This window comes from Saccostrea echinata, unplaced genomic scaffold (genome assembly GCF_033153115.1).
Source record: "Saccostrea echinata isolate AGI-Se365-2 ecotype Australia unplaced genomic scaffold, CSIRO_AGI_Sech_v1 ptg000033l, whole genome shotgun sequence".
In the NCBI taxonomy this organism is placed as follows: Eukaryota; Metazoa; Mollusca; class Bivalvia; order Ostreida; family Ostreidae; genus Saccostrea; species Saccostrea echinata.
The window spans coordinates 15,314,219-15,386,307 of record NW_026889782.1 but is presented as its reverse complement, the minus strand read 5'-3'; the positions used below and the strand labels follow the sequence as shown (position 1 = coordinate 15,386,307).

The window sequence follows — 72,089 nt, the reverse complement described above, 5'->3', positions numbered from 1 at the left end:
TGTAGTCAGACAAATGAAAATTCAAACATTTTATCTTCATTAATGTAGAAATTCTACAAATTTACAGCCTAGTGATACAGATAATAAAAGTTCTACGATGAATTTAAAATATGAAGCACTGGTAAAAACTGAAATCTTAAAATTCACATTTTTTTGATTGCCAGAGGTAGAAATTGAAATTTAAAGGGTCTTATAGTCTTGCATGTACAGTGCACATACATTGTACACTGTGCAGTTTGACTTCACAAATACATTGTAAGTGTGACTGCATCTAAATTATGCTATTTGATATCATGAAGTGTTGTGCTTATATTATGTTACATGTTACATGTTTGTACATGTATGCCAAAGGACAACATAATTGCATGTTTAAAAGTGTGCAACTTTCAAAATGTGTGTGTTTTTGTGTATGTATGGGGGGGGGGGGATACACACAATTAAGGCACTGCATTGCATAGTTTGTGACGGACTGTAATAATACATCTTATTGTACATGTTCAAGGTTATTTTACATCGATGTAAAGAATAGTATGTCTACATGTTAATACCTATACACATATACACACCTTGATGAACACAAAGGCACCTAGGGAGCAAGTGCGGATCGTCTCAGTTTTCCATGATTTCCCGAAATAACGTCATCATCTTCTCATCAAAAAGATAAACAAGGCCCAGGTCTCTTATTTTATCCCTATTCTCTCTAAAGATTGCCTGCTTGTTGCATTTATCCACTGCATATCTCAGCTGCTGTCGCCACGTTTTTAGATGTAAACAACATTCCGTGTCACCGGGTGCAAGCGCTTGGCTGAAGCCGAATGCAACCAAACGACACAATAAAAAGAGAATTATTTCGAAGACGTGTTGTTACTATATAAGAGAAAATCACTAATGTTTATTTTTTTTAACCTGAAAATACAGACATTCATTACAAATTCTTGCAATCATCATTAAATAGCTTTTTTGAGCTCTATTTCCTTATATGGATCTATCAAGGCGGAGCAACTGTCATGACGTCAAACCTCATTATGACCTCATTACCATACTATCTTCATGTGTAGCCTTAACTGTACTGCGAAAGGACTTCCCTCAAAGATGTACTGGAGAGCTCCGTATTTCCACGTCAAACTCCTCTTCCTGTGGAAGGAGACAGACGTAGTGTTTCAACCTGCAACACAAAGTATATATACCACTTCAGAAAATGTTACAACTAGCAAAAAAATTATTGGAGTGGTTACAAAAAAAAAACAAACTCTGTCAAAAACAAAGCCAAGGATACAAGTGTCCAGATCATCCCGGGAAGTATACTACCTCCCTAATGATGGCAAGCCCATCGATAGAGAGGACAGAAGAAATCTGCCGTGAGTTCCTAAGTGACCCAGAGCCTACCAACATTGGCCAGATCACCACTGATGGATACAGTGCAGCTTACCGTGGAGTGCAGAAGGCTATGGAAAGAGCATGGACAGACTGTGGAGGCCTTACGCGATACTCGTCACCTTGAACGGTCTCAAAAAAGGCTATTGATGCTCCAAAATTTAGTGAAAGAATGTTTCCGTGTAGAACAGCTTCCAACAGACATCCTTTGACCTGATGAAGCGGTGTACTGCCGAGTACGAACATGCAGTGAAAAAAATTTCCAGGAGACACAGGAAAGATGGTTAATGTTCTCAGCCATGCACCAGATGATGTCGTCAATTGCTACTCGGGCAAATAAGGAAGGAAAGCTCCGTCGACCTGATGAAGCGGTGTACTGCCAAGTACGAACATGCAGTGAAAAAATTCTCAGGAGACCCAGAGAGAATGGTCAGTGTTCTAGGCCATGCAACAGATGCTATCGTCAATTGCTGCTCGGGCAAATGTGGAAAGACCTGTGCCAGCCACTCACTAGTATTTAGAGTGTTGGCCCCAAGACTTTCTCCTACCCCATGCAAGGAAGCTGCAACCCACAGAAGAAGACCAGGTTATCCTACATTAGCTTGTGATCTTCCGCTTAAACTGGAGTACACTTGCCTCCACCAGGTATCGGACCAACACTCAGAAATCCGAGGCACTCCACAGAGTTATTCGAAGTATTTGCTTTATTTCTAAAGAATATTGCTCTATATATGAAGAATGTTGCATTTTCTGCGAACTTTGAACCCAAGATCTACTCTGCTATACGCAGGATGAATCATGAACCAGGAAATTCTACTACCATAAAGTGTGCTACGCTTGGAGCTCCACTGCTGTCAAACACCCTAGTTACAAGTCAACTGGAAAAGAGACAACAAAAATACCAATATGACAAATCAAAAAAAAGTCTGACAAACCTTAACAAGAGACGAGCATGTTAAAGACAAATTTAACATGTACTTTCAAAAAGGGACCGATAGCAGATACCAGTACTTTCAAAAAGTGACTGATAGCAGATACAAATGTTGGATACGTGAAGAAGATGAGTAATTACCCCCTTAACAAAGAGAAGTAAACCCTCTTACAGCAAAACCAAGAAATGAACATTCAGTTCTCAAAGAGACAATCTGGATGGCCTGCATGCTTTAAACAGACTTCAGGAATTTTTTTACATAGTTGTTTATCATTATTAACTACAACGTCTTCTAGACTTCAGTGTAATGGATTAATGCATAGACAATTGTGACGTATGTGTGAAATGTGCTTATCACGTGGAATATGTTATGTGTTTGTATGAAGCATGTACATGAACCTGTATGCTAATCGGACTTTTCTCGTGTTGTCTGGAACTGAATTGTCACCCTCCCATATGATGCCTCATGGCTCTGTTTGGTTTTTTTTTTTTAATTTACATCCCAACCCATTCAGGCTCCCCTATTAGTTTTCTCAGGCAAAATCTGTCTCCTGCCTCCAGTCAGCATCCATGATGATAAAACAACCCCTTTAAAAAACCTAGACTCCCCATATAAGCTAAAAATAAGATATAAAAGTTTCATGTAAACATAAACATTTACCAACTGAATGCCATCGCTGCAGGTTGCACAACAGTATTAAATTCTGCTACATATTCTTACCAAAATTACTCACCTTTAATGGCCTCACTCATTCAAAACGAACTTCTCAGATTTTTTACTTCCACGCGGCTAGGATAAGGCTGTCCGACAAATATCACAGTGTACCAGCCGTTGTTACTTCTCTGAACTACCAAGATATGACGTCATAATAGAATATGACGTCAAGTCACTGCAAACTTGAGCGGTCATGACGGGGAAAGTGTAATAACTTTTACATTCCTTCCCATGGCATGGAGATTTTATTTCGACGTTGATGTTTAAATCAGGTGTCGGAATTGTTGGTTAAAGTTTCTATGTGCTGTTATGTTGGTGATTATTTGCAATGCTATATTGTTATTCCTTTCTCTGTCTGATAATGTACGTATTCAAACAATAACAAAAAATGAATGTGAAACGCTCCACCTTACAGGTCCGTAGACAGAGTTAGAATTTATAAATCATGCATATATTACTAAAGAAGGGTGTCTTCTAACTGAATTTTGCTGGGGGATCGTATGTAATTATACCCCCGCTCCGAAGGAGAGGGGGGTATACTGTTTTACCCTTGTGTGTCTGTCTGTCTGTCCGTAACAAACTTCGGTCGCAGTTTTCTCAGCAACTACTCATCAGAGGTGCTTGAAATTTTAACACACTCTTTGTTTAGGCATGCCATATGGTGGGATTCATTTTTGTACGAATTCGATGTCAACTTCCTGTTTATCCGTGCGTTTGTCCGTACCATACATAAAAAATTTGGTCGTAGTTTTCTCAGCAACTACTCATCGCAGATGCTTGAAATTTTAGCACACTCTTTGTTTAGGCATGCCATATGGTGGGATTCATTTTTGTACGAATCTGATGTCAACTTCCTGTTTATCCGTGCGTCTGTTCGTATCACACATAACAAACTTTGGTCGCAGTTTTCTCAGCAACTACTCATCACAGGTGCTTGAAATTTAAACACACTCTTTGTTTAGGCATGCCATATGGTGGGATTCATTTTTGTACGAATCTGATGTCAACTTCCTGTTTATCCGTGCGTCTGTTCGTATCACACATAACAAACTTTGGTCGCAGTTTTCTCAGCAACTACTCATCACAGGTGCTTGAAATTTAAACACACTCTTTGTTTAGGCATGCCATATGGTGGGATTCATTTTTGTACTAATCCGATGTCAACTTCCTGTTTATCCGTGTGTCTGTCCGTATCACACATAACAAACTTTGGTCGCAGTTTTCTCAGGAACTACTCATCACAGGTGCTTGAAATTTTAGCACACTCTTTGTTTAGGCATGCCATATGGTGGGATTCATTTTTGTACTAATCCGATGTCAACTTCCTGTTTATCCGTGTGTCTGTCCGTACCACACATAACAAACTTTGGTCGCAGTTTTCTCAGCAACTACTCTTCACAGGTGCTTGAAATTTTAACACACTCTTTGTTTAGGCATGCTATATTGTGGGATTCATTTTTGTACGAATCCGATGTCAACTTCCTGTTTATCCGTGCGTCTGTCCGTACCATACATAAATTTTGGTCGTAGTTTTCTCAGCAACTACTCATTGCAGATGCTTGAAATTTTAGCACAATCTTTGTTTAGGCATGCCATATAATAGGATTCATTTCTGGAACAAATCCGATGTCAACTTCCTGTTTATCCGTGCGTCTGTCCGTACCATACATAATAAATTTTGGTCTTAGTTTTCTCAGCAACTACTCATTGCAGATGCTTGAAATTTTTTCTTTGTTTAGGCATGCCATATGTTGGGATTCAGTTTTTACAAATCCGATGTCAATTTCCTGATTATCACTGTGCTTGTCCATAACCGAACTTGTGTATTCACTTCAGAGCGGGGGTATTATTAGTGAGCATTGGCTCACAGACTTCTTGTTTATCCTATTTTTAGGTCACCTGAGATTACTCAGGTGACCCATTGCTATCTGTTTTCGTCCGTCGGCGTGCGTCGTGCGTTAACATTTGAACATTTTGAGTTTTTCTCTGAAACCGCTCAACCAATTACAACCAATTTTGGCATATGGCATCTATGGGTGAAGGGGAACAAAATTTGTGAAATTGATAGTCCCTGCCCCCCCCCCCCCTCGGGCCAGAACGGTGGGGCAAAAACCCCTAAAATTGATGCAATCTTTCAAAATCTCCTTCTTTACTCATGGACATCAAGCAGTCAAACTATTGGCATGATTGTTATAAGCATTTAGCCCTCTACCAAAATTGTGAAATTCATGGCCCCAGGGCCAGGGGTTCTGGTGCTAGGGCGGTGCTCTGTTGAATATATAGTGAAAATGCATTATTTCTTTAAAAAGCTTCTCTGCTCCTGGGTATTAAGCCGATGACCTATGTACATAGTTATGACCAGGAAGTGCGCCTCTTTCAAAATTGTGAATTTCGTGGCCCCTGGGTCAAGGGTTCTGGTGTTAAGGCGGGGCTGTAATGTTTATATAGTAAAAATGCATAAATTCTTTCAAAATCTTGTCCTCTGCTCCTGGGTATTAAACCAATGAACTATGTAGATAGTTATGATGAGGAAGGGTGCCTCTTCCAAAATTGTGAATTTCATGGCCCCTGGGTCAGGGGTTCTGGTGTTAAGGTAGGGCTCTATTAATTATATAGTGAAATTGCATTAATTCTTTGAAAATCTTCTCCTCTGCTCCTGGGTATTATGCCGATGATCTGAGTATATTTAGTTATGATGAGGAAGGGTGCCTCGTCCAAAATTGGGAATTTCTTGGCCCATGAGTCAGGGGTACCGTGAGGGGGGTTTGATCTCTAATGATTATATACTGAAATGAATTAGTGCTTTGAAATCTGCTTTTCGTATTAATCAAACATTTATGATAAGCAAGGGTGCCATTTACAAAATTGTGAAATGTGTGGCCCCAGGGTCAGAGGTTCCTGAGGGGTGGGGCACTACTGATGCTGTAGTGGAAATGCATTGTTTTTGTTCCTCTGCTCTGCCTCTGGGTATTAAGTAATCAAAGTAAGCATGCTAACTGTATAGTTATGATGAGCAATAGTGCCTCTTTCAAAATTGTGAATTACATGGCCTCTGGTTTAAAATGCAAACCAAATTCGATTGTTGGAAAGTTGTTACATGATACTCAGGTGACTTAGAAGGCTTGGGCCTCTTGTTAATAAATTGCGATGAAGAGTGGAAAATGCCACCTTTTATGTGGGTAAGTTGAATTTCTCGTGAAATATTTTCTTAAGAAGTAAAACTCAGACTTGCCCCCAGCACTTCATATACACCCAAGAATACGTTTAATTGACTTGTGTAACAAACTGTTCTCAATGATTTTGTTTTTTACATGTGCCAATGGGATTTTTGTGCAACTGAAAATTTATAAGTGTCCGTCACTTGATCAACGCAGTCATGTGACATCACAGATTTGCTTTTTCACGATACCTTATCAAACTCTCTTCACAAATTTACTGCACATGTATTCATAGATTACTAATTGAAATCAAAATCTAGCTCAAAATATAATAGCGTATTTCTAACGCATATTAAGCCTTCAGACAGCCTTAACATAGCCGCGCACATCTTGTACTACTGTTACTCAACATTTCAGTACCAAATATACATACCCATCCAGCAAGGCGTCAAAGTTTGTTTACGTTAAAGTCACTTAGGTGCTTGAAAACCATGTGTTGGGCCTCATCACTCAATCCTGAAATAAAATATAGAAGAAATATTCATTGCTCTCATTTATTTTTTCCTTCCATTTTTTCTAGAAAAGAATATATTGTTTTTACATCTCAGAAAAAATCTGGGCACCTACCCCTCTGCTTGCCCTGCATTTTCTTGAGATTTCTGCACAATCTCTTTTTTCTGGAAAATAGGTCCGGGACGTCACCATCAGGAAACATCCTATCAAGGCTTAGAGTACCCAGATAAATAGGAATTTCTTTCAGCTTGGCTTTGGATTATACTCGTTTTGAACAAAAAGGCCGTGCGAGGTTTGCCCGTACTCTTGAATGTTAGGACTATCTGGCATTACTCGACTTGGAGGTTGCAAACTTGCCCTGTATCCTATTCCAGAATCATTCAAAGGAGCTGGACTGTCAAAGTACTGTCGTGTCTTATTAGTCGTAATTCTCCTTCTTACGATGGCCATGATTGTGTTCGTTTCAAACTCTGTGCTATCTTGTTCCTATGTTTAACACGTAGAATAATTATGGATCCCACCGCTGCCAGCAATTGTAACGGTTTTTTGAGCACCTGTCTATGATAAATGGTTAAACAATATCTCCTCGCCCCTAAAATATTTTGCGTCCCAAAATATTGTGGATACTGTGTTTCAAATTAGGAACTCTTGATCTTAAAAGATCTTTGTTTAACGTCCCTCTCGAGAATTTTTATTTTTCACTCATATGGAGACGCCACCACTTGCCGATGGAGAGCTATACTCGGCACTCGGGAGTTGATCCTTACGTCGCGGGTTCGAATCCCACTGTGGGACGTGGAGACCCATCCGTCGGATGAGACAGTACAAACTGAGGTCCCGTGTCGCAGTAGGTGTTGGCACGAAAAAAGATCCCTCACTGCTTATTGGCCGAGTGCCGAGTTGAGGTCCAAATTTGTAAGCTCTCCACCGGCAATTGGTGGCGTATCCATATGAGTGAAAAATTCGAGAATTCTCGAGAGGGACGTTAAACACTAAACAAACAATGAAAAGAATAAGTCCCAGTCCTGTATCTGACACAATAGACTATCTGACTTTTCTTTCTTATTTAAAATGTTTTAAAACAATGAAATGCACTGTTTGTGTTAGTTACTGTCATGATACTGATATTGGCAAAGATAGATGGAATTTTACAGGTATATCAAGGAAAAAAATTCAAGAATTATAATGTATTACAAAGAGCTGAGCTTGAAATGTGACAGTTTTGTCTCCCGGGAGAGTCTGCTTAAACTTTTAAGTGGCATAACATTGTTTGCTACAATCATGAGTTAGTTTGGTGTACAGTATTAGTAATAATACTGTATCCATCAAATGAAAATTGAATTACACCAATACAGCCTTAGAAAAATAAGAGTGTAAGAACCAAAAAATTACATTAATGCAAAATTTACTAATTCTGAATGTGTTGTTTTTTTGTTTTTTTACACAAAAAACTTCTTAGATGAAAACCTCGATATATACATGTATGTGAAAACACCACACCTTACATCAGAAAAAGAAGAAATCAAGATATGTACCTTTTTACATCAAATTTTATATTTAGCCGGATTTCTTAGTGGACATGTCCAGCACAAAGCCAAATATTAATGTATACAAGCTTACAGCTGTTAATGTGTTGTTGACATCAGGACTGGTTTGATCAAAACACTGGTTAATTTTGACCACCGGTTAAGTTAGCCGGTGGTTAAATTCTATATCCACTGGCCAACTAACCACTGGTCAAATATCTGTTGCTCAAAATAAAATTAGCCCCTGGTTAGTTGACCATAGGTTAAATGATTTAACCAGTGGTTAGTATCCCACAATGCATTACATTTGTCCACTTGTCAACCAACAAAAAATGGCTCACAAGGTAAATACTATTTGAGTTAAAAGTGAGAAGTTAATAATGTTACAGCTGTATTTAAGAAGTGGAGAAACACCCATAGATGTAACAGTATTCAACACTAAACAAACGGTTTAAGTCACAAAAAGTCATGAAAGCACAGGTTTCGCTAAAATTAAACTATGCTGTAAATTGAAGTGGAGGATCAAGAAGAACATAGAGTGGTATTATATGAAAATTAGCTCCACGGCCAAGTCGGATAGTAGGCTGTTTAAAGACTGATGATGGGCACCATAGCTCTCATTAAATTTCGTGTCAAAGAAAATGCATATACTGACTCGCCATATCTCTTCTGAATTATTCCTATTCAAGACTTGGCTATACTTACAAGGTAAGTGCATCAATTTGCATCGTCTCATACTTAAATAATTAATGAATGAACACTTTTACCTTTATCACCATGTAAACGTCGTCTGCTATGCATCTGAGGAAATTCGCACTGGTTGCATTCTCGCTTTAAATCCATTGCCAGAAGGAAATTCTGTTTCAATGTTTTAAGTCAAACACTTACAGAGAAAAATAAAAACTTTCATCACATTTATATCTGTCTTTCTAACACCGATGGTTGGTAAGTCACTTCAATTTGTATTTGCACTTCTGTAAATAACAGAAAGGTCATGGTCGAATACATAGATAAAGTGAGTTCGTCACTAAGGCATTTCGCTCCGTACTAATACCATGTGTGTAACTACAATGCATTATCCAAAGTGTATGACCTAAATGCCACACCTTTTGATAAGCATCAATATTTAGAGAAGATAAAGGACTATATATATAGATATCTTTAGATATCAAATGTGCAAATCATTGTCTCTAATTATTTTTTTTATTTATAATCATAGAGGGAATTAGTCAAAATGAATGTAAAATCAAAGGAAATAGTACACTATATATTAAATGGAGAAGGCAAGAAGCATCGTTTAACAAAATGGGACCAATGGGAAAAAATTATTGACAAGCAAATAATTAATTAAAAAAGTGTAACGTTTTGGGTTTCATACGTAAATATAAATCAATTGGGTTTCATACGTAAATATAAATCAATTCGCTGCCACCAATTGTAACGTGTAATTATACATCAACTCGGTACCTATGAGGCACGTTACAAGAGCTGGGTTCGAAGGTACTTAGTTTTAATAAAGAATAGAAATATATATAAACAGTTAATACATATATTTATTATAGCATCAAAGACAATAAAGTTCAATAAATATTTAAAATGTCTCTTCAAATATTAAGTATACTGCCGAACTTCTGCGTAGCTCGGTGCTATGTATACACAGTGCTCGGGGCTGTTTGGTGCTACTCGGTTTCCGGTGCTACAAGCCTAGAAGGTTTCCGGTGCTACTAGGTGTTCTGTACTACTTCTCAGTTTCCGGAGCTTCACGATGTTCGATGCTATCTGCTTCTACTACTAGGTATAACTATACAGGCACAATCAGGAACTCTGATACTGTAATCAGAAATATATCTGAAATCCAAATTTCTACTTCTTAATAACAAAAAGTCCCGCCCCCAATCCTATGCTAGCATGCCATGCATAGATAGGAAAGTTCTTGTGCTAATGCCAACCATCATTTATAACCTATGCAACTTGGAATGGTCTAATATATACTACTCGGTGCGATCAGGTGCACGGTGCTGCTCGGTGCCAAACTGCACCGTAAATTAATTTTAGCTAAATCTCAATAAAAACGGAATTAATTATTCTAAACTTGCACAGTCAATAATACTAAAATTTATTCTAATAATTTAAGAAACAAACTTTGGTTCAGAATCTCACACCGAGTAGTCAATATCTGAATACTTTGAAGCTAATAAAAAAAATTCTCAAATATTTTCTAAAGAATTTACATTTTAATATACTATTTCTAAATAGGCTAAGAAGGTTTGAAACTTTTTCTAACTTATCTAAAATATGAATTTACCTTAAACTTTACTGGCACCGACCAACACCGACTTTTTCTTTATTTTTGTGGAGGAGATCTGACGACGCCGCTTCGAGTTTGCTGCTTTTATACTGTGACGCAGTGATGCTGCGACTACGTCATATGTAAAATTCCAAAAACAATACTTTTATCAATAAACTAGGATAAACCAACCTACTAATAATACTCCAAATGATCTATTTTATATATCTATAATTTAATAATTATTTTAAGCTTATTATTTCTAGAGTTATATATCCAGAAACTACTTGTCTGCCAACATTCCGGATATATTCATCTCTACCATACAGTTTCCGCAATTACTGAATCTCGTACGTTTCCAGTTATCATATAACGAAATCCCGGTAATAAATAAACCTTTTGATGCTTAGTTCTACAAGACTTAATAATTTTACGAACACTCTTCTAGAATAGACAAAAATGGAAATATAGACTACAGGTAAACGTAATCCGCGTAATCAAAATTAAGCAATGACGTTTGCTGTACGAAGTGTAAACATGCATCTTAGTTCTATAGCGAAAACATAACTATGAAACATGCATTCTAAACAACACTAAAGGTTTGCTATGCAGGCGCAACACTGCCCCCACCCAATCAGGGTTTGGTCTCCAAACTGGTGTGTCGGACTGATTTCTCTGATGATCTTATAATATCTAATTAAAAAAATAAATAAAACTAACTGTTGTCGGTTTATTTATTTCTTACTTCCTTCATTCACTCAATTTCATAGATTCACAAATGCTTCTTTAGTTCATTCATATCAATGGTAATCTTAATTCCTGGCATCACGGAAAACTCTTTCAGAACTGTTGAAGAGAGCTGATTAATGCTAGCACTGTGAGCAGGACTGCCTGGCTCGCTCCTGGCAGGGGAGCTCTTAGACGAAGAGGAACTAGAAGAACTTAAAGTTCTTCCCCGAGGAGATGGTGCTTTCCTCTTCCTGGGGGGAGAGGGAGTGGGGCTAATCCTCCCCGTGGCATTAAGACTCATCTCTCGCTCCCTTGACCTGCATCTTACCCTAGGGTTGACAATCTTAATATACTGATCGACTTCGTTCACATATCTCTCTAGGCCTTCATCAGCCCTCTTCCCCCTCACCCCATCTGCGCGCCTCATGACTTCCATCCCTGTATCCGATGATCCTCTAGCATTACAGCTGGAATGGTTTTCTTTGCGTGGAAGTATTAAATTGCATGCCGTACACACGTAAGCGTAACCTGAATGTTGCTCAATGAGATGGCGCCTTGCCAAATATTTACGATCAAAAAGTTGGGAATCTGGGCATATGCCACACTTAAAGTGCCTAAACTCGCCTGCTCGAGACATTCTGAAATCAAAATAAGAAACATCTTACATCTCAAGCGTGCAATACTATATCAATCTTGCATATTCAACAAAACACATTCACACAATGTAGAATAGGTTGGCAACAGCTTAAGAACCATTTTATCATTTCTTTACAATTAAAACCTCTCATGGCTTATAATCTAAACTGGTAAAAGTCCCAAATATACTATATCTGAGAGTTTCACACTGCAACAAATCTATCATCATCAACCATTATGTAATATCTCTATATCTGAATTACACCAAATAATTCAAATATTATTTCATAGTTAAACAAGTAACATACATTTCATATCAATTATTATCAAATTACAAAACTATATCACTGCTGACCACTAAGAGTAAGGGTTTCACTTTCAGAGGTCACAACTCATTAACATGCTCATGACAACTGTCATAACTTTTCAGATTCATATGCTATCTATCAATTTTCACTCTCCTTTTTAATATAAACTTTCCTCAATCAAACTACATATTGAATAAATCAAATTTCATTCTTTCATGATGAGTTCTTGGGGGCGCCTTCCCAATTTAATGAACTTCACGGCACCGCACTTGCTCTAGCATTCCCTGTAAATTATTGGAGGCCAAAGGCTCATGAGGGTGATGCACCCGTACATTATACCTCTACTGGGACAATAAATTGTTCAATCAATAAAGCTTTCACTTTCCAAATTTCCAACAAATTACTGGAGGCCCAAGGCTCATGAGGGGGATGCACTCATACATGGTACCTCTGATGGAACGATTACACTACATTCCATGATTCTGAATTTCACACATAAATTTCCAGTAAATTATTGGAGGCCACAGGCTCTTGAGGGGGATGCACCCGTACAGTGTACCTCTACTGGAGTGATAAGACTACTACACATTGAAACTGTCATCTAATCAGATTTTACAGGATCCGAGATCCAGGGGATAATTCACCCTAATCATGAAAATCTACTTCATAAGCATTCACACAGATATCTTTCTTTGGTACATCCTCCTTCAACAGCAGTAATATATCATTCCTATTAATTAGACAAACTATCAACTACAATAAACGGTAAAAAAAAAATAACACACAACTACATATACTGGATTTCTGTTTTAATTAATACAGCAATTAATCATACTTAAAGGTTCCTCTTCTGAACATTTTGTTGACTAAACCACTTGGGTGGATTATCTCCCTTATAAGGAGCTAGCTTATTGAAGTGCACTACTTTGGGGGCTTTCTTGGGTTTTTCTTGTATTGTTTATATAATATCATTCCTTCTTTCAGTAATGATATAAGGACCATGTCATTTTGGAACTAATTTTCTACACTGGCCCTGTCTAATTTGTGGACAGTAGTACTATACGGGATCTCCCACATTATAAGCTCTGGTAGATATTTTCCTATCATGATACTTTTTCATGTTTTCAGCTGATAAAGCTAATTTCTCTCTAGCAAGAGAATGGATTTTATCCATCTTTTCTTGTAATTTGTAAGCATAGTCTGACATGTTACTCTATTTTCAAGTTCTGGTCGACCCATAACTATGTCCAAGGGTAATTTTACCTCCCTCCCTAGCATCATCAAACTTGGAGACATGCCAGTAGCTTCATGAACTGAACTTCTGTATGCCATCATCAAGAGGAATATGCACATCCCAATCTTTCTGGTTCTTGGAAATAAAAGATAAAATCATATTCTTTAAAGTTCTATTCATTCGTTCAATCATTCCATCTGATTGTGGATTGTAAGGAGAAGTTCTAGTTTTGATAACACCCAGTAATTTACAAACTTCTTTAAATACTAAGGACTCAAATGTGGTTCCTTGATCACTGTGGATCTCATTTGGTACACCTAACACAGATACAAATCTTTCAACAAGAACCCTAGCTACTGTTTTAGCTTCCATATCTTTAATCGGGTAGGCATCGACCCATTTGGTAAAGTAATCTCCAATTACTAGGATATGTTTATTTTCAGAGTTACTGCGTGGTAACCCTGACATGATGTCTAATGCTATTCGTTCCATTGGACTACCTGATGTGTAAATTTTTAAGGGAGCTTTATTTATTTTACTGGGGCCTTTACATTTGGCACAGGTATCAAAAACTCTGACTAAGCGTTCTATGTCCGACTTCATTCCATACCAGAAAAATCTCTTTCTAACTTTTTCATAGGTTTTCGTAGATCCTAAATGACCAGCTGTTACTGAACAATGTAGCTGTTCAAAGACTACAGGTAGTAAAGCTTTAGGAAGGACTAAATGCCACTCTACATTTTTAGGGTTTTCATCTTCCCAATTTCTATATAACACACCATCCTTCAAATGGAGAGTTTCCCAAATGTGATAATAATGCCTAACACTTAAGCTACAAGGTGATACTTTTGACCAATCAGGCTTTTCGCCAGCTACCTTCCACTGATACACAATTTTAATGTCGGGATCTGAGGTTTGAAATTTTACTAATTGTTCTCGACTAAATACATCTGTATTTGTAGCGTTAGCTGTTGCTACTTGGACCGAAGGAAATTGAGACTCTCGACTTTGTGCTACTTTATTACAATCAGAGACAGAAAAGTCATCTAATACATGTCTAATAGTATTTGTACTAACAACTGCTTGTTTCAAATCATCTATGTTCTCTGTAAGTTTCTGATCACGGTCTATCTTGAAATGAACAATTCCTACTAGAGGCCTCATTTTCAAATGGTAATTTCTCAACCCCAGACTCGGTTTCGACTTCAACCGTACAAACTTCAAACTTTTCTAAACTGCAACTCTTATTGCACGCTATGTCACTGTTTGTTACAGTTTCATATCTATTTTCATTTCTCAAACAGTGAATACAATCTGCATTGAAACATGGACGTCTTGACAATGCATCTGCATTAGAGTGTATTCTTCCGGCTCTATGTTCTATGATCATGTTATAAGTAGACAATATTTCTAACCACCTGGCTGTTTGTCCTTCAGTGTTCTTAAATCTCATGAGCCAAGTTTAGGCTCCATGGACTGTTCTAATTCTAAATTTTTGACCGTACAGATATGAATGAAAATGCTTCACTGCTAGAATAATTGCTTAGAGCTCCCTTCTGGTTACACAATAATTACGCTCTGTGCTAGAAAAGGATTTTGAAAAATAACTAACAACTCTTTCTTCACCCATTGTATTTGGAAGAGTACAGCTCCGGCTCCATAACTCACCGTGTCAAACCGTTACTTTGAGGGAGTCGCGAAAAAGAACGAGGGAGTCGCTTTTAACGCCAGGGGGAGTCGATTTTCTTCGATTGGAAATCCGCCGAAAGGTCATCTTCGCTAGCCAAAGGTTTCTGATACGCTACTCTCCTTATAAACCCTTGGCATAAGGTGCTGACAAAAGACGGGATTGTTTTCGTCACGTGATCACGATTCTTACCAGGTTCGCACAGATTGCGTCATCGACAGAAATAAAAAGTGTATTTAAAAACATGTTTTTAAAGAATAATTAACAAGAAGGTATTGAGTTATGTTAATTTGTTATTTAAACATATTAAAATGCAAATCTACATCTTCAGTATAGATTCTTAATCACATATTTTGCACGTAGCTTAAGATATTGGATGTCACCATATAGCTATTCATAGAATGGCATGTTATCTTACGGATCGTTGTTTACTTGCGTTTTTCATTCCCGATATTAAAGAGTCAACATATATTCCGAAAGCAAATATCGTCATTTACAAAAAACAATTTCTGATAGGTCGAACAATGTCGATCAACTCCAATCACAACTTGAGAAAAAAATCCCAACTTTTTTTAACACCGTATGCCAAGGGCTTATGAGGAGAGTAGCGTATCAGAAACCCTTGGCTAGCGAAGATGCCGAAAGGTAGGTCGCGGCTTTTTATTGCATTTATAACTAGAATTTGCACAAATGCTGTATCGCACGGAACAATATGATAACTAAGGTACATGTACATCGGAAGTTTGCCAGGTTTAACCATGCAGTGTGCTCAAACACTTCGGATCTATTTTCAGTAGTAACAAATTTCACAACGTCGGTGGCAAAAAATATGCATTAATGGATATTTACGAAGTATAGCTAGATAGGAGGTGACCTAAGTGTGTTATTATTTGATAATCTCATGCGTTGTTGTGGGATTAACCACGAGATGAATGTGAAGTCCTATGGGAGCAAGCAGATTTATTAGACTGAGTTAAATTCTCGGTGGGAAGGACTAACTTTGACCTGAGGTTCTGTTTTAACCTGGATTTGTTCTTGGACTGTAGTTACCAAACGATTTCCTCAATGAATCTAATTCTTTCATGGAGTCTTCACTTTGTCTTCCAATGAAGGCATTACCAAATCTTGAGATGCATTTTCTTTGTATACAGCCCTCATCTGAGTTTGATCGTTCACGGTATTTCAACATCAATCTGCCAATTCTGTTTCTCTGAAGAACCCAAGACTCTTTCATGTTTTTTTTCCTTCTGAGTTTCTTTTGTTTATTCCAGAATCTTGTCACTGTTTGTTCGAATACTTACTATTGTGTTTGCTCTATTTTAGCATGGTACATGGTTAACAACAACGCAGCCATTGTGAACTATATTTAATCTCGATTGATCATGTGTATCTAGCAGATAAAACCAAACATATGCAAATATAATAACTCCACATATAATATTTTCTTTATATTGATGAACATGATTTTAGCTTATTTAACTAACTGTATCTGTTCAAAGTTCTTCGATTTCAAGATAAAATTCACTGAATTTTTGAATGTTCACAAAGTCAATTTTTTAAAACCCTTAGCGCATGCATTATTATCTATTGCATGCAAACAAAAGGAAATAAAAGGATACTTCATGTATATACAGTCCCTGAAACGTTCTACTTTCCCACTTGAACGGTGAGCGAACGCTGAACGAACGCAGAGCGAACGGTGAGTGAACGATGTGTGAACGCTGAACGCAACTTGGTGAACGGTGATCGAACGCAGATCGCGAACGGAGCGCAAACGCGAACGCAAAGTGAACGGTGAACGAACGGTGAACGCAAGATGAACGATATGTTCGGAATGCCTCTGATATTTTCCCTGCATTGAAACTATTTTATTGTATTAAAATGTTAGGTGCCAAAAAATAAATAAATAAATAAATAATCAACGAGTAAACCAATAAATGAATGAATAAATAAGTCAATAAATAAATTCTCCAAAGTTGTCCTAAGAAAGACGATGCATGCACATTAAGTTTTTTAATCACATGATTCTTATCGCATTAATACATTGCAATTGTTGCCGAACGCTGAAGTATAAACAAATCAGAGAAAACTTCTGACTTATAGAATGAATTAAAGCGGCTGTAACATCCATTCATATATCTCCGTGTCAGGGCGATTTCGTGTAAAGTACTGAAAAAAATAATTACAAAGGTCAGTGGACGTTTTGCATTTATACGCTCGTATTTTTAATTTTTAATACAATGATATATTATGTGTCATTTCTATTTTTCATGATGATTTATTGAGCAGACTTCTACATGTATATGTAGATGGCCGTGGTTATACTCGGACAAGATAATACAAAGATACATATTCATATTATTTGTTATAAATTCAATTTTCTCAACTTGATATTTATGTAGTATGTTATAGTTTTTATTAAACAGACAAATGAGAGAGAGAGAGATTCCGTTTTAGCTCCCCCTTCCTATCAGGCTTCACTAAATGTTTTTACCCATATTAAACAAAAACTGTGAATTTTTTTTCTAAATATATCAGGCAGTGAAAGTAACTTTTTTTTTTAATCAACAAATCATATCCATTTGTTTGACAGTCATACTCGTTTTTATTTTCCTGCTTCAAGTTCACACGAAGTCCACGTGCTTGTCCTGTCAATCAAAATCATTCGACACTGTGAAAGTTTCGTCACATCGAAGACAAAGTGCGAGTACTTCCAACAAGTTATAACATTTATTTTGTATCATTTCTAGATTTGATCCCAACATTTGAATAATAAATGAATAAAATACATTGGGCATTAACACTTGAATTTGAAACATACTCTCTGCCAATTTCAAATACCACCGCCGACACGTGTACATGTTAAACTACTATTGTTTCGTGACTTTTTTTTTTTAGATGCATATTTGTTTTGAGAGTGAAATTTTTGTTTTAAAAAAGACCTTAACTTATTTTTCAAAAAAAATTTGATTAAAATATTCTGGAAATACAGTACTGACTAAATAACCAATCTAGGGGAAAAGGGGGGGGTATTAATCATATCGAATGGCAAACATATAAAGTTACGGTGAAGAAAGTTTTTTTTTTTCCTATAACTATAGACTTTACATATTATATTAGAGAAGATTCTGTAGTGCAGTACATTTCAAATAAATATTTCCTTTAACCACACTATCAATTTAATTCGCTCCAAAGATAATAAATTAACAGGATATCCGCAGTACTATGTATAACTCTCAGAACTAGTTCTATCATATTTTCTGTAGTAATTTAAAAAAAAACCTGTGAGAAAAAATTATTTTTGTAATTTTGCTGCGTAATTATTTGACTTAGATACATATGTAATTATGTCACCATTAACGATTTGTCGTCTTTAACAAAATAACAAAATGTTGCAGTGCTTGAAGTATTTGCACATTGCCCTTAGTTATATTTAATATTTCAGCATCGTTCTACACAGGTACAGAATGTGCTTATAACATTTATTTTCCAGAGTAATTTAATAAATAACCTAACAGCTAAGTTAGAATAATAAAAATATATATCGTAGATATTTTTCAACATGAAATAATGATTCTTCAAACACGATGTTATTAGTTATTAAATTAAAAAACCTGTAACTCATTCCCTACAAAAAGATAAGTCCTTTCACTTCGGAGTTCCGAATGACAATGAAAACTGAACGATAGGTGAACGCTGAACGCAAGGTGAACGCAAAGTGAACGGAACGAAGAGCGAACGCTGAACGCTTTGTGAACGGTGAACGCAAAACTGTGAACGGAGAGCGAACGGTGAACGCACGCTGAACGAACGGTGAGCGACGCAGCTAGGTTTAGGACTCCCATATTTACGTCAGCCTATACAGAGGTTCGGGAAAGCTATTATGACGTCACGTTAAAACAATACAAATGAATATCGATGAATAAATACTATATGTTCTTTTTAAAACACACTCAAATACTTTCGTTTCTCAAAAATATTATAAAGATAAATGAATGTGCAACTTATCTTGCCATAACAGCACTTAGCGTATGTAAAATGAAAGCCAGCTTGATCTCGCTGTACTTACTGAGATGACGTCATTTCTTAGTTTGACACGCAGTTTCTCTATACTTGAGGCGTGGATCAAGCTTTTATAATAATTTGTAAAAATAAGAATAAATACGAAGCAAGCTTATTTGGACCAAAATAAAGACATATTCTAAAATTTATTAATCCATATTTTATTGTCAAACTAAATTGATAATGTATAGACTTTTTATAAAGCCGTGGGGAGAACAATTGTACAGTAACGTGCTAGAATGAGGGGTCCAGCCCCTTGTAAATATCAAAAGTTCAACGATATCCGCTTCACTATAAATTCAGAATTTTTAAACACGTGTAGCTATTATTCCTACTATTTTGAAAAGGGCTGGGAGCTGGTTGTGCATTGTTCATACATATGTATATTACGTAAGGTAACATTATTCCAGTGCGTATTACATCTATGTATGGAGTTTATAGAAAGACGGTTAAATTTCACACAATTCCCTTGCATGAGGAAGTTGCTCCCAGCACTTTTCATGTTAAGGAATTTGTCTCAAACAAAACAGATTAAATATCATAGCGGAAAGATGCCCGGATATCGTTGAACTTTTACGATCTTTGTAATAGTACATATATGTTCTAATTTTAAACCTGTCACGTGACAAACAGCTGATGTAAGCGATGTCGCTTTGGCCGAACTCAGCCGAGACCCGATATATAAAAGTATAAACACCATAATTCACATTCATCAAAACTAATGCTGTTAAAAAAATATTAAAATTGTATTCATTGTCTCTAAATATATTAAGGCGTATATTTCATGGGCGTCCTTAACCTAGCTGCGGAACGGAAAAATGGGAAAGTAGAACGTTTCAGGGACTGTAATGAACACAAAACGTATATTTTGACTAGACTGAACAGAAACCAGATGTTTCCAGCAAGTTGTACAGGGGATTATTGTAGACACAGTACAACATGCACCTAAAACTACACATACACACAGATTAGGTTTTGGAAGAAGAACCATGAAACACAACACAATACCTTCCAGGATTTTGGGTTTTCGAGTAAGTACTGGATAACGTTTATCTGGCAAGACAGCTGTAAGTTTGGGTGATGGTTAAACAGGTTTCGGCGATTTCGCAACTTTGGGTTCTTCCTGTTTTGAGAAATTGGAATCTGTTGCAGTACTTGTTAGTTACTTGTCTAATCCAGCGCAAACAAAATGCATTGTTATGATGAGTGAGGATGCCTCTTCTTATATTGTGAATTTCATGGCCCCTGGGTCAGGGGTTATGATGTTAGGGCGGGGCTCTAATGATTACATAGTAAAACCGCAATAATTTTTTGACAATCTTCTCCTTTTCTCCTGGGTATTAAGCCGATGAACTAAGAATATAGTAATGATGAGTAAGGGTGCCTCTTCCAAAATTGTTAAATTCATGGCCCCAGGGTCAGGGGTTTTGGTGTTAAGGCAGGGCTCTGTTGAGTATTATTTCTTTACAAATCTTCTTTGATCCGGGGTATTAAGCAAACAAACTGAATACATAGTTATAATGAGTAAAGGTGCCTCTTCCAAAACTGTGAATTTCATGACCCCTGCGTCAGGGGTTCTGATGTTAGGGCGGGGTTCTAATGATTACATAGTAAAAATGCAATGATTCTTTGAAAATCTCCTGGTATTAAGCCGATGAACTAAGAGTATAGTTATGATGAGTAAGGGAGCCTCTTTCAAAATTGTGAATTTTATGTCCTCTTGGTCAAGGTTCTGGGTGTTAGGGCACGACTTAGGGCAAAGTTGATACATTATATACTTAGGTGACCTATAAAGCCCGTGGGCCTCTTGTTTAGTATCCACATCTAATTTACACAACTTCTCGAATATGTTGTTGCAGTTCTCTTGAAGTTCCTCCTTCACTACGGTCAATATCTTAGTGAGGCGTAAAGAAAGAGGCTTAGTAGAACATTTATTGGAACTACCTATGTATTTTTGTTTGCAATATAATTACATTTGTTAGACCGCAGGTTGAATATTTTGCTGGTCAACTACATTAAATATAGGTATATTTAATTTATTTGCAAGATTTCATCAGGTTCGCAGAACTTTTCAAATATCTTAATGCTTCTTGAGTTTATGTGAAAAAACTTGGCATAAAACATTAAGGGTATGCCCTTGCAATAAATCGATTTATTAGGTACCCTTCTGTAATTTTTTTCAATGAATCTGCATACAAATATACGAAAATATCATTTGTCTAGAGAATTTACCAACAGTATATGAATAAGATAGTAAAATAGACATCACATCAAAGTTAACGGCCTTTTATATACATGTATCTGCAAATAATATTTGATTACAAAAGACATTTCATTGTACAAAATGTAACTTGATCAGCCTGTCACTGCGTACAAACTACGTCAACTTTTACGAAATGACGTCACATTGACAAGTGCATTGCGATCAATGAATGTTTATATAAAAATTAGGCCCCGCCTCCTTATTGTAGCCTAAACTAAGCTGCGATACATCGTAATACATTTAATCCATTCTGACAAAATGTCAAGGTCTTCTTTTTCATGTCTGACCCAAAGCCTGGCGTAATTCTTTACATAATCCATAATATGTATAAAATTACGTGGCCAGTTTAAATTAAGGATCGGTGTTCCATATATTTAGGACCTTTTAAAATTAGTGATCTAAGGTCCTCATTAATAACTATACGTCACCAGTAATAACGTGTCCAGCAGGACTATAGTTTTAGGGTGAAGAAGAATGTGAACAAGAAGGAGGATTATGTTTCACATATTCGATATCTAGGCCCTGTAAAGTTTTCTTGTAATTAAAAATCATCAGTATCCGAGTCAGTGCTACCTTTAGCTGCTGTACCTGTATCACAGGAGCGAGTAGCCTCTAGTTGTATTGCGGGATCATTCCTGTAAATCCTTTCCATCTCCTCAAAGTGAGGAAAATCTTTGCGCCAAATTCCTAAATGTAGCAATGAAAACGTTTTTGTAGATTTTCTTATAATGTAAATGCTTTCCACGATACAAATCTTAGCATTTTATGGATACCAAAATCAATGGTTAATTTCCAAGAGAGATCCATTCTAGAGTAAACAACAAATAATCACCTTAATGCATTAACTGTACAATTTACCCATGACAGTTAAAAGAAATTCTCTCCCATGGGTGTAATTATCAAGCACTGGTCAATGAAAATTTTGATAAAGACAGAAATTAATGAGTTTCGTGTGAGGAAAGCAACTCTGATCAAGCAGGTATTATCTGTATCCTTGTGTACTGGATTGAAGAATTGGCCTCTTTCCTAAATCCAGTTTATAGCAATAAGTCACTCGATGGACAGCCGTTTAATTTCACAATTAGTTTTATTAAGGATATCCGATCCTTAGCCAGGAACGATAACTCTTAAATTTATCTGTAAAATAAAAAGTCTCAAAAAGAACCTTAGAATTGAGATCTTTTCGAGCAACAATTTTCATTTTATGCATCTCAATATGATTCACGGTTCTCGGAAGTCATACATGAAGAAAAGGTCTTTTAAAAAGCTGACATTCGTACCCAATAAAAGAAAAAAAAGATTATATTTCAGAGAAATTGAATTTCTTTTAATCTAGCATTAGATACCAATGCAAAGCATGATGTGAAATAAGACGTGATCTGTGATGTCTAGCAATTATAACACATGCATTTTACACCATGTATTATATAACAACTGAAATAAATAGAAGAACTAAAATACTGTATAAGCATAAAAAAGATGCAATTTTCTCCAAGTCCCTGGATACCTATATTTTTTCATCCTAAAATATATTTGTTGATCAATTTGCAATTAAAAAATGCATAGCTGGTGTTTTTATTCGCATTTCCAAAAAAATATTTGAGATTTGATAATTTTCCCTATATAATAAGATTAATAACTTTATTGATGAACTTTGAAGAAATACTATGGATAAATTCACGTTACTCAGTGAATTCAGACATTTTTGTGAGCATTTTCTATTACTTAAACGCTAAATTTCAGAACCTGAGAATCGGACTACCTTACGACTAATTTGATTTTGTATGACATGAAATTTTCTTTTATATATAAAAAAAACATAATGCAGAACATCATGTATCACAAATATGACAGATGGTTGCAAATCTCAAAAAAAATATCACCTAGTATTGAAGATTTTTCGTTGATAGTCCCTACAAATCTGAGTCATGCAGCACCCTTATTAAAATGTTAATCAAGATTACACTTTTTTTTTCTAAATCTTTGTAATAGATTTAAAAAAAAAGTCTTTATTTCATTTCATAAATCTTTGGAACAAATTTAAAAAAATATTTTTGTGCTCAACAAAATGACATAAATATGCATTTTCATTGTACTAAAGACTATAAAGCATGTTACCCATGTTTTCATCCACCAAGCATCACCTAAATCTGTAATAAGTCAGTCATTTTGTGAAATGTCGGTGATTTCATCCCTGATCATGGATAAAAATACTTCTGATTTCAATCTCTTGGAAGCCTTCTGCATGATCTTTTGGACTGTAATATGACTGTTCCCATATAAAAATCGCATGAATACTCACAGTTCATACACTGACATGTCTTGAAATATTTTCCAAATTTATCTATTCCTGGCAATTAGGGTAAGGATCATTACTTACTCAAGTCAAATTCCTGAGAAACTTTCCTTCTAGAATTGATTGTTTCTCCTTTCTTTGTTGCAATTACCATGTTATTATGTTTACTATTTTTTTTGTTTCTAAGAAGACTTTATTTATTACGTGGTTCTAACAGAAGTGCTTTTTGTTACTGTCACCCGCCTCTTGGATTTGTTTTTTTTTTAATCTAATATTTCTTTCATTTCCTCTTCATTCTTGTGTTTTTCTCCAAATGGGTTTGCAAGTTAGACACTCCATATAATAGAAACATATATGGCTTTATCATAAGGGCGTCCATGTTTGGACTCTAGGATTGAATTTTTGTATTGTTTTTTTAAAAAATGATGGATGTGTCATGTGATAGACTTGAAATCCTGTCAATCATTGTTATATTCTTCGGTGTCCTCCATAAGTTCTTTCATACCTCTCATTCCCCCTCCATCACTTGTTGATAGAAAGACGTTGTCAGATTACTTTTCTTTTTTGTATGTTGTGGAGTTATCACTTGCGTTTTCACCTGAAGGAACAAACATGGGGTCTTTTAGAACCAGAGTTATGTGAGGAAAATATACAGCCATGTGTTGATGAGGTCTGTGGCTCACTTGGAATGGCTGGTCTGTTCATGTTCTGGGTTGCATTCAAACCTGTCGACAACTCACAATCAATTGTATTACCTACCATGTCTATATTAAGGTCATTTGTCATTCCTGGAACATCATCTGAATAAAATCAGTATCGTCCAAGTTGGACATCATTTTCTTGTTGTTTATCACTCTTTAATGTTGTGGACTTATTACTTAAGTTTTACCTTAAAGAACACACTTTGGGTCCTTATTAGTATTATCTAAATCGAAATCATCGTTAGAATCAGAACCAGAATTATCTGAAGAAAATGTACAGGCATGTCTTGTTGAAGTCCCGGGCTCACTTGCAACCACTGGTTTGTTCATGTTATGGGTTGCATTCAAATCTGCGGACAACTTAGTCAATTGTATTCACTAACATGTCTACATTGAGGTCTACATTAAGGTCTTTTGTCATTTCTGGAACATCAGATGAAGGAATAAAATTCGAACCATCCAAATTACCCTAACAAAAAAATACTATAGTTAACTATAGTTTACTATAGTTAACTATAGTGATAACTTTGACACTATGAAAACTTTGATTTATTATAGTGATAACTTTGACACTTTGATTTACTATAGTGATAACTTTGACACTTTGATTAACTATAGTGATCACTATGAAAACTTTGATTTACTATAGTGATCACTATGAAAACTTTGATTTACTATGGTGAAAACTTTGATTTACTTTAGTGATAACTTTGACACTTTGATTTACTATACTGATCACTATGACACTATAGTGATCACTTTGACACTATAGTGATCACTTTGAAAACTTTGATTCACTATAGTGATCACTTTGAAAACTTTGATTTACTATAGTGATCATTATGACACTATAGTGATCACTTTGAAAACTTTGATTTACTATAGTGATAACTTTGACACTTTGATTTACTAAAGTTAACTATAGTTAACTATAGTAAACTATAGTTAACTGTAGTATTTTTTTGTTAGGGTAAAGACACCATTTTAACTAGCTTCATTTATAGAAATGTACAGCCCTTTGTTATTAACAGATGGCATGGCTGGTGTGTTGCGTTACAAATTAAAAAAAAAAATGAGGATTTTGTTGTGGGAATAATTTACTGCAAAGTGTAATTTTTGTTTTTTATTTTTTGAACTCTTTCAAATGCCAGAAATTTCACTTTAGTGTATATGTTGTACTTTTTTTCATTTTTTAACGTGGAGGTACTTATGCTTGCTTTGTGTTTCAAGTTTTGTTTAGCATGAGAATTTTTTTTGTTATTCTTGTCCGAGTACAGTTTTGCAAATGAATTTCAAAGGAAGGAGAGGTGTTAGGATTTGTTTAGTCCACTATTCTGACCATTTATGTATTTGTTTATAATACTGGGCTAGTTAATAAAATGTTAAACTTAAATAAGAGATGTGCATGTTTATCAAACGACTGATGAAATCTCATTCTGTGTATTTTCATCCGAAAGTTATAATCATTTTCATTTTGCCTTGCAATCGGGGCAGACAGAGAAACTGAAATCTTTTCAAAACATTCTTAATTAAATCTAATAAATTTAATCGCCGAAATATATTTCAGAAATATTTGAAAAATTGCGAAATAAGCCCATAAACAGTATTGTCATCACCAATTTATGATCCAGAAAGTCGGAATGCCCTGACAAAGACAGACATGAAAGTTCTCTGTCTACTGAGACCCGTGGAACTCAAAACATAGGTATTCTTAAGAACCTTAACAGCAACTAAATAACCTAATACTTAATCTTTCTAGGAAATCATAACAACTGAGGGACTTTTATACATCAAAGCCATTAGTGATTGTCGAAAGATTCAGATTTCAGAGGCGGCACCAGAAGGGGAGAAGCGTTTTTGAGTATCTTGCAGATCTTTGAAAATTCTTGGCTGTTTTCAATGAGAAATTAAGAGAAGGTTTGTAAGGGGTTGTAAGATGAACAGACCCAAAAAGCTTCTTTCAGAGACTTAGCAAAAAGCGCTTGTTATATAGCCATTGCGATAAAGATGGCAACAAATAAGACCTTAGAAATTCAAAGAAAGCACCCCCCAACTACGTCCGGTGTCCACACATTAAGCTAACTTAAGGGTAAAAAAAGAGTTCACCAAAAAGTCTATGGCAGCCCAGCAGTGCTTTCGGTTTAGTGGAAACTGTGCCTCGCATACCTGCAGATTCATACACATGAAACATATGAAACGTCGACAATGTGGAAAGAAGAAAAATATACAACGGGCTTGTCGTTCAAATCAAGCTACTTTGAAACCACTGCAAAAGAACAGAAGAAAACATGTTCATGAAATGGAATTATCTGATGATTTTGAACAAAATGTTTTTCAGATAGAGTCATTGATATGGAAAGAATCAAGGATACAATTTGGATAAAGCCCCGTGGAACTGGTAGCATGATCAGGAATTTCAGTCATCAACAGAGAAACTTACCAGCAAATTTCCCCGACGGTTACTGTAGAACGTAATCTGGAGAAAACATCGCCCAACTAGGTGCGGGTTCGGTTACCGTAAAAACAGTAATTAAATATGTAGTTGATAAGGAGAGATATCCTTTCTTGGTCCAGAGTGGCTTAAAAACCTTAAACCGAAGTATTAGAGATTAGAAAATAAAACGTACGTGGAGTACTTGAGAAATGAAAAAAAAGAAGAACAAGGTTCAATGTTGACATGAATATGCTAAAGTATACATTAGCAGGAGTCAGGTACAACAAATTTTGTATGGCCCTTTTCTTCCAAAATCTTTGTTTTCTATAATTTTATTTTTGTTTCTCTCTGTCTCTCTGCATAAAAACCCTATTTTCTGAACGGGCATGAATAATAATACGTTGTTCTTTTGAATATATCTCAGCCAATCCTTACGTTTTGTTATCGGTATACGTAATCCAACTTTTGAGGCTACTCAAAGATGATGTAGAAGCTGCTTCAATTAAAATTTAGCTGCCCCCTATGTTAATACAACCGAGAAACAAACAATTAAAAAAAAAAACAATATATATGTTTTAAAACTGAAATATACCAGAGAGAATTGTCGCAGTTTTCATCGAAGGGAAAGGTTTTTGATGTTAATAAATTACAGGAAAATCTCTTACAATTAATCAAATTAAGTGGAAATGTCCAGCGAAGCAGATTCGAACCAAACGACAAGGAAATTATACATACTTGGACTGTTGAGAGTGGTGAAAACAGAGATTGGAAAGGTGAAATAAGGAGTTTCGAAGATGTGCTAACAAAGTAATTAAATATTTTCATATTCAATAATGATGATTTTACACTTTTACACAGAATACATTAATTTTGGATGACACTTTATATAACAATGGATTTCGTAAAGCATCTTCTAAATAAATATAAAAGAGGCCCAAGGGCCTTAATGGTAACATGATACAATACTGTAAAGGATCCATAGAATAAATAAGTAAAATTAAATTATGAATTAATGATATATTTTTGATAGGTTTAAACGTATTCGGTTGTGGGGTTTGTGACACCTGCAACAAACGAAAAAATTGCATGTATTGATAGGTATATATAAACATATGTTGATAAAATGTATTTACATCCAAGATACAAGTAAACTTTAAAAAGGCACCATTGAATGTGGCAGATAAAATATATGAAGTCGTGTTCACGCAGACCTCTTATTTCATTCAGTAATTTTTTTTAAATAAAAATAAAAAGAGACCACTCACAATATACGTTACTAGACAGGCCAGGTCCCAAAAAAATGAAGACTACATGTTAACTGTATTGGTTAAGGGACAACATAATAGGAATTGTAAACTTTCTATCATGTTCGAAATTATATCTTTCTGCAACCATCCATATTAACTTTTACAGCATTTTGTCACTTTAAATCCTATTTTTGTGAAATTTTGAATAAGAAATTAAAAATTACTAACATTAACATAACTTCAGTTGTTATTTTCAAGATTTTTTTTAGAAAAGTTTGTATCATCTGGCCTTAGTTTGTAGATAATAGGCAGTGATTCAAAGAGAGACAATTGACCACCCAATAATGCTAGGACCTATGATGCTCTACTGTGACACAATAGTGAACTCCCCTTCACTTTCCCTTTCACACTATAAACAGACAGGAGACACAGACATCATCATTGGAAGCGACGAAGAAAAGGCAATCACAAAAGCAACACACAACCTACACGTATATGTACTAAACATATAAATGACAAAATACGTAAAAATCTTCGGGACAAAAATTAAATGCACCAAGAAGACCGAGAAAAGTATGTAAAGACAATTTGGGGTGTAGTTTGAGGTGTAGTACTGTATGTTCAGGTAGCAACCTGAAATATCATTTACCGAGTATAAAGAATCCCATGATGTAGACCTGCGTTGACAAAATTTTACCTTATTTGTCGATTCTGATACTGCGACATTTTATTTTGAAATCAGAATTTCCCTTATCCGAAACATATCTTCTTCCAATCGAAAATTTTTAATTAAATCAAAAATGTTTACCTTGTGAAAAGAAATGGAAAAATCTTTATGTATGAGAAACCTGCAGCTAGGCTTCAATGTTATTTGCATATTTATCAACAAGTTAGAACAAGGTGATTAGAGCAAGGTCTGTGGCCAACGGATGCTGGCTGAAAATTTGTTGGGCCATATTTTTAGCATATTAATATTGTTATACTGGTATGATTCATTATATATCTTAAGGTAATTAAGCTGTATCATAAGGTCTCTCAAGATTGGCACCTCAGACCTCCAAATTTGGCGAATCCTCTTTACTAAGATAGTCAATTAGTTTTTGAATTCTAGTCAGTACCTGGGTCAGAATCACAGACTATAATGACATGTTATTAAATTCCTGATCATCGTCAGAAACGTACATAAACGTATCAAAATCCAGTAGATTTCTGACCTCTTGGCCCCTGGACTAGACGCAGCCTTCGCTTGTTTCCAATCACTAGCGAAACCTTGCGGCAGTGAGTATTATAAAGCTATTGCCTCGGTCATGTAACGCTCCATATCTCAGCGAACACTCCCCAAGGCAATCAGGATTCTGAAATAAAGTTTGAATTGACAAAGATTATCATTTAACAAATCTTTTGGGAATACAGACACCATCAAACACAAGAAAAACAAACACTTCAAATGCAGTACAATTATGTTATTTTCGTGGGTTTTCTTGTCAGATGCATGTAATTCTAGGTTTATAGACCTGTTATTATGTTTCCCAAATGAAGTTTGGGAACATACTGTTTTAACTTTCTCTTTTTCAAAATCTCTTCTCCGGTACTTTTTTGTCCGCGAGTGTTCTCGGAATTTATTCATCCGATTGAATGAAACCCTTTTAGGGTAAACAGGCATGTTGTGTAGATGTGCGGAACGAAGGTCATTTTGCTCACACATGCATGCACGTGCGTGCGCGTGCAATGAACAAAATGACTGATACACTTAATAAAGACATAACTTTTACTTTTTTGATGAAATACTTTGAAACTCAAAACATAAAGATATATTAGTAGTGAAGACAAGATGACATGGTCAAATAAGCATGAACTCACCCGCATGCACATGTGCTTCGCTCCGATTGGCTAAAACAAAAATCTCCATATCTTCCTTGATTTTTGACAAAATTCTTTGAAATTTAAGATAAAGGTATATATTATAAGGTTCTAAAATATGTTGTATAAAGAGATTCTTGAAAACACGTGCATGCACGTTTTTTTTGCAATTGGCTGAAACTATAAATGGCTATAACTTCTTTAGTTTTCAACAATACAGAATGAAATTTAGAATACGGATAGATATAATGGGTTCCTACATTATGCTGCTATCAAAATTAAATGCAAGGACATGCATCCACGTATACTGATATCTGATTGGCTAATACTTGTTAGACAGAAGATGAAATTCAGAGTATATATAAATAATACAAGTTCCTACATTATTCATTTATCAGAAATTAATATACATGAAGACATGTACATTGTATGCACGCGCTCTTGTATATCTGATTAATATTCATGTTGCAGTAACTTTCTACGTTAACTGTGAATTTTTTTGAAATTCAAATTGGAGCTTTTTTATTAAGGCATTCTCTAGATTTTGTACATGCAAATATTAATTTTGGAAATCATTTATTTCCAAGTGTATTTAAATCTGATTTGCTTATGCTCACTGTGCTCTATTTGCATTGTTATTTCTTCAAAATACATTTGAAAATAAGTTGTTATAGACTATAATACAAAGGTTTTGCTTAATTTTTTGAAGCATATAGGCCCAAATGGGAGTAGGAGGGAGCGTTTGGGGGAACATCTGTAACGGTCTCCCTTACAATTAGAACTAGTTCGACATATTTAAGTCTGTGTTAAAAGTTCATTTTAATTTAAAACCAACTGTTACAACTGCCACCCACTGATTCAATGACACCTTGTCCAAGGCCCACACACACGTTTTGTAGAGTATCGGTTAAAATGCTCTCCCAGCGCGTTTGTTACGACAGGGAACAGCGGATGATGTCTATTATTACAGATTGCATGTCCTCAGCCACAATACCGTAATTGTCTCTAAATCTTCACTGTAAACTTGCCTCATTTTACAAGTATCCTTTGATGGAATCGATACCTTGCAATTAATGCTATTAATCATTACAACTTAGGAATTGAATTATTTTTATGTGGATTTGAAACAAGATGACGGCATTCGAGGAGTGGAGAAATCACAGGAAGAAACAAGACCTTTCAGTTAAAACTGAAAGGCGGCTTTCAGTGACTTTTCAGTGGCCATTCAGTCACTGAATGGCAGGTACATTTCAGTGACCTTTCAGCCAGAATTAAGGTACCTTTCAGTCACCATTCAGCGGGCACATTTCAGTGACCTTTTCGTCATCTTTCAGTGACCATTCAGTCGTTATTCAACGACCTTTTTATCGACTTTTCATTATTTTATCAGTAATTATTCCTTAAAAATTTTAAATAAAAATTCACATTTTTAAATGACTGTGTTGTTTTCTTATATTGAAGATAAAATTCAGATAAGTAGAACTGGTAATTGTTAGATGTTCAATTGTCTTTAAAAAACTGTTTACTAAAATGTTAAATTGTGATTATTAACTATAAAATTTATGTCTAAATATAATTTTATAAACATTAAAGATTACAATGCAACTGTGGACTCATAAAATTCAGAATGATTTGCGAATTTCTAATTTGTTTCATGAAAATTGATTTAGAAAAAGAAAATTATTCAAATGATGAAAAATACTGAATATTCGTATCAGAATTTAATTAACGGGAATAGATTTGTCTTATTTTGTCTTTCTGCAAAATCTCTAAATCTGTTATGAATATTTTCACAAACTTCTTCAATTTGATAAGTAGTTAAATGAATAAACAGACAGTCAATCTGAAAAATAAATCGAGGATATCGATTAAAATACTCTTAAAATAAACAAGAAAAAAGTTTCTTATTTTTTCAGCTCTAAAATAATTTTTCATTAATTTTATATCCATGTCACACATTGTATAATGCGGTTAGTTTTCATGGAAATATATGGTTATGAAAGACGAGACAGAATTAATTATTTATGCCTTTTTAATATTGTAAATTTTGTTTCTTAATTGTTAAAATCACAGGTTTGGAAGTAGTCTATAAAAAAATTATTAAGTGATTGTTCGATAACTCTAGACTGTATAAGAAAAGTACTTCAATTACTGACTGAAATCGGATATACTGTCCAATTTCTTTGTCAAAAAATAAATAAATAAAATTCTTTAAAAAAAACACAATTCCAAGCATGCAAAAAATGTTGATTATGATGCATGCGATATTTCAACTTTATAAAATAAATGAAATAAAAAATATATTTTAAATGTACGGGTTTTTCTGGGACAATCCTGGTAATATTAAGTAATAGATGGGTTTCTTTGTTGTATGTAATTAATCAGACAGAATGTATTGTTGGCCACTGTTGGTCACTTCTGCAAAGATATTGACCAATTGTGGTCAAACGCGGTATAAAAATTACATGAAACTAAAGTCAAATGGCAAAATTGTGATATTTTCAAAAAAATGTATCTTTTTACTTATGTATGAATTGTAAATCTCTAGAAAACCAATTTACAAAAGAAGTATACTAAAGAAAATGCACAAATGAAAATGTTTTAGTTCATTTGTTTATGTTATAATTTTTTTTTACCGAGGAGTTCAGGCTAAAATAGTACCTTTTGGACCGCATATATAATTTTACAGTAGCTGTATTTTAAAATACGTTCTTTAGATATCTTAAGACAACAGTGTTAAAATTAGTAATTCTTTTCATTGTTTTTGTCTTGTACATTTGGTTGTATTTTGGATGTTGTAACGAAGTTGTTTCAGAATAAAATAGAAAATTAATTTGTTTTCAGACAACGCATAAACACTGATTTATTGATATTTATACCTTTCTAAAATTTCACATATATCTAAAACGTCACCAAACTCTAGTGAAGAACTTTTAGACATTTCATTATGCAGTGCGGGTTCGTGGCGGTACATATTGTCTTTCTGTACATCCTTATGAACGTCCACCCTTAATATGTACCCCCATATATTTAAGAAACAAGGTATCATTTTTTAACATGTATTGGGATATAAATACGGGTTGGTCACGAGATCAAATTTCAAAAATCCCGAAGGGCAAAATGATTATCGGGATCAAAAACACATAAAATATTCACATACATGTACGAGTACATACAATAAACACACACCGATTTCCTTCGATGTCCATAACTTGAAAAAAAAATAAATTATGATTTGTGAGTTTGCTCCCACCTTACATGTACTGATTAGTCTCAACATTGTTGAGTTAAATTGGTAATACAAGAATAAAGCACGTTTACTCACAATAATAATACATAGGTCAAGTACATGTAATGCAGTCAATAAAATATGAAAAAATGTAAGCGTGAAAATTCTAAAACACACTTTTTTGTCTTCCGAACCACAGTAGCTTGACTAATTGCATTAAAAGAAAGTAAACATAGGTCCCCATTCATATAATCCTGTTCCATGAAAGTAAAGTTTTCATTTACTGTGCTTATAAGGCATAGAAACTTTTTCCTCTCTTTTATATAATGACTAATGCGTATGGTCCTACAGTGATTTAAAGTTCCCGAAGGTCCACATCACGACGCGACTCTATTATCCTCGGTTTGAGGATGTTTATTACTAAGACTTTAAAATAGCCAGAGCAAGTGAAGCTTGAAGCTGAGCGATTGAAGTAAAGGCCTTGTTTAAAACAGTGACCCATACTTGGCCTTCCTACAATATCTTTGACTGTTGTGAAGATGAGGTGGATTGTAGTGTACTTAGTGTGTATAACATTTATACAACTCTCAATAGGACGAGCCACGTATTCGGAAAACCGTGAGTAAAACCCGACTAAACAATTTACTTGGTGTCTCAACATTTAAAGTCTTACTTATATTTCGTATATCAAAATTGTTATTCTGCATTCTTTGAAGAAAACCGATTTTTCTTTATCTAAAACATTGCATATATTACGGTTGTGCTCTGAGGAGTATTTCAAAATATTAACATTCCACTATGCTTTCGCATTTTCTTATCTATATTTATCTGAATTGAAGAACTACATATTTATCCTTTTACTTAATCAAGACAAAAGGCGCACACGGCAAGTGTGACCGGCCGAAAGGCGATGTTTCGTGCTTTCTTACTCTTTCATGAAACCTGATCCCACCTCCGCAAGTGAGTTAAGGTCAAGATCTAGTAAATGAAGAGTGCCTACAGATTTCTCAAATTTGGAAACAAATTCCTTTTGTAATCTATTACATTTATAGCTAAATAAATTAAGGTGTATCGGGACATGATTTTTAGATAAACTCAACGAAAAATCATATGTAAAACTGCATTTGCAATGAAAAATGAATAAAATCGGGTATAAAAATGGGGGTTTTCTCCATCTAAGACAAAGGAAATGTATCAATATTGCCCACAGTCTCTCAGGAAACGACTTTTCATATCTTCTTGACCTCTTCTTTAAAATGATATTAAATTGAATATAGTAGGTATCGGGGTTTCTTTTGACATGATTTTAAATAGAATTCCATGAAAATGTGTCATTTTCTACTTAATTCTATTATAGCTGTAAAGTACGGGAAAAAGTAAGTTTAAATCAATTATGTCGTCATAATTGATCTAGCACCAAAAAGACACTCTAAACTCATTTACTAGATCTTAACCTTAAGGTCAAGATCTAGTAAATAACTTTAGACTGTCTTTTTGGTGCTAGATCCATTATGACGTCATAATCAATTTAAATTATTCTTCCCGTACTTTACGGCTCTAATAGAATTGTGTAGAAAATAAATTACTTTCATGGAATTCAATTTAAAATCATGTGAAAATTAATCCCGATACCTATACTCAATTTGATTTTATTTTAAAGAAGAGGCTAAGAACACACAAATTACCGTTTTCTGAGAGACTGTAGGCAATCTGGATACATTTCATTTGTCTGATATGGAAAAAACTCCCGTATTCTTGATTGTTTTTCTTAATTTTTCATTGAAAATGACAGTTTAAAATATGATTTTTCGTCTTGTTTATCTACAAACTATGCCCCGATACACCTTATTTGACCAAGCTATAGTTATAAAGCATCATTAAAGGAATTTATTTCTCAAATTTGAGAAATCTGTAGGCTCCTTTCATTTACTAGATCTTGACCTTAAGGCTAAGTATAGAGGTTTCTATGCAAATAAACTAATTAAAACGCAGAAGGGCTATACCTATCTATCGTACAGAAAAAGTTAAAACTTGTTTTCTAATACAACCTAGGTACTCACAACATGTGATAGCCAGTACACATTATGACGTCATATTATGACGTCATCATTCTCTACTACACAAGTTTATAAGAAACATCAACAAAATAGCTTCGGCGCAAGGGCAAGCGATATATTGTTTTACAGAAACAAGGTATGAATGGAAGCAATATATCCCAAGGACTTATGATATTGCTGCACAAATATCGGCAGTACAATAGTTTAGTTACTATTCGTAAAGTTTTGAGTTGAACGAGGGTAAAAATTCACAGTCCGGAGTAAGTTTCCTCAAATTTTTATCAAATGAGAAAGTGCTAATGATTTGTGCAGCAATTTTATAGATTTTTAGAATCTTCTTAATATTATACATTATTTATTAAAAATTAAATATGATATGCCCTTGCGCTGTTTTGTTAATGTGTTTTATAACCTTGAGTGGTAGGGAAAATGACGTCATAATTTGCAATAACTTTAACACATTGTGGGTACTAAGTATGTTTAAGAAAATAAATTTAAACTTTTACTGTATATTAGATACACATCTTATGTATTTTTATTAGTTCATTTGCATAGAAACGCCTATACCTAGCCTTAACTCAATTGTCTTTTGAGCTTAATAACTTGTCATTTTTATATTTTACTTGAAAGCTAGGGGGAAAAAATCGAACATAAAAATATACAACTTCCTGGATTTTTTTTATAATTCTATTGTAAGTATATTGTAAATAAAATCACATTCCATCTCTTTTACTTCTTTCCCCATAATAATAAATATAATGGCATGTGTATTCAACTATTATAGGTTCGTTTATCATATCATTCAGATATCAAATTAGACAAATATCAAAGTGTGTATCTTATAATTAGCACGTATTTACACAATATATATCAACAGTGTTTCATAGCACTTATTCAAACAACGTATATCTCTACATGTGTATCAACGGTCAACATATGTCAACATTTGTGACTAACTACTTAATATATTACTGAACAAATACTTTCGCATAATAGCATGTAACAAGCCCTTGATCTTCTAGTTTAATCAAGCACTATAATAACTCGAACAGCACGGAATTCGACTTCGACTTCGATTACTATTCATATTTCATGACCACGTGACAGACTCAAGGATCATAATTAAATTTAACCAGGCATAAACAAGCATAAAATATTTAAGATTAAATATGCATTCTTCTCGCTGTTTACCTCATTGACCTTTGAAAAATGTTACCTTTTCTCATAGCCATTATTACTGTATATTTACACTGCCTATATAACCCTATGATAAAAATACAATTGTAACATTTAATTACTTTAATGGCAATCTATTTGTCTTTTCTTGATGTTAAAAGTTCGAGAGTGCAAATAATACAGGTAAAAATTCTTTCTGCATGGTACATGTTGGTACTTGTACATGTATATAAAAAGCTTTGCTAATATCATCAATATTTTTTATTTAAAGATTTAACATTTAATTATGTAAATAATATTTGAAAAAAATTCTTATATTTTATTTTCAAATATAACAAATAAAAATCTAACTGAATATCAAAGTCCGATCATTACAATCTCCTGTCTTTAAAACTAGGACACTAGACGTGTTATTCACCGTATTTTTGGATTTCAATAAAGTCAAAATTCAAGAAATGGTCAATATTTTAAAGGCCAAAATATTTTTTTGATTTACTGGGGATGTCTTTATCTTTCGGGCACATGAATGTATTCCATCGTATATAACAAGGGAAATAAACAAACTTGAATACTAAGATTTCAAGCGATTCATTTAGTTATCAAAGCAAATAATTATTTTTATTCTTTACTAATGAAAGATTTGATTGTATTTTCTGAACTGCAGCAATTCTATTCCTACGTATGCTTTTACTGAATGTATCTTTTTAAAAAAAAAAAAAAAACAAATATATAAACAAGTTCTCCTTGAATTTAAAAGTACTCCTTGCTTTCAATTAAAAGAAACGAAATTATATAAAAACAGCCTTTCAATTCACAAATAAACAACAACAGGTTGCAGATAGATTTCAGGTTTTAATGGATAGATGATTAAGGTTACCAAGTGTGTAAAACTTTTAATATCAATTAGAGTGGTCAGTATACTGTAGATAAAATCATCTGTCATTTAGGGTACATTCAGTTTACTCGTTAAAAAAACTAGAGACCCCCTGCTATTTAAAGATACCCATTATATGTGCACTTTTCTGGGTGGAAATCTCATTTGACCTTGAAAATTAAAGGGACGATGACAAATTTAACAATTTCCCCAAAAATCATTACAGCTGTATTTTAACATTGCTTTTAAAATGTGTAATTAAATCTAAAATGGGATATATTTCTTGCAGGCTAGTTGTTTCTCTATATACATTTTATGTGAATGGTTTAGTTAAAGTTTATTTATCTTATTTTAATTTTATTTTGAATCTTTATGTAGTCCACGTCCTTTCTTAGTGTCCAGTTTGTATATAAATTATTCATAAATTACGATAAATTTTTAATTGTTAATAATACGTGTATAGTATTTTTAATTCCTTTCTTCTTTTGCAGAGTTAAGAAAGGCTCTCAGAGAGTTTTTGAATGACTATAGATCAAGGAACGCCAAGGTGTTTTTTAATGTTACATCCCATGTATTAAACGTGGATATTTCATAAAAATATATTAATTAAAAATTGAATTCCATAAAATCTCGGGGAGGGGTTGGGGCATGTTTTTGATATATATTATTAGTAATGTAGACACTTAGAGTGGTAATGCGGGGATATATGGGGTCCTTGAAAAAAATGCATATCTCCGTATTACCCCTCTAAGTGTCTACCTAACGAATTTATTCTGTCAAAGATTGTTTTGTAATAAAGTTTATTTTCTCTGAGTTAAGCAAACTGTTCCGTAACGTCTTCATTGATAAGTCGTTTGATGCTTATGTGACGTCAGTTATTAAGCTCCTTGCGTGTTCAAATGAAAACAACATCTGGACAGTATGGCACGAGGAGTGAGCAAATTGATTTGAATTGTGGTGGGTAGGTTACGTGGAGGGGGCATATTGGTTTGATGTACGGTGGGTACGTCACGTGGATATTGATGAGGCACGTTAACAATATGATGTGGGTAGACAGCATAATTTGGTTTACTACAGTATTCTTCTTGACCACTGAAATTTCAAGATTTTTATCAGAGGTAGGATAAATTTGCATGCAGGACTACAAACCTGTAGCCCTTTTCACAAAAAATCTTAAGTTTGTGCGTAAGATTTTAACTTGAGAATCTCTTACAGCAAATCTTAATGCGTTCCACGAACGCATTCGAGCAGATGTAACTTTGAGATCTGACTTACGACAGACTTCATCCCTAGCAACGACTTCATTATGCTTTATAATCCTTAAATAAGTGGGTGAAAATAAAAATAAAACTTAGTTTTCAACATCTGTCAGCATAACAAACATTAATGACAATAAATATCGAATGTAATCGTTTTCAAAGCAAGGGAGTTTAAAATCTGACGTCGCAATCACAAGTCTGACGCAAAAGTAGGTCATAGTTGAAACTGACATCGTAAATATTTCATTTCATTTTTCGACAATAATTGCGGGAAAAAAATATTATTGTAAGTCGCTTTACAAAGTTCAATTTAACGTGTATTTTGGATTTTGTGGTTATATTTTTACAATAAAACTGGTTCTAAAATACATAAGAGAGGGTTGGGGCTCTCGAAAGTTACGACAGATTTTGCACTTACGACTTTCTTAAGAAATTTTGTGAAAACAATTTTTATCATAAGGTTTTACTTAATATAAGATTATGTCGTAAGATTTTTTGTGAAAAGATCCACGTGAATAGCACGTGAACGAATAAGATTATGTACATATTGGTCAATGCTACAATTTACTGTCAATGCAAGAATATAGAGACATGAGTTAGCTGTTCTCTTTTGAGTGAGATGATAAATCAATTAAAATCGTATATTGCAGAATGCTGAGAACTTCGCACCAATCGTTCGTGGTGAGTGGCTGATATGTACACGATTGTATCTTAATAGCATTTTAAACTGTAAATGATGATACCTGTGCATTATAAAGTAATAACTGTTACTCTTTTGGTCTATAATTAGTCGGAAAATGTATTAGTTGTAATTTTTTTAAGCATTAAGGAGTTGAAGCTGAAATGTAATTTGACATAACATTGGCATCAAAGTTTTCTTTCATTTTTTGTTGTTGTAGATAAAACGGGGGATGAGTCGTTGAACGTATCGGTGAGATGTCAAACGTTTTTTTGCAATTTACATAACTTGTTATAATTTAATTTCATACGAGTATATTTGAGATTACTATTTTTGCATGAGACTCATTAAGGCCAGCAATTGAAATAAAATATATAATTATACCAGGCCTTTCAAAATTGTTTCCTATATAAATCTAGTATAAAAATGTCTAACATTTTCATTGATTTTCTGAGCGGTCCAAAAATTCGATGTTAGACCGTTGAGTGAGATTTTGGAGCGTCGATGAGATATTTTACCGCTTACGTCACACTGTGAGCTGGATCAGCTTTATTAGGTCACCTGAGCTGAAAGCTCAAGTGAACTTTTCTGATCACATTTTGTCTGTAGTCCGTCTTTCCGTCCGCCTGTAAACTTTTAACATCTTCTTCTCCCGAACTACCCCGGTACTGGACCAATTTTACGCAAACTTGCCACAAAGCATCCTTGGGTGAAGGGGATTCAATTTTGTTCGTATAAAGGACCACACCCTCATTCAAGGGGAGATAATTCAGTAATAGTGAAGATTTGGTGGCATGTTTTAAAAATCTTCTTCTGAGGAACCACTGGGCTAACAAAGTTGAAACGTATAGGTAACCTTCTTTAAAGAGTGTAGACTCAAGTTTGTTCAAATCATGACCCCCCGGGGTAGGGTGGGGTCGCAATGGGGATTAAAGATTTTCATAGAAATACAATGTATTGAGGGTAAAAAATCTTTAAAAATCTTTTTCTTAAGAACAGCAAAGTCTTGATTAGTCATATTGATATGGAAGCATCCTCAGATAGAGTAGATTCACTTTTGTTCAGTTCATGACCACTTGGTGTAGGGTGGGGTCACAATGGGGGATCAAAGATTTACATAGAAATATATAGGGAAAAAAATCTTTAAAAATCTTTTTCTCAAGAACAGCGAAGCCTTTTTTAGTCATATTGATATGGAAGCATCATCAGGCAGTGTAGATTTAAGTTTTTCAAATAATGACCCCCGGGCCACCAAGGGGGGACAAAGTTTTACATAGGAATATATGCAGTAACCTTATGCATATACTTACGGAAAAATATTGATTTATTGAGACAAAGCACTCTGTTTTTGTAATAACAGACCAAGAGTCCGAGAAGTGTCACTCGCCAAGTCAACGATGAATTGGAATGTAATATGCTGTGGGAATTAAAATGTGACATAACTATAATAGTATAGTCCAAACCATTCTTTTTTTTCTAAAAGATTGAGTTTTCGTCTGTGATAGTATACAAAACAAGGAGCATACTGAAAAATAATTTTATATTCAGTAGAACTTCGATATCTTGAACACTAATATCTCGAATTACATGGATATGTCGAAGTAGTTTGGAGATCCCAACTACTTATTCCTTAGTTTTTTAACCCATGATATCCCGAATCCTCGGATATCTCGAAGTTTTTTTCTGGGTCCCATCGAATTCGAGATAACGAGGTTTGACTATATTTCGTAATTAATGTATCAGTGTGAAACTTTTAGGAACCTTGTCGAAATTATTGACTAAACATCACCTTTTAATGTTTAAAAACTAAAAAAAAAGATATTTGATGTTAAATTGAATACACTAGTACGCTAGAGTTCAAATCAAGGTTAGTTCAGGGTGGAGCAATAAAATTGCAATACAAGTACAAATACAGGTTTGGTAATCAATGTTGTTTTATTATATATCATTTTATTTTATGGCTTTTTTCTTTTCTTACAACCTACGTCCAAAGTGTATCTACCGTTTGGGTTCAACTGTTTTTTCTCACAATCTGCTCTTTACTGGGGATATTAGAGATTGTGGGTAAAAGATTTGATTAACTAGTTTAAGAAAGAAGCTGAAATCATTTAAAAAAAAATTTTTCAAATTACGTTAAATCACAAACATTTATATGTTGAACTGAACCTTTCAAGAGAGCATAAAAGTGAAACCATCAACTTAAATCTTTAGCACCTGTCAATAACCCCGGAATAATTCGTTTTTAAACATATACTTAAATATACAGGCCTAAATTTTAAGTTTTTTGTACAATACTGAAAATACATTATACACTGTAATTACTATTTCCGGAATATAAACCTTTATTAAGGAAATTTTTAACAAAACTAAACCGAAATATTAATAAAGAATAATTAGAGATGGTTCACGGTTGAGAGAATGCTATTGAGATTAAGAAAATGAATATTAGAAATTTGGGTCCATGTCCATTTAAATCTTACATATAAGCAATTTCATTTCTTATTAAACCGGTTAGGAGAAAGGTCATACAAAGTTTGAGAATGAATAAATCCTAATCGGTCTTTTTCATAACCAAAAAATGATTACATTGAGGTGCATTGAGACCATGTTTATATAAATAAATTCAAAGAGACAGTAATGCAAAGCGGAAAAATGTTATATCGTAGTACTGACAGAAAAATCTATTTTTTTCCGTGAATGTTAAATTCTTTTCACTGAAACCACCCATTAACATTTACACTTTACACACAAAAAAACAGGAATTTTCAGGCACATTGGCATCATAATGCATATGCTTGAAACTATGCTGTAATGTCATTCCTTCGTACCGTTCACGGTAGCTCAGTCGGTAGAGCGCTCGCTCCGTGATCGGAAGGTCGTGAGTTCGAATCTCGGCCGCGACTGACCTAAGTCGATAAAATATAGGTAGCAACTGTTCCTTCGCCATGCGCTCGGCACTTTGAAGTGAAAGTTGCGGGTCTTTCGGATGAGACCTTAAAAACCGAGACCCCGTGTCACGGCAGGCGTTGGCACGATAAAGATCCCTCACTGCTCAATGGCCCTGAGTGCCGAGTAAAGGTCAAAATTTGAAGCCCTTCACCGGTACATGGTGACGTCTCTACATGAGTGAAAAATTCTCGAATGGGACGTAAAACAACATACAATCAATCAATCATTCCTTCGTTCTTGCAATCTAAATATTTACCTTCGACAGTCCGATAATAGTAAAAAGTTTAATATTAAGACTGCCTCAATACTGATATCCCTCAAAACCAGAGTTACTGAACAAAAAAGGAATATACAAGTGTTATAAGAAACAGCAAAGTTAAGCCATACAATGTATGTGTAGTGCTTATTTAAAAACAGAAAATTATATATATTAGTCATAAAGGATTTGAATTGAAAAATTATAATCAGATGTAATTTACCACTGTAAGCAGAGCTGACTGGAAAATATGTCATTTTAATTAAATAGAAGAGCTTTACCTCTGGTTTCATTGAAAAAATTATCCGTACAGATACATGTATTTTAAAATGTTATTCTCAATGTATGTATTAAGAAATCAATATACCTTCAGAGTCTGTTTTTTTTTCTGTTTGTTCAATTCAAATAAAAGTTCAAATCTGCGTTTTTCTTTCCATTCCCATAAATATCATTCACTCGATTGTCTGTATCATTGTCTGTAATAAGATGCATTTCATTAGATCTATGCATGTTTTAAGTAAAAGTATATTTCCTTCCAACTCTCCATTTCAAAAACATAAATTACTTCAAATACTTACAATTTTGTAGTTGATTGAAAATATACTTGGTGGTTTATTATTCAAGCATGCATTCTTGTAATAATTGCTTCAGCGATCATTAACTCTTTTGTGTTTTGTTCAAATATCGGACTGTTATATGTAAATCTAATTTAAAGGGCACTGTTTAAAGTACGATATATGCCTCATAATATTCTGTTTTTTAAACAAAATATCAGACGATTTTGGTCAAAACGGGCTTCAAATTGTTCATTTTTGTCAGAACTGTATTCGGCAAAAATTCATTACATGTACATATTACTCAAGTAGGAGAGATCATCACAATATCAACAAAAAATGTGAATAAATATGAAACTGGCTCTGCTTCATGTATATTTTGGCACTTTCTCAAAACCATTCTTTCGACATGTATGATGAAATATAAATTACATGTGTTATTCCATTTAAATCTATCCATTAAAAGCCTGGTTTAGGATCTTGAAAGGAGGATTGTGCCGTACTTGATATCAGATTATTTTTTTTTCTGGTCCCGTTAGAATCTTGACCCAGATGACGAGGACGAGGCAGAGAGTCAGAAAGTAGACTTACCAGGAGGGGAAAAGGATGTAAGAAAGAGCCGTGACTTGATTTACTGCATTAGGAAAGATACTATTAATCACAATTTCAAGAAATTAAAAAAAAAACAACAGCAACGATTTTTTAAAGGAAATTTTGATCTTTTCAATTTAATGTAAGGCGGAAATTTAATGTATTCAACTGGATTATTCATTTAAATTCCATTTTACTTTTAATATGGTTGATTTTACTCATGCCTCTAATATTAAAAAATAATTGATTTTCAATTAAGGTTTAATATTTATTTTGGTATTCAAATATCTAATATAATATTTATTTATAATTTGTAAAAATAAAAATATTAATTAAAAAAAAAACAGCACACAGTTGCATGAAGATAAAGAAAGAAATATTGTATCTGTAAAAAAAATTCATTATAAGCTGAGAATCATTGATGTATTTTTAATTCCTTTCACGTTTACATGTAGCCAACCAACACGCATGCTCATAACAAGGAAGAACAAAGGGAAGATAATCTAGATAGACCTCCGCCAACCCAAAGGACAAAGGGAGGATTATCTAAGGTAAGACTTAGATGCAGTAGATTGTAGATAGAAAGAAAAGAAAGGAGTATCTGAGGTATTCTTAGATTAATTAAAATCTACGTACTCTTTCTTCCATCCCGAAGACAAAAGGAGGAAGGATATCTAAGGGATGTCCTAGATTGTGTAGCTTCTTGATAAAAACCCTCTTGCCTTAAAAGCAAAAGAAGGATTTTTACGGTATTTCCCAGATTGACCTTCTAAATAGACTCCCGCCCACCAAAAAGACAAAAAGAACATTATCTAAGGTCTCTCCTTGTGTGAGTAGCTTCTAAATAGACTCCTTCCCACCAAAAGGACTAAAGGAAGATTATCTAATTAGGTCAAAGATTGAGTAGTTTCAAGAAAGATCCCCACACACCTAAAGACAAAAAGATGATTTTTAAAGGTATTTCCTTGATGGACTAGGTTGTAATTTGTTGCTTTTATTTAAAAAAATATATATATAGATTTGCATTTCCATTTGGATTACCTACAAATCTATGCCCCAAGGAATGTTTTTCAAACAAAATCATGGTGTAATATTTTTCATATATCACTCATACTAATGAAGGTGGCTTAAAAAATAAATATCTCAATGTACTCGTTTAGTTGGGTTCGCCTAAAATCAAAAACATTCTATCCATCAAAAAACTAGCTCAGTTGACTTGGCTTCAGATTTGCAACAATAACAAAGGAACATAAAAAACATTCTTTTACCTTTTCGAACAGCTCATCTATATCTGTTCTTTACATAATGATTGAGATAAGCAAATGTACAGATAAGCAAGGGTTGATAAACTTTTGCAGATGGAGATACGATTTCTCTTTATTTAAACTGACACATGTTTCAAAAACAATATCAAAGTGTAGAAAATTCTGTTTTATTCCATTTTTGAAAATTCAAAAAAAATAATCTTAGTTAGAATGTCTCCTATCCCAGAAATTAAAGCAGAGGGGAGAGAAATTTACACATGGAATTATTAAAGCAGAGGGGAGAGAAATTTACACATGGAATTATTTTAATCTTTGTGTACAAAATATCGTTTACATTGACTTTTATATTGCTATGTAGCATGAACTACATGTATATAGCTTAATGTAAGAAATGATATTGAAATATAAGACATTATTATTAAGGTCAAGATCTAGTAAATGAAAGGTGCCTACAGATTTTTCAAATTTGAGAAGCAAGTTCTTTTAATGATCCTTTAAAAATATAGCTTGATAAAATAAGGCGTATCGGGACATAATTTTTAGGTAAACTCAACGAAAAAACATGTTTTAAACTATCATTTTCAATGAAAAATGAAGAAAGTCAGGTATAAATTATGGGTTTCTTTTTTCCATCTCAGAAAAAAAAATGTATCAGTACTGCCCACAGTCTCTCATTATCTTACTGCCTCTACTTTAAAATGATATCAAATTGAATATAGGTATCGGGGTTACTTTTGACATGATTTCAAATTGAATTCCATGAAAATGCTTATTTTATACAAAATTCTATTACAGCCATAAAGTACGGGAAAAATTAAGTCTAAATCAATTATGACGTCATAATGGATCTAGCTTTAAGAGGACATGTCTAAACTCATTCACTAGATCTTGACCTTAAAGACGTACAACACACTGGGGGAGATAACTCTTGCGATTTCGATAAAACGTTTAACATAGTGTTAAATTTGACGTTAGTTGCGAAGCGTCAAAATGACGAGCGATACGATCCCGATGTAATTCATGTAAAAAAAAATAGATAGAGGTTTTTTATTGTGGTTTCTTTAGGAATACCAAATCTTATCCTTGATCATTTGCGCAATTGCAATAAATCTCCCCCCTCCATAAAAAAAGAAAAAAAGGACAGGTTCCCTAAACTTCTTTAATTTAAATTTAGTTAATTAATTCTTTAATATTGTATCTATGATATACACTAAGGCATTTTTTTAATCTAAAAATGCTAATGATATTCTACATTGCTTTTTCCCGTTACAATCGGCCGCATAACATTGAGAATAAATATTACCGGTATGTTTAAATATTATCATATTACGAAAATAAACATTTTCTTTCTTTTCTTTGAAAAAAAAAATGAAAAAGAGTAACCGTTTTCAGAAGGTCACTGATCAAAGAGAAACAACTCCAAAAATGTGAAGGTGTATGTCTTCCTTCCCCTTAGCTGAGATATTCCTCCTGTTTTCCGAAGAATTATTTTTTCCCCTCACAAATACACAGATACATTAAAGATTTTACAGTGTGTTACAGTGTGTTGCAAGGAACACAAGAACTAAAAGCCAAAGTTTATACAAATTAAAGTAAATATCAACAGTTTAAAATTATTTTCTGAAATTAATACAACGGTTGCATCCCACTGAGAAAATCTTTTACTGTAAACAGTATCAGTTCGCATTTCCTCGAATAAAAACAAAACGATTGATACCAATGTAGATGATACCATTGTAGATGATTAACATGAATAATTTTAATACTGATAAATAATTTACAATTTGGTACGACTGAAGTTAACATGGACGAATACATCATTTCCATTCATTGAAACAACAGGAGGATACAATATCCGGGGGGGGGGGGGAGGGGCACCCCTTTCGTTTGAAAACATATATTCCATTTTCATCACAAGAGAGTTGTACATACACCACTGTTGGTTCACTTAAAAAATAATATTTAATGCAAGTAGGTCATATAAGGTTTGAAACTGCACCTGTGTGCATGAACTCCAAACCGGACACGTGGTCATAAAATCCTTAGAAAAATGGTTTTACTATATATAAATACAAAAAAAAAAATAGTATTTAGAATAACAAAAAATATTAGTAGTCAATATCTAATCTGTATACTCGAATGAAGGACATTACTTTAGGAGTTCAATATGCCAATTATATTTATCATGCAGACGTAACCGATTTTTTTTCAAGATCGAATGTACTGCATTGCAGAGAAGAATGGAGGGGGGGAGGGGTGTCTTAAAATTGCTTATTCATCTTCATTTAAATGCAGATGTAAAGTTTTATATTTGTGATAAATATAATGTACATTACATTTTTTAAGTAAAATATACTTTCCAGCTAGGAATTTTTATTTGTATTTGTAGAATCATAGCATTGTTTTCGTCCCAAGTCTGAAAGACGCTGTGAAAAATGTAACTTAGGAGAGAGGGGGAGGGTAGATTTTCCGCTATAAATTCAAAACGCGTCGTTTAAAAAATTTCCAAAAAATTATCAAGAACATTTTGATCATCAGTTACAAGAAGTAATAATTTTTTTCAAAATTAAACGACAGATTTTTTCATAAAAAAATATTTCATTTGAAAATCACGCATTTTTCAATGCAAAAATGAACCATAGTTTTTCAGTTTAAATTCTTCAAAATCGTTTTTCTCGAAGTGTACCTCTACAAATTCACTTTGTTTGTGTGTTTTTAGTTAAACGAACGATTCAGCAAATTTTGACAGCTAGGCTAACCTTAAATATTTTAAAATAAGGGATTTTATAGTTAGTTTGTTGAATTTTTTTTGTACTCGTGATCAGCCAAAGGGGGGTAACTTTAGGAACTTCCTGTCCAAATTCGGCTCGAACGATTTTGACCAAAATGTACATACACGTAGTAGATATGGTCATGTATAAGATATATAAAAATAGCGAAAATTAAACGACAGGAAATTTTTGGGGTAGGTGTGTTGTACATTCTTAAGTGATCATGATCTATTTCATTTTTAGAAAGACATACTAACTTCAAAGAGAGTTTTTGAGGACACAGCCTCCCTTTGGGCAAACGGCAAAGTACCGTATGTGATTGATGAATCAACTTATGCCGGAAGTTAGTATTGTATTCATTATGTATTGTATGATGGGTGTTCCTTTAAAAATCATTTGATGATATATATATATATTTTTTTTTTACTTCAAACGGGTAGATGAAATTATTATAACATGTAGTTACTGCTTATGGTATATAAAATGTTAAAAAATATTAGTTTATGTTCGTGGTTTGTTTTCTTACTTCAATCGAATAAGATAGGGTCATTGGTCACAATTGATTGTTAAAAATTAGTTAATCTTTGGATATACAACCTTAATCATTTTTGTTTAAAGTCTATCTTTGATAAAATGGTCCAAACAGTTGAAAAATATTGGTTTCGTTGTAAAATATAGCTTCATAGAAAAATATTGCTATATTTTTAGGTGAAGATTCTCTTAGTGAACTTAAAGATCTGCTTAGAGAGGCAATACGACAGCTCAAAGAGAATACGTGCGTAGAATGGGTAGCGAGGACGTCAGAAGCTGACTACGTCAAGTTTATAAATGACAAAGGGTGTGTACTTCGGAATCCTTCACCCCATTGATCATGGGGTGAGGGGTGTGTTCATAGTTTTTGTGGGTCATCCTTTCTCACGAATTATCGCTACATTACTATTTAACATAGTTAAATTGTTAATTTTAACAGTTAATTGAATCTCCTTAAATACGGGTTATCCCTGAAATTATGTCCCAAAGAACCAGTAAAATTTTTATTGCCTACAAACATTGGTACCTACGGTATAAAATAGTATTTATTTTATAACCCTCTCCTTCAACATTTTATGCTCGAATATGTTCGCTTCTTTACAATGTTATGTACAAATTCATTTTGGGGAGGGGGGATAGAACTTTGTACAAGTCATTCTTACATATAATCATTTGAAAGAGATGAATTTCTATGGAAAACACTACACCACCACATCTGAGAACACGTCGCATTCTGTATTAAAAAGATAACTTGTTTTGACTTGGATATCATTACAGCTGTTACTCATATGTTGGGAAGATTGGAGGGGCGCAACCAGTTTCCATCCAGGCTTACGGATGTACATCGGTATGTTCTCTTTCTGAAAACATAATATAGGATCATAATTGTGCCTGATACAAATTTCCTTCTGTGTATTTTGTTTATCTCTTTGTTGAACATCCGTTTAGGAATTTTTCACTCATGGTGAGACGCCACCAAATGTCTGGTGGAGGGCTGCAAATTTAGATTTGTAATCGGCACTTACGGCCTTTTAGCAGTGAGGGATCTTTTTCTTGCTAGCACCTACTGCAACACGGGACCTCAGTTTATGCGGTCTGATCCCAGGGACTGGTCTCCACGTCTTACATTGGATTTAAAACCGCGACGTAAGGACCCTTGTTTGAAAATAGTAACGACTTAAGGAAAGATCTTGATACTTTGCACTGAAGAGTTCAAGTCCGATGGTACATGTAGTTTTATGTTCTCCCTTTGATGTTAAATGGATAATAGGAATATCTACAGTAAATGATACAGTTTTATTCTTTACACTACAAGACGTTCGTATATTAATGGAACATTGTTTGGCCATTATCACATTGTTTTGCCTAAGGATTTTTCTGTTTGCCCGATCATGGCACCTGACCTCAGACTCCGACGTATTGAGAGGTCCGTGTCTGCTCTGCTCAAAGTTTGTATTGTTCAATAGATTTTAAGCATAAATACTGTTATCTTCATATTTCATTCTTGAGGGGACGTAGCAATCAGATAATCATATATATGAAATTTCTGTAACAGTTGTAGAAACAATAACTCTCGAAGTAGTTTCTGGTTTGTTTATGTTTCTATCTTCCTGCGTGGCGCAGTGATTAGATCGTTTGCTTTAGAGTCGCGGTGTAAGGAGTTGATCCTTACGTTGCGGCTTCAAATCCTCTGCGGGGGGTGAAGACTGGTCTTGGTATAAACCGAGGTCTAGTGTCGCAGTAGGTGTTGGCTCGAAAAAGATCCCTCAATGGTCAATAGCCCTGAGTTCTGAATATAGGTATAAATTTGCAGCCCTCCACCGGCAAATAGTGGCGTCTCCATATGAGTGAAAATATCTCGAGAGGGACTTTAACAACAAACAAACAAAATATTTTCATACTTTACGGTAAAATTAACTAAGGCTGATACAATTTACAGATTCACACCGTCTTACATGAAATGCTGCATGCAATGGGAGCGGCTCATCAGCAGTCCCGCAGCGACAGAGCTGGAATGACGTCAATGAAATGGAACATGATCCAGTCTGGTGCTTTGAATAATTTTGAGATGGAAAATACAAAGAACGCACAGCCGTACGACTACAAATCACTGATGCAGTATGAACTTAATGTACGTATATTGAGCCATGCAGAAATAACTTTATCTTAAGGTTTTTGTAGTCTTGGTAGCTTAATTGCGTAACATGAAAAATTACTCGAAGCAAGATTTTTCTTAGTCTCGGTTAGAGAAATATACATATATATAAGTACAAGATTTGAATGAAAAATTCTACAATTTCTTATACTTAAGATATTTGACATATAAAAAGTACAAATTACGAGACAGATAACTGAAACCTATGTTTGTTTTTGAAGGACTTTGTATAAATTATTAGCATTTTTTAAGAATAAAAAAATCTGAGAGATCCAAGATAAAATCACATGAATACTTATCAATTGTAAAAAAAACAAAATTTAAAAAAAAAGATAAAATAAAGATTTCTTTGAAGATCTTGGAAGAAATGTCATAAGTTTGATTATTTTTTTTTAAATTATAGTAAGAAAATTAAGGTAACCAATCAAAACATTCTGCAATTTAATTTTTCATTGAAACATTTTTTTTCTTTGTGTGACGTTAGCAAACTCATTCTTAAGCTTAGAATAAATTTAAATTGAGCTTATCAATTTAAATCTGTGATCAGGACCTAAATTCCTTTGATATATTTCCTTTTAGGGTCAGACGACATCTTCCTCAATTAAATATAATTTCCCTCTTGAATTTGTTAGTGAAGTATTGCTATTTTAACAAGTTTCCTTAGCAAAAATCGGGATATCTTACCATGCATTCTCGCAAGATACCAGAGGATGGTGTTTCTTGTAGAGTCCTCTAGGAAATCACTAATATTGCCAGTATCACAATTATTCCTGTACTGATTTTAAATACATTCTGAAAACAGATTAGAAATCACAAGATAAGTGATAACAATTATTAACTTTTTGTATATTACAAAAACATACAAACAGATGTTTGAGATACGTATCGCCTGACCTTAAGCATGGTTATTACTAACTATTGTAGGATATAGTCAAGCAAGCGATCAAAGTTTAAAATAAAATATCTTTTCATAAATACAATGTAACTTATAAGTTTGTACTTTGACAAAATAACGGGCTTTACTTACCTACTGTAGCTCTTAATAATATCAAATCCATTGTTTGATATATGTAGAATAATTTGCTGAAAACACAGAGACTGCCAAAAAAAATACAGATGTATATTTATCAATGATTTTGATAACAATTAATGTTCCATAAGGTTCAGCTTCATTCTAGCTGTTTTGCGGTACATGGCATATTTTACAATTGAAAATGGTCCATTCATAGAAATGGTCGTTAAATGAAACACGCATTCTACAAACCTTAACCTTTAACGGATAATGCGATAACGATGATATCTAGTCAAGTTTTTAAATAAATGTTTTATATTGATCTCGGTCGGATTTTGAGCACGTTTACATAATTTGATATGCTCTTAATTAAAATTACTGATGGTATGAATTTTCCAAGATGGATTCATCAAAAGAGTTTCATACAGCTAGTTTATGAACACGTCTACTCAAGACGACGTGATGTAACACTGATGTACGAATGTAAAGTGAACTTTCAGTTTTATCTACTTAACTAATGTATGATAATAAAATTAACAGTCATTTGGGAAGAATGGCGGGAATTCTATGTCAATCCCAGACATGAGTTTGGAGTACCTGATCACAAATACAAAGAATTCTCTCACTATATACGACATCGGCGAAATCAATAGCGCCTATCAATGTACTGGTAAGTTACGTCACATCTTCGAAATCAATAGCGCCTATCAATGCACTGGTAAGTTACGTCACATCGGCAAAATCTATAGCGCCCATCAATGTACTGGTAAGTTACGTCACATCGGCGAAATCAATAGCGCCCATCAGTGTACTGGTAAGTTAAGTCACATGACGGATTTAATACTACATTTGCAATTTTTTTTTTACATATGTGGAAGTTGTATCTAAATTATGTACTAAATAACTGTAGCTTGTCAAATGGCATAAATTACAATGAATCCATTTGTTGAATTGAATAAATGATACGATTTATATCAATTACAAGATCTCGTGTACCAAGCTGATTTATTTTTTCCTGTCATAAAGCTGACTGTACCAACAAATGTGAAAATGGAGGGGTGGTGATGAAAGGAGACGGAACTTGTGGATGTAAATGTCCGTCCGGTCTGAAGGGCGCTGATTGTTCCGAACTGGACACCAGTGATGGTATACGATTATCACCAGAATTAAACACATGGGAAAATACTGTAATGCCTGCATTTATGTAAACGTATGAATTTCTTATGCATACCCGGTAAATTTCTCCTTTTTGTTGTTTTTTTTTCTCTAAAAATATTTCTGAAAATCATGTGTGTATTTGAAAGGATGTGGGGGCTTCATTACACTAAGTAGTGATGTGGAAAAGAAAACTATCGCAATGGACTCCTATAAGACAGATCTATTGTGCACTTGGATTATCAAGGTAACTTTGTTGAGAAAAAGCAAAGATCTAAGTAGTTCTTTAATCTCTTTACCGGTCATGGTAGCTCAGTCAGTTGAGCGCTCGCTCCGTGAGCGAGAGGTCGTGAGTTCGAATCTCGTTCGCGACTGACCTAAGTCGATAAAAAATTGATAGCAAGTATTCCATACGCTCGTCCTTTGAAGTGAAAGTTGCGGGTCCTTCGGATGAGACCTTAAAAACCGATGCCCGATAAAGATCCCTCACTGCTCAATTGCCTCGAGTACCGAGTAAAGGTCAAAAGTTGAAGCCCTTTACCGGTATATGGTGACGTCTCTGTATGAGTGAAAAATTCTCGAATGGGACGTAAACACACATACAATCAATCAATCAATCATTAATCTCTTTATAAACAAGTTTTGAGGTGATTTTTTCTTAAATAAAATTTATTCTTTAGATGCAAACCCTTGATAAAAAAGTGAAAGTCCTGTCCGTTGATCGTGATGGTTAAATTTGAATTTAGTGTCATTCTTACAAAATATTACTGTAGTGTGCACTACCGGTATGTCTTCACAATGTCAAGGCTTTGTGATATTCGTTATTCTACAAAAACCCTTGTCATAAGTCGATATATTTAAAAATATGGCTGGAAAGCCACTATTTCATTTCTCCCCTCCTATTTAGGACTTGGGACCAGTCGGAAAACAGGCTTTATACGGAAGTTAAATTTTGTAAACAAAATACATGTATAACTCCTCTTTTAAAATAAGTGCCAGTATTGTAGGATGTGTGCCTAGTTACCTAAAAAATTATCGGAAATTTTTTTGTGGAAGATCCTTCTCCTTGCAATCACAAAAGATGTGCTTTGGCTTTAAGCCACTTGATAACGACGGGTTGGTTTATAATTGACTATTATGGCACGTGCAACCACATACCCGAATTTTAGAAAGCAACATATGTCAAGGTTTGCAAGTAGGAATGATATCATTGTGAAGATGTGTGGAGGGTTGCAGTGTATATAATTATAAATACTAAAATGCATCTGTTTTCATTTTTATATTACTTTAATGTTTGACTTTAACAATGGTATTAGCAATGAAAATTTTACATAGAAATTGCTTTTTTAAAACAAAAATTATTGTTCGGATAAAATACAATCATTTAAATTGTCAGGGGCCATCAGGCACGCGTATAAAAGCCACAATAGCCTCCATGAATCTTCCATACAGCGAATATAACGATTGCTACCATTGGCTGGAGTTTAGGGACTACCTTATTGGCGATAGAGGGAAAGAGTAAGAAATTCATTTTAACATGTTCAGAACTGAAACAAAAATGCAGGTTTTTATTTTGTAAGGTTTATGTGTAGCCTATATAACGAGATTTATTTAAGGAATGAATTTAATAGCTACCCAATTTATACGATATAAAGTAAATTTTTTATCCAATGAAATGGGGTGTTACAATCAGAAATAAATTATTCCCATTTTGCAGGAGATGTGGAACCACGGGAGGTGCAGGTTTCGAAAAAATGCTGATTGGTGATCCAGCAAGGATGATGATCCGATTCAATAGCAAAAAGCACAAGGACCAGACTCCAGGAAAGGGGTTTTCCGTCTCAGTTCAAGCAGTCAAGTCGGGTAAAACAAGTGCACTAGACCTTTTTTGATACTAATCAAATCAAATGTAGATTACATTTAATGTATGCCCCTCCGAGTGTGCTTCATGATGTGCAGGTAGTTAACAAAAAAATTCCTTTTGTTTCTAGGGAGATTTTTTCACAAAACAGTGGAATATTGTTTTTCTAAAATACCACAGTCAGACACATCTGTTTCATGTTTGGATATTTTACTTGAAAAAAGACGTTAACGGTAATCTAACAACCAAGCTTTATGATAAACGTGATGACTTTAACTTTTCAATCGTCAACTTCCCTTACTTACATGTACATGTATGTAGCAATATACCTTCATCACTTGCATACGGGGTATATATCTGTCAGTTGATTCGATACGCAAGAGCATACTCTACCTATTAAATTATTGACAGACAAGTTGCATCATTTCGTAAGTTCTATGGTCGATACAATGACATTGTCAGCAAATACAATTTATCATTGAGTCAAATGCTGACTGACGTTTTTCATACTAATTGTTATGCCATTATTTACACACTGAATTGTCGACGGATTTTTCCGTTATTTCCCGACCATGACAAGGAGCACACGGCGGGTGTGACAGGTCGGCAAGGGATGCTCACTCTTCCATGGCACCTGATCCCATCTCTGATGTTTGGAGGTCCGTGTTTGCTCTGCTCCTATTTTGTATTGTTTAATGGACTTCTGAGCTTGAATACTATATTTGTTATCTCTATATATTTCATGTTTCAATTTTTAAAAAAAAAATATATGCCTGTGATTATTCTGAGCTATTCTTAATATAGGTCTTATAATAAAATGAGGAATTCATATGCAGAAAAAAATATATTTTTGATTCACCTACATATACATGTTGAAATTACTTCTCTTCATTTGAACAGATATGACATTTCAAAAGTGAGAAGGTTTCTTATTTGTTTATTTTTTTTGTAATTTCCATTAGATAACACAAAAGACACCAGGTATAAAAAAGTGGTATTTGATATTCTAAAAATTGATTAGGAATAACATACAGAAACAGAAATGCTATGTTTTTAAAATTATTTTTAAAGGATGTGTAGCCTCACCCTGTAAAAATGGTGCTAAATGTACTGATACTTCTGGAGGCGGTTTCACGTGTGAATGTTCGAATGGATTTTCTGGAAACGATTGCAACACTTTGGCGGGTATAATTTGAAATCTATTCAAGTTGATGAAATAATTTTCTTCCTCTCTCTCCCAAGGAAATATATTTCCATTATTTTTATTTTAAACTCAAAACGTCGATTTAAAAATACCTAAACGAACTATTTTTTTTACAATTATTTTAAAGGAAATAGACGAATAAAAGAAATGTATTTATAACTTACACAGAGAGGAATTTAAAATATTGTTTCCTTACAGCTTCCGCAAAAACAAAGTGTGGTTTCCAAGATGACTTCCGTGCTTGCGTTTTTCAGCCAGACACTAAAAGCTCGACGTTTGAGTTTACATTCGGCAGCGTATGTAAAGATTATTATCATTATAACTTTTCATTAAAATGAGTGTTGCAAACTCAATGCAAACATATTTCCATATTAAATATTATACTCCCCCCCCCCCCCGAAAATAAGTATTTTCTATATCTTAGAGGTACTTTAAGGTGTTCAATAAAGGCATTCTCATAAAGTCAACACGACATTTAATACAGAAAATATGTTTGCGGTAAAATATAACGTAATTAAAATGCTTGTAATTCCTTGCAATTTATAACTTACTGATTTACTGTAATACTTACTAATTTACTGTACAATGTAACACTGTTTTACTATAAAACGTACTGATTTACTGTACTATGACATTCTTACTGTTTTACTGTAATACGTACTGTTTTACTGTAATACTTACTATTTTACTGTAATAATTACTGTTTTACTGTAATACTTACTATTAGGGATGGCAACGAATATTCGAACATTCGAATATTCATTCGATGAGTTGATATTCGAATATGAATTTAAGATTCGAATATTCGGCGTTTTTCAGATTTCATAAAAAGAAGTACTATGATTAATAATTTTTATTAGAACAGTGCTGGAATAATCCCTGTTTAATTAACTAGCGATCAATTTCGATCACCTGATTCCTTTCACTACTTTCTAATTTTATTAAAAAATCTACTAAATTACATGTATTTTGTTTTGAGTAAGGTGTTAAAGAATTGTACAATAATGCTTTATGTATAATACAAAACGTACTCTCATAGTTCTTATTAGTTAGATACGATCGGATCTGGAATCGAGGACAACAAATGAAATCTAAGAATGTCTAAAAGGCGTGAAGAGTTTACTTATCAAAATAAAATTAATTGATCATTGAATGAATGTCCGATAGAATTAAATTGTTATTAATATTGTAAATTGCTTAATTTCAGAATAAATGTGTAAATTACTTGATTATCTCGAGTTGTACATAGTCCTGAATTTTATATTCATTATCGGGAAATTAGTTAATTACCTAGGAAAATTGTCTATGGAAATATTTGTTTACATTGTATCAAAGATTAAAATCATATCTCTTATCAGGCAGATAATCGTAATTAATTACACATATTGAAATCTGAAAAGTTAACCGTTACGACTATCTTGCCTTTTGCAAGACGAGTGGTTCCTCAGTTGGAGCTACTATAAATACACGTTTCATTTGTTAAAATTATACTTTTCTACATTTAAATCAATAATTTATTTCAAACATTGACAAATATCAAATGGAATTTCTTATTGTACACCTACAAAAGTCTTCATACAATTTTACATCCAATATAATATACCTACACTAAACCTTTCATGTGAGTAGGATGATGCATATTTAAAATAAAACAGATTTTATTTATTTTATCGAATATTCGAATATATTCGAATACTTTCATTGAATATTCGAATATGAATTATTGACAAAATTGACATCCCTACTTACTATGTACTGTAAAACATACTGTGTTGATGTAATACTTACTGTTTAACTGTAATACTTACTGTTTTACCGTAATATGTACTGTTTTACTGTAATACGTACTATTTTACTGTAATAATTACTGTTTCACTGTAATACGTACTGTTTAACTGTAATACTTACTGTTTTACCGCAATACTTACTGTTTAATTGTAATACTTACCTTTTTACTGTAATAATTACTGTTTTACTGTAATACTTCCTATTTTACTGTGAAACATACTGTGTTGATGTAATACTTTCTGTTTAACTGTAATACTTACTGTTTAACTGTAATACTTACTGTTTTACAGTAATACATACTGTTTTACTGTAATAATTACTGTTTTACTGTAATACGTACTGTTTTACTGTGAGACTGTATGTGTACTTAAAAAGGCGTGCTTCATATTTTAGCGGCTTTGGCGCAGACAGCGATGCGCTTATTGATTACCGTTAATAAATGAATATGATATGATGTTATCTGCCATTTAACAAGCCTCGAACATCGAACCCGATTTAGTCGTCATCTATTTCACCAGGCAATAGGCATAGATAAATGTATGTAAATATATATCTATGTATAATGTGATTTTTTTTTTCCAAATTCACTTGAATTAAATTTAATTTTAATATAACATTTGTCACTTGGACCATTCAGTTCAACCGTGTCGACCCTCATACTCTATGTGTGAACCTCGACAGTGTATATATACGTCATGTACGTACGGTATTAGTTATACAATGCAATTCTAACATATATAAATTACACAATATTGATCCTCCTGGATTTAAAAATCTTAATTGTTTTTAATTAATACTAAAAGGTAATTAAATGCTCAATATTAAAACTTGACCGCACAATAAATACAGTACCCGCATCGTTATTCTTTACAGGATACACGATACGATAGGATACACGCACGATACGATAGGATACACGCACGATAGGACAGGATACACACACGATAGGATAAACGCAAAACACAATAAACGCAAAATACGATAAACGCAAAACACGACAAACCTGATAAACGATCTTCACGATAGGATAAACGCAAAACCTGATAGGATTGTTTCAAAATGCGTAACGTTTTTTGAGAAGACGAAAAGTTTCCTTTTTGATATACTATAGTATGATAATTTTAATTACTTACAAAGCCGCAAATCGAAATGATAAAACTTTTTAAATTCATCATGATAAAACATTTGAAGTAATTATGCTTTGTAAAAGATATGGTGTTTTTGTCAATAAAATTGATCGTCATCAAATTCAAACTGTAATTATTTTAAGATTAATTCCACTCTGTGATGGAAATTAGGCGATTTTTTTGTGTAATTATACAAATGTCGAAATTCCTTCGAATCGTTAAATTTGAATTCGTAGTCCGTAGACAAACGAAGTTTTACACCCAAGTGCAATAAATTCACGAAACGCTATAAATATATTCATTATTTTAACAAATAAAACCTTATGAAATTCATAACAATCTTTGATTATTTTTACGGAAAAACATGTAAAAAAAATGTAAAAAAAAAAAAAAAAATTAAATATTTGGATTCAGTTATCTTTTGCTAGAAGTCTGCGAAGTATTCAAAATCGCTTTTAATAGTTTGTATTGAATAATTCAAATCTTACAAAAAAAAAATACTAGTCATAATTTAGGGGGGGGGGGGTGAAAAATTATTGTTATAATTATTTTAAGGTTAATACTTTCTCCTCCAATTTTTTGCGAATTTGATTTATATTTTATATAAATTAATTTGTTTACGTTTTAAAATTGCTGACATTGCTAGTTGCATTGAGACAGACCGTGCACTGGACTGTGAATAATTAATCTCTCCTATATATAAATATATATGTCACACATATCCCGTGCACATAGAAATTATTTACATATTCCAAGTACATACATTGTGTACGTATATATAAAAAATCGAATTTAATAAAATTAATAAACGTCACTAGATCTGTCATCATCTATTATCCGAAAAAATATCGCATTTCCATTCTTTTGTATTTACTTTGGTATTTTTATAAGCCTGTAAGATTAAGCTAGAAGGGAGAATGCAGTCGTATAATAAAAAAAAAATGTTACAGTATACCAGTATGTCGTGTAGTATACAGTAGTAATATAATGCTTATATTAAGTGTACATTTCCAATTTTCTTAGTATAAAATCTTTAATTGTTAATTAAGTGTTGTTCATAAAAATTATGAACAATATCCAGAAAATAAGTAGATGCATTTCATTGAAACCCAGTAGGGTTCAAGGTAAATACTTGACACCAGGTGAGAGCTAGAGTTCAGGTATGTCTACGTTGAATACACACGGGCCATTGTAGGGGAAAGGGGGGGGGGGGTCTTGACTTGACAAGAAGACAGTGTACTGATTAGGCAGGTAGGTGTCAGTTCTCTTGTCACGGGAGCGCTTCCACCTGTCACTAAGTTACGGTATATATTACTTCCTCTCCGCGCTGAAGTAGGTAAGATGTATAAAAATTTGTGTGGTTTTGTTTGTTTGTTTATTTATTTTTTACATCTTCTAAATGCAGTAGTTAAATATTAATGGCAAACATCTATATTATAATATATACTTATCAGAGAAAAATAATAATACAAAGGAACAACAAAACTTGCGCGCATAGACAAAATTTATGTTTCCGTTATTGATAAAAAGGATAGCCTTAATAAAGATACTGATACTTTTTTATTCATAATTTATTTTTTGCACACATACCTAATGTTTTATATTTTTATAATTATCAAAACAAAGTTAATAAATGTCTCGCCTTTGTGACTCTGACTGTGTAAAGGGATTATAATATTTCTATCTTTGACAAAAATATTTCTTACATATCGACAAATTTAAAAAAAAATAACGAATGACTCTAATAGTAGATCGATTATTTCATGTACAAAAATAGAATTTGACTTTCGATTTATGCTCTCTGCTTGGTGACGGTACTTGACGTTTATTTATTTTCTTTAAAAAATATATCAGAGTTAGAGTATTAATTTCTCTTTTTGTTCAACAGTTAGATTAATCCTAAATAAATTAACAAAACGAAAGATGAACTCGAGATATCTCGGGTGTTTCTTTTCAAGGTAAATATAAAAAGCGAGGGTTTCCAAATGCACACGATAACGCAAAACACGATACACGATAGAACCTGATAAACGATCCTCACGATAAACGCAAAACCTGATAAACGGAAAACACGATAGAAAACGCAAAACCTGATAAACGGAAAACACGATACGGTAGGATACACGCACGATACGATAGGATAAACGCACGATAGGACACGATAGAATTGTAAAGAATAACGATGCGGGTACTGTACCTTAAGGCTCATTTTCAGCCAGGTGGACACGATAATTGAACAGCAATAATCTAATACGATGTTTAAAAATTAATTAGAATAAGATACTAAAATTTTACTTTAACTTATAGACAATAAGTACAACTTATTTTATTTTTATTTTTTAGCGCTACATGTGTAGCGCTAATTCATGACTACGCCAACCACTCCATACCCGGTGATTGCGCTAAAGTTTGAATACGTTAATTTATGTACACATACAGTAATTACTTTTTTACCGTAATACTTACTGTTATAATGTAATACTTACTGTTATAATGTAATACTTACTTATTTACTGTACAATGTAATCTGTAATACTTACTGTTTTACTGTAATACTTACTGTTTTACTGTAATATTTACTGTTTTAATGTAATACTTACTGTTTTACAGTTAATCTTACTGTTTCGCTTTAATACTGTTTTGCTGTAATATGTACTGTTTACTGTAATACTCACTATTTTATATTACCTTGTTTAAAGGCTGTGAGCCCTGACGTTCCTGGAAATGATAACGGCTTTCAGTACCTTGTCATCGAGAATTTTTTTAATTCTTTTTCTGGCAGAAAAGCTTACTTAATCACATCTGCCAACTTTGAAGGTAAGATCATTTAAGTTTATCTGAGGCAATCAGATAACATTACTAACGATTTCCGTCCATCTTTTCATGCATTGTGATACATGTACTTACCAAATCTTAAAACTCCTGACGCACGAGTCCAGCATTTCGATTATATGTATCAGTAAGTTTATCATAGCATAATTTACAGTAAAGTTTTTTCATAATTAACTAAAACACACCCTTCGTTATCCTGATGCTTTACTTGTGTGATTTGATTTACATGTACGAGGGTAAATTGTCCCAAACTTCCGTTGACAAGCATTGTTTTGTAGGAAACCGCTGTCATATAATAATAACGAAACTTTGCACGTAGATCAAACCATCAATTACTAATTAATATATGGACAAATACTGAGTAATTACACAAATTAATCATACCTAAATGAAATATTTCATTGTCTTATGCAAGAAGAAGGCGCACTACCTAAAATTGATGTATAAAATCCACTAAAAGGTATTTACTTCCAAGAATTTCGAAAATAAAAATGAATATTCTCAATATTGTATTGTAAGCTATCTTCCCTCAATTTTTTGTGTATACGATATGATTAATTTGAATTTTATAACGTTTAATATCCACCGGTTTGAAATTTGACGTTTTGAAAAAATGGCGGCGCACTGGTTCTGATCTTGAATTCGCTTCTACAGAAACGAATAAGTTATATATGTCTGGTACAAATCAAATGACACTTTTCAACTAGAGAAGACAAACGAAAAGCACGTGGAAACAAAGCGTTTTACAAAATACTATTTTTTAATAAAGGTATTCTTTGATCCATGCTATAAAGCTAAATCATTTCATAATATTCAAGATATTTCACATTTATATCTATAAATTTTATGATGAATTATAATATTTCATTTTGTTTTCATGTAATCACGTTTAAATTTCGCAATTTATTAGCCAACAACCACCCAGAATATTTTATATAAAATTTTATTAAGATTAATTTCTGAAAAAAGGATATGAGTTCACTCGACGGAATTTTGGGAGAATCCTCGTAATACATGTATGATGATTTTGCACTTTCGTTTACTAGCATATAATTATATGTAATATTCCCCTTTGATACTGAATGATTAAGGTATAAGCATCCTGTTCCCTTTCTTTTTACATGTAGAATTGTTTTTTTTTCGGTCTACATTTTATTTGCTTTACTATATAAATGTACCTTTTTCACGACATGTTCAGATCTACAGCTTGAATCATTAATAACTTGTGCATTTTTTCTCCCATATTTTCTTTTAAATATTGAAAAATCATCATTAGTTAAAGTCAAGCAGTCTCATTTATGTCAGAGTTTTTGAAACAATTTATAAATTGCAGGCCTTTTTTTTATTTTTAGAATCTGAAAGATGTTTAAGCATGAAATACGCTTATACAAACCAATTCTATGATGATGGCGAAGACACCCTGGTCCTGATATACTACAAGGGAGATAATCAGGCGATGACAACATTGATAACCCTTGGTAGCTCTGACATCATCGTCGGATCTTGGCAGACGACAAAAGTTACAATACCTTCTATTAAGGGGCTCCAGGTAACCTATTAGCTGAAACCTGTTAGAGAAAAAAAATTAACAGCTCCCAATATACTTTACTTGATATCTTGACTAGTTGACAACAACACTTATGATACCCCCTATAAATGGTTTCCAGAATACCTCACTTGATCTGTAACTTGGCAGACAATTAAAATTAAGGTACTACACCTATTAAAAGCACTCCAAGTAACTTCACTTGATCACTTGATATTTCACCTGGCTGACATCAAAAGTTATGATACCCTCCTAGAAAAGGGTTACAGGTAACATTACTTAATCTGTAGTTTGGTAGACAACAAAAGTTACGATTCACTATAAAAATGGGCTGTTTTGCACACACACACACACACACACACACAGAGAGAGAGAAAAGAAATGTCCAAATTTTTCGCTGTGAATAAGTTAATTGTATTTTTTTGCAAGTATTGTAAAAAAAAAACTATAAATGCATCTTGTAATTTAGCATCAGAACAGGGTAATATTTTTACTTAAGTTAAAAACCACACTAGGGTTGAAAAATTCGGCTTTCGATTTTTGTATGTGTGTTCATTAATCACTTCATTAAAGTGATTACCGTATCCTTATCAATGCCTGTGCAGTAGACATCTATATCATGTGAGACATTTCTTCCATATATTTCATATGATTACAAGATCTTCAGTGTTTCCATGCTCAGTAGTTTCGTTGCAATTATCCTCAACTCGAATTAATGTTCCAGGCATTTAATGGAGAGTATAATGTCTCTGATAAGTATTTTTTTTTTAAATCCATGTTGATTTTTTTTTTAATTTATTTATCTAAAGTAATTTTTAAGGTATTCATCTAATTATTATTTATTTCATTAATACCACATTTAAGTGTAAACACACGCATGTTTTAACAACAGTAAAGATTAATTTAACACTGATTCAATCGAAAGTGAAGACGACCAGGTCATCTATAAAAGTTTATTCCTTAATTCTTTTTACAACATGTAACAATACCTAGAATAAAAAGTCTATTAAGCGTATTTTCCCATATAAATAGGTATTTGAATCGTGACTTGCATGAATTAACATTCAAAGAGTTCTTATGCTACTACGGACAAGAACGAGGATCTAGATTTTTTTAAATGTAAGGTGTAGGGCATGTTATTATTTCTAACATCTGTACATTGATAAAGAAGTATTTCAATCTAATAAAATGTATCCCATTTTTTAAAATCTAATTAATATATTGATATATTGACTTGCTAAAGAAAATGAGAGAATTTTATTGTAAACTCCGCATGATAAGGCACTGTGATGCACTGTATGTATACCGTGTAACAAGGAACGCAGAAACGCTATATCTTTCTATTGCAACTATACTTTTCAGATTTGTTGGAAAAAAAACTAACAAAGTCCCAGTGATCTCTGAATATTTACATTTGTTGTGCTTTTCTACTAAGCAAACTGTGAAATTGATTTGAAAGCCATTTTTATGTATACTCACGCGTAGAAATATACACGGAGAAACTCGCGCTAAAGTGACGTCACAATGAGGCTACAGAGACGTCAATAAAAATATGACGATATAGAGCAGCGATAAATTCAAACATTGATTATATTTTTGGTGCATTTAAACATGTAAAATGTAAATATCAGGAATGTTTTTAAGTTTAGTGTGAATTATTGGTGTGTAAATCACACAGACTTGCACGTAGTCATATTTTTCATGAAGCGCTAGCGCGCTTCATGAAATATGCCTACGTGACAAGCCTGTGTGATTTACACACCAATAACTCACACAAAACTTAAAAACATTCCTTAATTGGTGTTGTGATCCGAGAATTAGTTCTGTGCGCAAGTTCAGGAATAATTCAGTTTTGCAAAAGCAGACAAGGATTCCCTGTTACTTCTTTTAATTAATCGAACAATTCTTTCTATCTTTAAATCGTCAAAAGACAATTGGTATGTCTTGTGTCTCTTGGGGATTTAAGAAAAAATTAGGGAACCCGAGTTTTAGAATTTACCGTTAAGTGATGAGTACGTGATGGAATCGACATGTGTCTTACCATGCTTATATAACGCATATTTTCCCCTCTTCTTAAAAAAAGCTCATGAACACGGTTTAAAAGCTATGGCCAATTGATAAGATTTCTTTTAATTTAGAACCTAGACAAACCTGACTTGTTTTTTTAACGTCTTCAGAAAAATAACGTGTTACTAATACTTATTAAAACATAAAGTAATAAAATACTTTATTACATCAAAATGGATGTGAATTTTAAGATTGTCAATTTATTATTTTAAAACATTGAAATAAAAATCAGTATATTGATAATTTGCTTTGCACAGATTACAATAGAAGCTAGAGAGGGATTTCAGCGGATGGGCTTAGATGACATTGAAATAAAGTCAGGAGATTGTGGTAAGAAGAAAAAAACAAAAAACAGAAAACAAAAAAAAACCTGCACTTCAATCTGTATTTTTAAAATTAACAGTGGTCTAATTTTAATTTTCAACTTACATGAATGTAAAAATCGTGTGCTTTAGAAATTGATGTACATGATAATAACTTACCCTAACCATTTTTTAAAAACTGTTCCGTCAAAGTTTGTCTGTCTTCTATATGTCTGTCATCTGTCTTTTCTTTTTTTTCTTATGAATTTGAGAACATCTCCAAGGAAATACTGTGCCAATATTAAGTAATCTTTTCACAAAGCATATTTGGTGAAGGACGGGGATTTAACTTTGTTCATTTGCAAGGATGAGATTTCTAAGTGGAGATAAATAATAGAAATATTGAATATAGGTTTGGTTAAAAAATCTTCACTTGAAGAAACATTTGGATAAAGGATTCAAAACAAATTTGAAAACTTCTTCAATGAGTAAAGATTTTATTTTCCTGAATTCATGGTCCTTGAGAATACGATTGGTGCGTTTGAAGAGAGTATTTACGGGCAAATATAAAAAAAATCGTATTATTGACCACTGCGGTGCAAAAGACCAATATTTATTAAAGTTCCCCAATGTAATGTTATTCTTTTTTCTCCGGATAAGGGTGGGACCACAATAGAGTGCGATATTTCAACACTTGTCAAAAGCTTGTCAAATTACAAATTAAAATATAATCATCATGTAATGAAGTCTCAGGATCGTCAAATCCTTGCCCCTTGGTGTAGTAAGATGGGGCCATAACAGAGGGTGAGAGTCTTATATTTTAGTACATTCGGAAAAAAATCGTTCTCAAGGAAAATATTTTGGTAAAGGTCATTCATCAGAATGTACAACCATTCGCACAGAGTGTACATTAATTTTTGGTGAAGCCATTGTTTCTGGGACAAGGAACGTCTTCTGCAAGTTCGCGATGGTATAGAAAAAAAAAACTTCAGAAAAACATTAGGACTATGCGTATTCTGCCTTGTGGCATAGGCTTCTGGTTTTGTTTGTTTTTAAGTCATTGTGAAAATCATTAAAATAAAAATGAAATATATTTCTTTGCAATTGTTAAATAACCATATTGGAGGAAAACAAAGTTATTCAGACAGTTTACTAAATATTTTCACTTTCTTCTTTTGACAGCATGAAGACCAGGTGATGAAATCTATTTGAGAAATACAGTTTTCTACATGCAAGTTCATACTGAAATAATTTATATATATTTCTACTGATCTAAGAATAAAATTGTACTGCATATTGTTTTGTTTATTGTTTTTGATATATGACGTTTCCCATGAATTTTAAGATGATAAAGAACTTAAGGAATGATGCTCCTGGTTTGAAAAACAGGAGTTCTGATAAGGATAACCATTGACTCTATTTCTATTAATTACAATATCTATGTAGTTTTTGGTGACCAGGTCTTCCAACAATTTGTTGGAATTTCCATGGGCACCAATTGTGCCCCGTTATTAGCAGAGCTATTTTTGTATTCATATGAAGCAGAATTTATTTAAAAAAAAACGTCAACATGAAAAGAAGTCTCTTGATGTGGCCTTCAAATCAACATTCAGATATATCGAAGACCTGTTATCAATTAACAATATTCATTTTCATTAATATTCATTTTTCATTTGATTCGATATATCCCTCTGAACTCAAAATAAAAGATACAATAGAGTCTGGCACATCTGTATCATTTTTGGATATGACTCCATATGCAGTTGATAAAGATATATTGCTACATAAGTAAGGAGAGCTGACGAAAGAAAGTTTGAAGTCATCAAGTTTATCATAAAGTTTTATTGTTAGGTTACCATTAAAATACCTTCTAAATAAAATGCATTGTTAATGCAGGAATTTAATAATGTCAACTTTTAAAGAAAAATAAGTAATTCGCGGTAGCGGGTGATTTGATCTTTTTCTGCGGTAGTTGCAACCGTAAATCTCTCATTAAGAAACAAAGAAGGGCATTATATTATAAATGTTCGTTATCTGTATATATAATCATAATCATATAAGGTAGGTTTTAGTGCATAAGATATGAACGTAAAGACTTCTTATATACTGGTAGCATTCAATCTCCTGTATTAGCTAGTTAAGTGTTTATGGATTAATAAAAGGAAGTGCTTTTCATACGAAATATAGGAGAAAATAATCAGTGAATGAAAATATAGAATAGAGGCTATTTCTTTCAGAAGATTTGCTGAATATACGAAAACAAATATTAACATGCACCACCAACTTTCTCGTAAATTTACGTCCTTTATAGATCCTTGTATTTCTTTGGATAAGGAATTGCAACCACGTGATTAATGGTTTTCGATACAATTGCTGTCTGCAGATCTTCATGGGAATTATGCAAGATCTATAGAAAGACAAATGGGAAACTGCTCGATGGAAAGCTTTATACGTTCTTCTTTACAAACGATCATCTCAAACTCCAGAAAAAAGAGGAATGACTTTTTACTGTACGGACGAATAAATCTTGATGGAGAAAATATCGAAGATGATAAGGAAAAAAGTTATTTATGTAATGTTTATATTATATTTTGTTATCTATGATTTGATACTGGATTGGTGAAATCGTACATTAAATTTGAAGTTGCCACTCCATTAAGTATTGATTTTTAAGCAAAGCTCCGTTTACAATATTGCCCTTTAAATACGTTTTAACAGGTCGCCCGCAAGGTGCAGTGGTTAGAGCGCTTGATCCTAACGTCGCATGTTCGAATCCACGGTGCGATATGGAGACCAGTCCTTCGGATGAGATCGTATAAATCAAGGTCCCGTGTCGCAGTAGGATCTGGCACGAAAAAGATCCCTCGCTGCTCAAAAGCCGTAAGTGCCGAGTACAGGTCTAAATGTGCAGCCTTCCTCTGGCAAGTTTTGTTTGTTTGTATGTTGTTTAACGTCCCTCTCGAGAATTTTTCACTCATATGGAGACGCCACCACTTGCCGGTGGAGAGCTGCAAGATAAGTTGCACATCCATTTATCTTTACAATATTTATGAGAAACGGAAGAATTTGAGTGTGGTTTAAGGTCAAGATCTAGTAAATGACTTTAGACCGTCTTTTCGGTGCTAGATCCATTATGACGTCATAATCAATTTAAACTTTCCTTTTCCCGTACTTTACAGCTCCAATAGAATTATGTATAAAATAAAGTATTTTCATGGCATTCAATTTGAAATCAGGTGAAAAGTAATCCCGATACCTATATTCAATTTTACATTATTTTAAAGAAGAGGTTATAAGAACATACAAATTACCGTTTTCTGAGAGACTGTAGGCAATCTGAATACATTTCCTTCGTCTGATATGGAAAAAACTCCCATATTCTTGACTGGTTTTCATAATTTTTCATTGAAAATGACAGTTTACAAGATGGTTTTTCGTCTTGTTTTCTTGCAAATTATGCCCCGATACACCTTATTTGACCGCGCTATAGTTATAAAGCATCATAAAAGGAATTTATTTCTCAAGTTTGAGAAATCTGTAGGCTCTTTTCATTTACTAGATCTTGACCTTAAAAAGAACATATGGTATTTATTCATCGAGATTCATTTGTATTGTTTTAACGTGAGGCCATAATAGCTTTTCCGAATCTCTACATAGGCTGACGTACATATGGGAGTCCTTAACCTACGCATGTGAGTTAAGGCTAGGTTTAGGCGTTTCTATGCAAATGAGCTAATAAAACGCATAAGAGGTATATTTATTATTCAGAGAAAGTTTTGATTTATTTTCTTATGCATACTAAGTACTCACGATATGTTATAGCCAGTACATATTATGACGTCATATTATAACGTCATTGTTCTTACCTACTAGAGGTAATAAAACACATCAATAAAACAGCTTCGGCGCAAGGGATTACCCTATTTATTTTTTTCATAAAAATTGTATAATGCTAAGAAGAATATTCTGTAGATTAATAAAACTGCTGCACAAATCCTAGGCATGTTATCATTTTGTCGGAATCTGAGGAAACTTATACCGGACTGTACATTTTTACCCGGATTCAACTTAAAACTTTAAAAATAAAAAAATTTACACATGAACTGTTGATATTTGTGCAGCAATATCAGCAGTCTTTGGAATAATTTGCTCCAGAATACAACTTGTTGCAGTTAAATAAAATAGAGCATGCCCTTGCGCCGAAGCATTTTTATTCATTATAATCTTGTGTATTAAGGAGGTTGGATCCTGCCATCAAAAGTAATGTGAATTTTTAATCACGTATATTTTTTAGAATTTATACACATAGCTTAATTAAAAATCAAAACAAAAAATGGGGGTCAATGCGCTTCTTTTGGCACTACAGAGCATTTAGTTTGACCTTTTTGCACTGTAAATACGTTTTTCAAATAAATCAATTTTTAAAGTTTTTCCTCCAATATTTTTTATTCAAATAAATTATGGGAACAAACACAGTCTTATTTCATCTTGAATAGACACATTAAAATTTGTGACAAGTATAAAATTTTCAAATTACTCCGCATATCCAGTTATTTAACCTTTTTGCACTCAAAAAAATTCATTTTTCTGGCATTAAAAATTTAACAAGCAAAAATATCATTTGAGAGTAATGACATTTTACTGACTTTAAGAGGAATGGTTAAAAGTATCTTATATATTTAGAAAAGAAAATAAAAAGTGGGGGTCTGTGATGTTAATTTTTAGATATTACTAAAATAGTGCTAATTTTAAGCTTAAAATAGGGATATTTTTTTTCTTGATTTTCACAATATATTTGCTATATTTATCAAATATGATGATAGAATTCATGAAAGTTTATTTAACATATAATTTAGGACCGGTATAAAACAGTTCACTGCACAAAATAACTCTGTGTGCAGACTGCATGTAAAAATAGGAATCCAAACTTAGCATACTTTAAATACTTCGAATGAGAAAAATTGATTATTTTCTTCTAAAAAACCTTCCGCCACAGAATATAGTTCCTCACTTAATGCTTTTGGTATGGAATTAAATCATGGAGTTTTAACTGAATATAGTTTAATTGGCATTATAGAATTCAAAATTATTGTAAGAATTATAACTTTATGCAGAATTTTTGAAATATAGGTTAAGATATAAATCTGCTCAAAAGCTCAGGAGCGAACCTCGTTAAAGAATATTATATAATATATAAATTATAATATGACGTCATAATGTGTACTGGCTAACTCATGTCTTGGGTACTAAGTATGTATTAAACAATAAGTTTTAACTTTCTCTGTGTAATAAATATGGTCCTTAGGCATTTTGATTAGTTGATTTGCATAGAAATGTATATACCTAGCCTTTACTCTTCTGCGTAGCTGCGTAAACGTAGTAAAAAAAAGCAGTGTGATGATTTACCTACTTTAGAATTGCTATAACTATTTGTGTTTTCTTATTAAGCTTGACAATATCATTTTATAACGGGAAAATATTTAAAGTGAAGTTGGGTTATTTTGAATATTCCTTGGAGCACTTCCGTAATATATGCAATGTTTTAGATAGAGAGAAATCAGTTTTCTTCAATGAAAGCAGAATCACAATTTCAATATACGAGAAATTAGTAAGGCTTTAAATGATGTGACACCAGGCCCCAGGATCATGAACAAACTTAGACTTAAGTCAAAAGGATGAATCGTTTAAACGTCCAAATCTGTCCCCCCGATAATTTACAAAAAATTAAATTAAAGATTTTATACATACTTTTGCCTCAATCTTTCCATCAAACATTGTGGTTTATTAATTTCAATTTCAATTTTTACTTCCTTGCACTGTAATTAGGTATTTATGTGATTAATATAGCAGGGGTATGTTGTTTACATCGATTTCTCAAAGACTTTAGGCCACACCCCCATTTTGCAAGCCCAGTTTATATATGAGCGCACGGATGTTTCAAGTTGTCGTGAATATGGTCAATGTAAAGAGTTATACTAGTCATTTACATTCATGAAAGAAATTGAAACAGTCTTGCGCTCATTTGCTATTTTTGCAAAATCACGGGTGCTTGTCTCCATAGTAAAGGCACCTTGTTTACAAATTTCAACCCGTCTTTGACCTCATGAATAACAAAGCACTCAACACGTGACTCAAATCTATTCACTTCCACGCTTTGAGCACACCTATGCGACATTGTGTCTGCGAGCTATCGATGGTCAAATCATTTTTCAAATGGGTAATTAAAATTCTTGGAAAAAACTTTTTATGATTAAGATGTGTTAAGATTTTCAGTCGATTTTGTTTGATTTTTTTCGGTATCTATCAATTTATTTCGAAGGGCTGTAACATATAGTTTGCACTTACTGCTTGTGTCTCATTAATACAGTTCTAATTTTAAAATTTAAATTAATGTGGGTACATATTATACATTTGCCCTTGTCCCTAAATATATATCAGTGCTCTGTTCATTGATTTGGAAGATATGAAAGATTTTTTTTTCAGTTAAAACTGTCATTAATTTTATAGTCCGTTATTTTAAAAACACCAATTCATCATATCTTTAGAAAAATAAATTGCTTGTTACCAGTGCACAAATGCATACTTCCAATAGAGGAAACCTTCAGAGAAAGAAATTGAAGTACGGAGCGCTCAAAAAAACCCTGTGTATCGGATGAAAAGTCACTGGATGAATACATTTGCACAAAAAGCACCCCTAATTTGAATTGAGGGAAGCTACGGGTTTCTTCTGAAGCAAATGCTACACTGTATAACTTTTTACATCGGCACAAAATTTCACAATTTTTTTTTTTTTTTGGACAGATCATGTAAAAAAAAGTCCATGTTCGCAGGTATTTTTAAAGCATAATGTTTAAAAGCAAGAACATGCATTTGTATGACCCTTTCACA

General features: G+C 33.4%; 1 protein-coding gene across 1 annotated transcript; it reads left to right on the top strand.

Annotated features, from left to right (window-relative positions):
• Nucleotides 1-15,733: 15,733 nt before the first annotated feature.
• LOC133198183 (blastula protease 10-like) lies at nucleotides 15,734-66,388 on the top strand. Its single transcript, XM_061334312.1, has 19 exons — nucleotides 15,734-15,743; nucleotides 37,789-37,844; nucleotides 43,534-43,602; nucleotides 44,041-44,136; nucleotides 47,865-47,964; nucleotides 48,336-48,459; nucleotides 48,930-48,999; nucleotides 50,092-50,283; nucleotides 51,860-51,989; nucleotides 52,346-52,465; nucleotides 52,624-52,721; nucleotides 53,871-53,992; nucleotides 54,192-54,337; nucleotides 55,407-55,520; nucleotides 55,738-55,835; nucleotides 61,154-61,271; nucleotides 62,639-62,835; nucleotides 65,157-65,229; nucleotides 66,384-66,388. Exons 1-19 carry the CDS (start codon nucleotides 15,734-15,736, stop codon nucleotides 66,386-66,388), a joined length of 1,938 nt encoding a protein of 645 aa, XP_061190296.1.
• Nucleotides 66,389-72,089: the final 5,701 nt, after the last annotated feature.

Excerpts from the sequence above, each read along its gene's own strand:
- LOC133198183 (XM_061334312.1), top strand. Across the intron at positions 37,845-43,533 it reads ATAGATCAAGGAACGCCAAG|AATCTTGACCCAGATGACGA; the intron begins GTGTTTTTTAAT and ends TGGTCCCGTTAG. Across the intron at positions 62,836-65,156 it reads CTTCTATTAAGGGGCTCCAG|ATTACAATAGAAGCTAGAGA; the intron begins GTAACCTATTAG and ends TGCTTTGCACAG.